The sequence below is a fragment of the Pipistrellus hanaki genome, assembly GCF_964339955.1.
Source record: "Pipistrellus hanaki genome assembly, chromosome: 3".
Lineage (NCBI taxonomy): Eukaryota > Metazoa > Chordata > Mammalia > Chiroptera > Vespertilionidae > Pipistrellus > Pipistrellus hanaki.
Window position 1 is genome coordinate 52165843 of NC_140505.1, and position 72089 is coordinate 52237931.

The 72089-nt window shown below is 38.4% G+C and overlaps 1 pseudogene across 1 annotated transcript; it reads left to right on the plus strand.

Moving 5' to 3' along the window:
• Nucleotides 1-1530: 1530 nt before the first annotated feature.
• On the plus strand, nt 1531-37066 carry LOC311619637 (large ribosomal subunit protein uL22-like; annotated as a pseudogene). Its single transcript has 2 exons — nt 1531-1578; nt 36595-37066. The product of its transcript is annotated as a large ribosomal subunit protein uL22-like (transcript).
• Nucleotides 37067-72089: the final 35023 nt, after the last annotated feature.

The following is a 72089-nucleotide window of genomic DNA, read 5'->3' on the forward strand; positions in this document are numbered from 1 at the left end:
AATTTCTTAAAAACTTATAGCAAAGAATAGAATACAAGTGCAGCTATAGTAAAGATAAATAGATTATTGCAATAAAGGAATAAAAGTAAATCAGTGGGTTAAGCATTTGCAGAATAATATTCTTTCTCCATATTCTTTTTTCTCTCCTATTCTTATCTTTATATATACATCCTCCCTAAACAACCTCCCTTAAACACATATTTTTAATCACTATATATATTCTTACAGTTCTAAAATTATTATTTTTAGGACATACTTCTAATCTATCTATCTATATATATATATAAAAGCCTAAGCAACCGTTTGACCATTCAAACAGTAGCTATGATGCACACTGATCACCAGGGAGCAGATGATCAATGCACAGGCGTGAAAACATGGAACAGACTGATAAATCTCAGAGGAAAGAAAAAGATTAATTAAATATCTTATATGCATACTAGAGGCCTGGTGCATCCATACACCAGTGGGGTTCCTCAGCCTGGTCTGTGGGGATCCAGCCAACACTGTCAGTCCAACATCCCCCGAGGGATCCCAGATTGTGAGAGGGTAGGAGCCAGAGGATGATTGTCTGACCCTTGAGATTTCTGCATTCTCCTATCCACATTCTTATTGCCTGATAGAGTGCCAGGCATATATCATACCCCTGATTATTGTTTGTTGAATGAGTTTAAGCTTCAGATATGAGTGGTTTCTTTTTTTCTAAAGGGAAGGTTTCTTACAAACTGCTATTAGAACTCTGAACAATTTTAAAGATATTTTGAATTTCACTAACCATTGTGATACCTATGGTAATAGAAATGATGAAACAATAACAACACATTTATTTTACAAAACTTAAATTATTTGTGCAACAAGCATGTTTAAAACAATTATTTCTCAAATGAAAATTGGTAAACATTCTACATTGCTATAGTTTTTATGAGTCATAAAATTAAGTGTAAATTGATTAAATGACAGTTAAATAGTTGTACAGCCACAGCAACTATTTTTTTTACTATTAAGTTTAACAGTTGCTTAGACTTTAGAGAACAAGCTTGATTTACTGTTCTGCATATTACATCAATTTGTAGTCTCCAAACATATTCTGAAAGTGTAAAAATCAGGACAAGTTTTTAAGATAGAATTGATTTCCCCCCTCTTCAGAATAGTAAAATCCAGCAACTGTCTTTAAAAATGTACACTCTGAAAGAATTTATGTAGAAAATGAAGTCAATTTTAACTGTTATTTTTAAAGTTTCGTGAAAGGATATATATATTTGAAACAATAATTCCCTAAATTTTCAGTACAATAACTTGATTTAGTCACATTAAAATTGTGGGTGTATGATGCCTGGAATTTTTAAATCCTATATAGCTATACAAATGCTGACTAATAAAGAGTCTGATGGTGAAATAAGCTCTGGTATTTAAGTTATGTAATGTGGGAATTTTCAAAATGCATTAACCACATGTAAGATGAGATAGTGAGATTCTTGATCATCATAGATATCCAAAACCATAGGAAAACCTCCCACTATAAATGCCGTTATGTGGGAAGACATTCAGAAGCTCTTTGCCTCCACATCCTGCCAGAAAGTAAGTTTGCCCAGCCATGGCTGCAGTTAGAGAACAATTAACTTTCCCTTCTTCCGGCTTGTGTGAGTGGTGGGCTCCTGGCGCCAGCAGCTCCTTTTGCCTTCCTTAAATCTCAGGAAAAGTGGCGGAAGCGAATTCCTGGCAGAATGGACCTCATCCTAACACTGCTCAAACTTCCTCTGCACCTGCAGTGCGCATTGATTTGTGTAAAATGAGGCAATGGGGAATTGCAGTTCACTAAAAGGAAATTGTACCTTCCAGTCAGTCATAACAAACATATTCTATTCTGTGTATTGAGAAATAATCAGTATACTAGTAGAGATGCTATATTGGTAGCATAGGGCAAATAAAAAACTGGAAATGAATGTTAATAGCTTAATGCCTATTCCTCACCTGAGATATGCTAATTATGTTGTGCTTATGTTGACACCTCCGTTCTCTATCCAATGACTTATATGCCACTCTTAAATTGAGTTAATTTTAGCCAGGTTAAAAATGTTAGCTATACACATGTACATACAGACATTACACTGGGAAGAGGAAAAAAGAGATAGAAATCTTTCATGTTTGTAAATGATGATGTTGACAGTGAAGAAAATGTTTTGTTTCATTTTTTAAGGCAAGGCTATTCATTTATTTTATTAGCATTTTATGCATTGATTAAAATAGCTCCCTTGGGCCTATCTGCGTGGCTCAGTTGGTTGGAGCATCATACCATACACCAAAAAGATTGTGGGTTCAATTCCCAATCAGGGCACATACTTGGGTTGTGGGTTCCATTCCCAGTTGGGGTATGTACTGGAGGCAATGGGTTTTTCTCTCTCCCTCTTACTGTCTCCCTTCCTCTCTCTCTAGAATTAATATAATATATTTTTGAGTGAGGATTTAAAATATAGCTACCTTGATCAAAGAAAATGTTTGAATTTCACAAATACATTTCAATTTCATAGCCTTGCATTTAACAGCAGGTGTCAAGGACTCTCTGTTTGAAGTTCTCTCTGAACAATCAAAATACAAATAACAAACATATAGTTGCTTTGGTGTGGACAAAATCCTCTTTTCTTTTAATATTTTATGTAAGTGTTTTAGAAAATATCTTTTTTTTTAAATGGGAAGGTTTTTAATGGGAAGGCAACCCATGAGTACCGGTCACACATAAATATCTGCCTTTGTACACAGTTTACAAAATAAAATCTATTCATAGTCCTCAGATAAACAAGGTTTCTTCCTAAACAATTTTGTCAACATTTCTTGAAACTCGCAATTTGTCATCATCAAAATTCTCTACATGTTCAGCCTTTCTTCCAAATTTTTTCTGTTATCTTCCTGCTCTGAGGGAAACCTGGCTCTTCCTTAAGATTTTCTCCCTTCACTGACCTCTCAAGTGGAGCTTTGCTCTCCCACAATCTTCTTGTCTATGAATCTAGAGATGATTATGTGACTTGATGCTCCTCATTACTACTTCCAGATGCTTGCCCTTCCTTTTTAAATAAGCCTCATTTTTGAAGTTCTTGTCATCTTATTAGAAGATTTGTCATTGTGCTTTTGTTAAACATATTTACAAATCCCTAAATTCTTCCTGTCATTCTTTAAAATTTTTTTTTTGTTTTTTGTTTTTTGTTTTAGCAGATCACTGTCAGTATCTTATATGATTATCATCTTTCTTAGTGACTCCAATCCTGTATAATAAAAGGCTAATATGCAAATAGACTGAATGGCAGAACAACAGAACAACCCGTTGTATGACATGGGCTGACCACCAGGGGGCATGTGCTGAACATGATTGGCCACGGCGGGATGGTGGAGTAGGTGAGCAGGGGCACCAGACCAAGGCAGGGCACCAGTCCCTGTCATTGGGGAGAGCCTCTGGTGGTTACTGAAAATTCTTTGCTTCCACGCACCTTGGTCCTGCCCATTGCTTGCACCTGCTGCCAGAGGCACCAAAGCTGTCACTGGCACCCAAAGCTGTCATTGGCACCCACTGCTAAGTGTTTTCTATTGTCACACTCTGTCATTTGTTCGCTTTTCTTTCTTTTTATTTCAAGTTTTAAATCCTTATTTTTTATTTTTTAAGCCAACTATTTTAATTTTTTTTCTTTATTGATTAAGGTATTACATATGTGTCCTTATTTCCCCATTGCCCCCCTCCCCACTCATGCTCTCACGCCCTGGTGCCTGTTTCCATTGGTTAGGCTTATATGCATGCATATAAGTCCTTTGGTTTCCTTTTCTTCCTCTTCTGGGAATATTTGAATATTTTTAATGATTTAATTTTACCTTCTTGGTTGGTTTTGTTATGTCATTGGTTTCTTTAGGGTTAGTAGTATATATACATACAGTTTTAAGTCTCAGTTTATCTGAAAGTAATATTATGCCACTACACATATAGTAGAATAAACATATATTAGTATAGGCGGTTTTTCCCCTACTGACCTTAGTGCTTTTTACATATGATGTAAAGCCCACACTACATTATTATTATCTTTGTTTGATCTTCCAATTATCTTTAAAGAGATTTAAATAATGAGAAAAATTGGTTAGAAGTTTAACAAGGCAGTTACCATTTTCTGGTGCTCTTCATGCTCTGCAGATTATTATGGCATCATTTTCTTTTTGCCTTAAGGATTCTTTTTAATATGTCTTATAGTGATACTGTTAGCAATGAGTTCTCTCAGCTTCTTATATCTAAAAATGAATATGTTTTCTTATGAATATGTTTTATTGATTTTTTTTTCTTAGAGAGAGATGGAGGAAGAGGGATAGCAATACAGAAACATTGATAACAGAGAAACATCAATCAGCTGCCTCCTTCAAGTGCCTCACTGGAGATCAAGCCCACAACCTGGGCATGTGCCCTAACCAGGAATCAAACTGGTGACTTCTTAATTTATGGGTCGATGTTCAACAATTGAGCCACATGGACCAGGTTAAAAAGCTTTTTCTTCATCTTCATTTTTAAAAGATATTTTTGACCGAAACCAGTTTGACTCATTGGCTAGAGTAGGGGTGTCGAACTCAATCAGAGAAGGGGCCAAAATCTAAAATCCAGCCTAAATCGCGGGCCAAATGGTTTACTGAACAGTCATAAACTGACAATGTCATAAACTGACAGCGGAGTGCAGTGATGACAGCGTGGTGCGGGCCACATTGCAAGGCCTGGCGGGCTGGATTTGGCCCGCGGGCCTTGTGTTTGACACATGTGGGCTAGAGCGTCAGTAGGCAGACTGAAAGGTTCCAGGTTCGATTCCAGTCAAGGGAATGTACATTGGTTGCGGGCACATCCCTGGTAGGGGGTGTGCAGGAGGCAGCTGGTCAATGTTTCTCCTTCATCTGTTTCTCTCTCATCAATGTTTCTAGCTCTCTATCCTTCTCCCTTCCTCTCTGAAAAAATCAATTTTATATATATATATATATATGTGTGTGTGTGTGTGTGTGTGTGTGTGTATGTATGTATATATATATATTTAAAATAAATTTTTGTTTGATATGGAATTCTAGATTGACAGGTTTTGTTTTGTTTTTAGTTCAGTACTTTAAACATATTGCTCCACTGTCTTCTCACTTGCATTGTTTCTGAATATAATCTGCTCACATGCTTATCTTTGCTCCCCAACATGTAATGTGATTTTTCTCTGTTTACTTTTAAGATTTTTCCTTATAACAGATTTTGAGCAACTTTATTATGATATGCATTGATGTGGTTTTCTTTATTTTTCTATGTCTGGGGTTCATTGAACTATTTGGATCTGTGAGTTTATAATTTCATCAAGTTTGAAAAAGTTTTGGCCTTTATTTCTTTAAATATTTGTTCTATGTCCAGCTCTATCAACTTCTTAAAGGACTCCAATTGTTTGTATATTCACTTGCAGTTGTCATGTCGCTCATTATTTTTTGTCTTTTTTAAAAAAGCAACTCTTCTTTCTGGGCTTTATTGTGGTTAATTTATACTGCTATGTCTGAAAGTTTACTCATACTGTCTTTTACAATGTCTTATCATAATGAATCCCATCAAATGTATTTTTCATTTAGTGCAATTTAAGTTTCATCTCTAAAAGTATGATTTATGTCCTTTTTATGTCTCTAATTTTTTGAACATATAAAATACAGTTATCATTGTTTTAAAATTATTATCTACTAATTCTAACAACTGTATAACTTCTGGGTTGTTTTCTACCATTTGATTTATCTCCTCATTGTGAATGGAATGTCCCTGCTTCTTTTCTTGCCTGATAAATTTTTATTTGATTCAAGGCACTTTGAATTTTGCTTTATTGACTGCTATTACTTCAAATTCTTCTCCATGGTTTAACAGCACCAACCTCCAGTAGCATGCATAGGCTGACCAGAACTCTGCTGAATACTCAAAGGGAACCACCTTTAGATCTTAGCATTCTGTGGCTCAGCAGCTCTCTCTTTTTAGGTAATCCATTGTACAATGTCTGTTTACCTTGATCTTCTAAGTTAGGCTATCAGTTCTAGCTTCTCAACTGAGAAAGCCTGCTGGGTTTTTTCTGAGTTTCCCCTTCCTGAACTACGGCTTGAAAAACTTTCCCACAACAATAACCTCAGGAAATTATAAGACAAACCAATGTGTTTCTTATCTCCTAGCTATCACTATCCCTTGATATCTAATATCGAGGATCTTAAAAACCATTATTTCCTACATTTTGTTGGGTTTAACAGCATGCTTTCAACTTATTTTTCACAAAGCTAACAGTCTACCCAAATATCTTCTGGTTGTTTCCAAAAGGAATTTATTGGATACCATCAATATCTCTTAAGGGTAGAACCTACATCTGCTTTCTCTTGATATAATGCTACAATTCCTACACAGAGTAGACATTCAATAAAGGTTGATAGAGTAAACTTTTTTCCATTGGATGATAAAATCTATGAGTGATGTGGTTGATTTTGATATAACAAAGCTTAATTGACCGTATAACAAAGTTCACTTCTAAGTCAAGAGGTTGGATTTTCACTAATAATTAAAAATCCAGCCTTCAAATACAGCTGGGCATTTCTATTTGGGGAAGAACTTGAGAGGTGCCAGAACAATGTTACATATTCATTCTCTGGGAAGGCTTGGTATACAACGACCATACAGGTGTTTCCTGTTGAGACTCTAAGTTCCCATACAAGAACTCAGAGGACAGCTGAGAAGAAAACTTAGCCCACTTAATTACATTTGCCCACTGTGCTGCATAAAAAGTCATTGACCAAAAATAACACATTTAAGTAATGTTCAAGTTGAGATACAAACCAGCAACAGTCAGGAAATTCAAAATTAAATCTGATCTCCACCCTTCACTTGCCTCATTGTGCCCAGGCAGAACCAAGGTCAGAAATTAACTGGAGGCACTGCAAAACACAGCCTGCAATATTTCAGCTCAGTGAGGTCATGAGGAAAACTTAGTTAAAGCCATATTAGAGCAGTTTACAGGAGCATATTACTGTGAATATGAAATTAGAGTTTTGCCTTGATGGATGTGTCACCTACACAAGGTAATTTGTTGGGAATAATTTGAAAATGTAAGTCAACTTAATTAAGCTTCTGTTTTATTGGAGTCTGGTCATTTGTCTCTGGTGCACCTGTCTCTGTAGATCTGACACTGAAAATGCCTAGAATATAATGAGACCCATTTCAACCACTCCGTTTTCAGTTAATATTTGGGTACCTGTGAATTAAAAGAGGACCTTAGAATTAATTTTAAACATTGCTGTTACTATTTTTTGTTCATATTTTTTATTCTGTAAACCCATAAGTATAAGGTAAAATCTTTAGGGTTATATCAGCATGGGAGTCAGTTGTGTCCTGCAGTACATCTCATACCACAGTGCAGTCCTTGGACAATCCTCCTCAGAGTGAGAGATGCCAAACTCAGCTGGGATTGCTAACAGTGAAGAGAAAAGTATTCTCTTCTTTGGACTGTCCTTTTGCTATATTTGTACTTTCCTTTTAGAAGTCTAATTCCAAAATCATTAATTTCTTTCAATTTCATTAGACACTATTGCATATTGCATAGTATTAATAAAGCTATTTTATTTAAATAAAGAGAACAATATTTTTTTTCAAGGAGTGAGGAAAAGAGTTTTTAAAAAAAGCTGTAGAAAATAGCAGATAGTACCAGAAATATAATTTTTTTCATTCAATGCTTAATCATCTGTGATACAATAATTAAAGAATATAATTTAATTTATACTAAAGATTCCAATCACACTTAACAATATTCAAACCAAAGATAAATATATTATTAACTCAGAATAGCTACTATTTCCTGAATTATAGTTTGTCATTTTTCATTTTATTATACAATTTAAACTAGAATAAATTATTTTGATTTAAACTACATTTATTTATATTTAGTTATTATACCTCCACAGTGATCCAAAATAGATTTATGACACTTTTAAACAGGCATATTAATTAATAATCATATTTATCATGTATTTTCAAGGTGAGAGTAAACATTTCTAATACATTTGCTTAATTTGCAATTCTTTGTGGGTGTTATAACTGTCTATATTTCTTGGTATGGAAAATAAAGTTAACAAGAAAAAAAGTATAAATATTCCTTTAAAACCCACACTGATACTATATTTAAATAAATATGTTCTATTACTCTACTAGAGATTTTAAAATATAAATCTAAACTTCTTTTGGCATCAAATATTTTTACATTTCATGTAAGGTTTTGACTTCCAGAGTCACTAAGTTTATTCATTTTTCAAGCAATCTGGGAGAATGGCTCATTATGAGATCCTGCCATGTTGCTAGGCACATGGGTTCAGTATTCAGACAGTCTAGTTCTAGCGACCTTTCAGTTCTCTGGCTTCCCTATTAAATCTTGTCAGTTGCCTTCTATGCTTCCAAACAACTGACAAGGACAAAGTGATGAATTCTATTGAAATGACCAGCTTTCTCACTCCCAGGGAAAGGCCTGAGAACAATTCTGTATTCACCATTTTCAGGCACAAAGGAAGAACTAGTGCCCACCCCAAACGTGACCTGCTGCACAAAATATCTTTTGTTATAAACTTAAGGACTCTTCTGAATCATCAAACCATCCATTGATAGATTTTCTTTTCCCACATACATAATTTATGTTATCTAATTAATTTTTCATAAGTTAAACAGCCATCAACATTAGTTCCTCGCCTTCATAAATGGCAAAAAAAATTTTCCCCGATTCCACTTAAAACCCATTCTTTCTTTCTCCAAAACTATACAGAGCAGAGACTTGAATATTTGTAGCCTTAAGTTGAGGAGCAATCTTAAGAGTCCCCGACCAGACAGAAATTTCCACACTATGAACAAGTCTTAGCAGAAGATCCCTTAAGGGGAAATCCTATACCACATGATATATAGCTGACCTCTCTCCTCTGTCCTTTTTACACAGAGAACTGAAACCCTCCTCTGTCTCCATTTAGAAAGTATTTGACAATGACTGATAGTTTTATTTTTTTCATAGCTGTCTGCATTAAAATGGAGATGCTGTTACAGGAAGTATTGAAGCACACAGCGTGAGTCTGAAAGGAGCAGGAAAAAATTTGCACAAAGCCTTCATCTGTCAGGATGCCTTCAGACCCACCATCTCAAATGATGAGTAACTTTAAGGCTCCCAGTACATAACAAGAATGGAGAACAGTCATATACTACAACAAACAAAATTATTTGAAATAGCAACTTGGACTGTTCCCCCTGCTCCTGGAGTGAAGGGGAAGATTAGATGTGGAACTGCAACAAGAGGCTTTGATGATTTTTTGATTTTCAGGTAGGTCAGAGATAGATTAAAATCCTCTGCTTGGGATCAGATGAGGGGTGAGCATAAAAATAAAAAGGGTCTCAAGAGTTTCATAGAAACTCACTAGGTCTTAAAAGATGTGGGGTTATAAAGTACAAAAGTACATTGACCCTCCACCCCACTCCTTTCTAAAGTCACTAAGACCAATTGACATCTCTTAAATGTCTGTTAATTCAGTCCACTTCTTCTATATCCTCACCTGCTAACCTATTGGACCTCCATTGTCTTGTCTCTGAATTCCTTATAGTAAGGCTTATACCATGGTTAATCAGACAGCTCACCTCCCAGGAGTTGCTCCCATGAACATGCAATGCCAATTTTGCTTGGTTTGGTGCAATCACTGAATAAACATTTCTCCAATTATTATGTGCTAGATTTCATATCAAATTATGTCTAGAGCCCTCTATTGGCACTTCAAAAACTAAAAAACTTAATATTCACTAACTTAAAATAGTGCTCTTGAGGACCTGGCCACATATCCAGTGTGCCACTGTCAGTTAAGTGTCAGTAAGACCCAGACAGGTTTGTCTTCTCAGCCTGCTCATCTTTGTACATTGAGAAAAGAACACAAATTTCTTACGTGGGTGTTAGGGTACTTGTTTGTGCTTATTATAGATTTTGGATACTATTTTTAAATAATTATTGAGCACATTTTATTGTTCCTCATATAATATTCCAGCTTAAATGTTTCTATGCCAATACAGACAAGTTTATAAGTGTTATATGTCAGTCAGTCCTGTTGCTCCCATGTGTGTGCTACTTCAGTACAGAAGAAGGAATGGGGGCTGTGGCTGCTTATTTGTTCACCAAAGAGAAGAGCTGGTTGAGCTCTCAGGACAGAATCCATTTCCACCTCTTCTCTTCCCATAGATGAGTGACTGAAACATCTGAAGCAGGGTTCATGCAGAGCTATCATTGCACACCTCGTAGCAGCCTATTACAGTGCCGGCATATTGTAGGCAGATTAGTTTTCTAATGCTGTAATAAATTACTACAAATTTAGCAACTTACTGCACTACTCATTCATTCTCTCTCAGTTATATAGGTCAGAAGGCTAGGTGGGCTCAACTGGATCTCTGCTTAAAGGCTCACACCACCAAAATTAAGTTATCAGCCAGGTTGCCCCATGATCTGAAGGCTCTGTGGAACACACTTTCAAGTTCATTCAGATTGTTGGTAAATTTCAGTCCCTTGTGATTATTGGACTGAGGTTTCCATTTTCTTGGTGGCCAGTACTCCTTGCCATGTGAACCCCTCCATCTTCAAACAAGCAACCCCTTCTCAAATCCTTCTCATACTTAGAACCTCTCTGACTTCCACTTCTGCCACCAGGAGTAAACTCTACTTTTAAAGGGCTCATGTGATTGATTAAATTAGGCCCAATCAGGAGTCTTCCTCATTTACGGTCAACAGATTTATAGCCCTAATTACATCTTCAAAATATCTGTTTCCATGTAATATAAGCACAGGAGTAACAACAAGCACAAAAGTCATGTTAGAATTCTGCCTACCCCACCAGGGACGGAGTTTATAACTCCTTTTGCTATAGTGTTTTCTAGTGCTATGGACAAACAACAAATTCTTCCTGATGGCTGAGTCTCAGATGCATGTGACAAGTGCATATTCTCTGCCTTTTGTAATTAGTACTACTTATCCCCAAGCAAACATAGCTATGCTGGTGAATGGAAAGAGGCCTCTTGAGATAGGTTGTTCTTTCTGTTCAATTCTCAACATGGTTCTACCTAGGGATCAATTGAACAGCATAGGTCCACTTTTATGTGACTACTGTTATTTTTCAATAAATATACAATCACTCTCCCTATTGCTGGATTTTATTTTTTTAATCCACAGATTCAAAAACAGAATTTTCCAATCCACATTGTGAATCTGGAGATGCAGGGGATTGACTTTATGTATAGTTCTATATCATTTTATGTAAGGGACATGAGCATCTGTAGGTTTTGGTTTCTATAAGGGGTCCTGGAACCAATCCCCATGGATACTGAGGGAAAAGTTTCAGGGGAATCAAATGTTACATGTGGATTTTCAACTACATGGTGGGTTGGCATCCTTAGTCCCCACATTGTTTAAGGGTTAACTATAACCAGGACCGGTTCGGCTCAGTGGATAGAGCATCGGCCTGCGAACTGAAAGGTCCCGGGTTCGATTCCGGGCAAGGGCATGTATCTTGGTTGTGGGCACATCCCCAGTGGGGGATGTGCAAGAGGCAGCTGATCGATGATTCTCTCTCATCGATGTTTCTAACTCTCTATCCCTCTCTCTTCCTCTCTGGGAACAATCAATAAAATATATTTAAAAAAAAAAAAAAAAAAGGTTAACTGTTTACACTGTGACTAAACTACACAGTTCTGATTCCATTTCTGGCATCTTAAAATATACAGTTGTATATTTATAAGGCATATAATCCTTCACTCTTCATTCTCCACACATCCCAAACCCCACAGCCTTCCTTAACTCAGTAATAATCAATCCCACAACCTAATTTATAAAATATACAGGAAGTAAAGGAAAAAAAATAACATGATGCCATTAAGATGTAATTAGGAAAAATCCAAATTGATGAACACTTTTAAGAAGGTGACCCAATTTCTTTAATATATAAATTACAAAAAGAAACATCAAACATTTAAAACTGAAGTCAGCCGGGACTGGTTTGGCACAATGGATAGAGCGTCAGCTTGGGGACTGAAGGGTCCCAGGTTCGATTCTGGTCAGGGGCATGTACCTTGGTTGCGGGCATATCCCCAGTAGGGGGTGTGCAAGAGGCAGCTGATCGAGGACTCTTTCTCATCGATGTTTCTGACTGTCTCTCTCCCTTCCTCTCTGTACAAAAATCAATAAAATATATTATAAAAAAAAAAAAAAAACTGAAGTCATATCCTATCTTTTTCACCTTGTCTCCTTTCATATCCTTTCCTAAGCTTCTCATTTAGATGGACTAAAATCTAAACCCCACACCTACCAGGTCTTTGGTAACCTGGATCCTGATAATCTCTTCAAATGCACTCCGGAACACTTCCTGTTTTTCATGGTCCTCCAGCAGCTGTGTGGTTTTTCTGTCCTTCAAACATGCATGTCCCTATCTCAGAGCCTTTGTCCCAGAAGTTCCCGCTGTCTGAGAGGCTCTTCTCTAGGTCTTTTGCCCAGCTGCCTTTTTTTTTTTTTTTTTTTTTTTTTTTTTTTTTTTGTCATTCTGGTTTTAGGAGGCCTTTCTTGGAAACTTCAAACAAATGCAGATATTCTGTCTGCCTCTCACATGATCCTACTTTATTGCTATCATTTATCACTGATAGTTAAGTAGCTAGTGTATTCATTCATCTACTGTCATTCCATCCACTAAAATGTAAGCTTTATAGAAAGAGGGACTTTTCCATCTTTTTTCAATATTTTATCATCTGTGCCTAGAACAGCAACTCAACAGCATTATTTGAATAAAAAATTGAATTAATTAACATAAAATCTAAGTTTCTGTTTTAGTTCCACACTGTATAAATCTTCCTTCAGCCGAAGCCGGTTTGGCTCAGTGGTAGAGCGTCGGTCTGCGGAGGACTGAAGGGTCCCAGGTTCGATTCCGGTCAAGGGTATGTACGTTGGTTGCGGGCACATCCCCGGTGCGGGGTGTGCAGGAGGCAGCTGGTCGATGTTTCGCTCTCATCGATGTTTCTAGCTCTCTATCTATCTCCCTTTCTCTCTGTAAAAAATCAATAAAATATATTTTTTTTAAAAATCTTCCTTCAATGAGTATGTGCTTAGGAAGAATGACTATAAAATAGTTAATCTCTTATGTTGCTGGTGTGTGACTTTGGGAATTAACCTCTCTATCCTTCTGCAAAATGAGAATCCCACTAGGCTGTGAGCATTAACTAAATGATTATTCCTTATCTTTCTCATGACAATCCAAGCAACTGGACTTTCTTAACTAGTTTGTACACACATTCCAGCCCATTCTTCACACTGTAACCAGGGATACCTGGGGGGTGGGGGGGAAAGATCATATTATATCAGTTCTTAAAAGCCTTCCACAGCTTCCAAATGCTTCTTAAAGTAGTAATCTGCTAGGCCCTGTGAGGCCTCTCTCCATATCCCAACCCTCTCTGGCTCTCAGATCCTTCAAGAGCTGTTCTCTGTCTGGAGTGCCCATTCTCCTCTCTTCCTCAAGCTCTCTCCTGTTCATCCTTCACATTTCAGTGCTTTCTCAAAGTAAGGGCACTTAGGTCTTCTAGTGTCCCTTTTTATTGTTACTAGTAGATCACATTTTTATAATTTTGTGCTTGTTTAGGTGGTTGTATAGATTAAATAATTAATGTCTGTCTCACCCTTGCTGTGTGAGCAAGAACATGCTGTTTCACTCACCACTGTTTCCTAGTAACTATCACAATATGAGGCACAGTTAGGCTCAAAACATATTTATAGAACAAAGGAAGGAATGAAGAAATGAATCCCTATACTCTGTCCTGGCCCTAGTAGGCCCTCCAGGGAAAGTTTTATTATGATGTTAGAAATGGTGGTAGTTCTCTCAGCATTAACCAGAAAGATCAATTGAAGGAGGCTATGCTACCAGACCTCTGAAATTATGTGTCTCAAATCTTCCTGTTGCAGGTAGAAAACCTGTGTGGGCTTCCCACACACCACGTGTGGGCTTCCCACACACCCACTGTGACCCCTTGGAGCCAAAACCTCTGGTTTGACAGCCTCATTCTCTTTTCCTCTGTCCCTGACCCTACCATGGCAACCTAACTCAGTTTGCCTGTTTCTACTGCTCTCACCTCCTGTTGCTTACTCAATATTATGCCACATCCTGATTTCTATGTTTTCACCTTAGCCTGGTAACCTAAAATAATGACTTTTCTCTGATGACTTACCTCTTGGCTTTCTAGGGTTTAAAGTCCTGCCCCCAAATGTGACTAAATAAGTGCACTATTGTGCCCCAATAAGAATGTGTGTGTGTGTGTGTGTGTGTGTGTGTGTGTGTATATATATATATATATATATATATATATATATATAGAGAGAGAGAGAGAGAGAGAGAGAGAGAGAGAGGTAATATGCAAATTAGGCTAGGATGCCATAATGGGTCACAACTGAATAGGAGGAGGTTGTGCACACAGGTGAGGCCTGGCATGGAGACAAAGACAGAGGCAGGCGGTCCTGCCCAGATGAATTTTAGTGCATTAACAACAAAATTTCTTGGGTTATTTTCCTTCTACTGTATTTGTACTTAAGCATTTTTATCCCCATCTGCTGTATTTTGGCATTTGCTAAATAAATTTTTTTTAGATTAACCAATTTTCTCAGGATTATCTTGAATTTTATTCCTGGCTCTAAAACATTCAAATGGTCACTTAGTTTAATAATATCTCAATTTGATTGTCTTATTTTTTTTTCCATTGCAATTACTATGAGTTAGATCAATATGTCTGCCTAAAGTTTGAAGGTCAATTATGTTAAATATTTGTAGAATATTTTAATAATAGTAAAATGTTCTCTCTTTAGAAATATATCTGAATTTATATTTGATCAGAGACAAATGTATACCAGAAAATCCTATGGAATCTATGAAATGTCATTTAAAAACTATTTTTTCACACATAGGATTAGGTTAACTGGCATATTATATACTGAATGGCCAGATTATTATGATCTCTGAATGCATAATAATCTGGCCACTCAGTGTATATCATCTATAATAAAAGGCTAATATGCAAATTGTCCCCTCAACCAGGAGTTCAACCAGCAGGCAGGCCGGCCAACTGCCCATATCCCCTCCTATGGACAAGCTGGCAGGACCCCATCCATGCACAAATTCATGCACCAGGCCTCTAATATATATATATATATACACTGAGTGGCCAGATTATTATGCATTCAGAGATCATAACCTGGCCACTCAGTGTATATGTGCTATGTTCTTATTTTGTGATTTTATGATTCTTTATTTACGGGATCTATAGGATTTTCAGTTTGAATTCAATTTATTTATTTGCATTCTAGTTATTCTCTTTAACACACAGCATTTTTCATCTTAATATAGTACACTGATTTAACATTCTTTTTAAATATCATTTTAAAATCTAAAGTTGATAAAAAAATAAATTGAATATTTTAATGCTGCTTTATATACATATTCCCCTTGAAATGTGTATGGAACACATAATAAAATGGCCCCTTTCACTTCAGAATGTTTGCCATGCCTTTGATAAGAAAAAAAGAAGCCAAACTGCCGGCTGGGATGTTGCATCTTGGAAACAGTCCATGTTTTCATCCAAAGAGTCATCTGGAGACACACAGACAGCTGCAGACCAGTCTCACAGCCAAGAAGAGCCTTCCAGAGAGTCCTGATGAGACCAGTGCCTGCAGACTGTGGGGTAATGGCTGACCTCTGACCCTGCCTGACAGCCAGCCCCCTTGGAGTCCTGCTGTGCAACAAGTCAAATTAGGCTATAATTACTCTGCAGACAATGGGCTGCAATTATGCATTCAAGCCCCAGAGTCTGGAAGGAGCGAGATGACTGTGGCTGAAAGGGGCTGAGAAGTCAAAAAGTCACAAGACAAACCGCTTTTTGATACTTCTCTGTAATGAAGCATGGTTGTAATGTGGGCTCCCTGAATAGGAGGATCAAACCATGGGTTCTCTTATTCAAAATACCATGAAGACTTTTATTTACTTGACGTTAGCAGATGGGTGCACTTAGGGCTACATGACTATCTAATAGTGAAAGGACGGTCAACTCTGGTCCCCAGAAGTTCCTGTGCAGATGCTGTTTACTGTTACTGCTTCATTTTAACCAATCAATCAATCAATCCATCAATCAAAATAAGGGACCACAGAGGAACTGAGATATGACACACCATCATAATTTTCAATATGTTTTAGCAGATCAACTAGTTAGTTTTCACTATTTAATTTATACAAAGCCTAGGATCTGTTCATTAGAGCAAGCCACAGTTATTCTGGACAAATATGTCTAAAGCCCTATTTTAAAATATGCAAAATATTTTGCACCAGCAAGTTAAGGGGGCTGAGCAGTATAGAAATACCAGTAAAAACTGGTCTGCCCTGGCTACCACTGCCTGCAGAATTATTAGCACCTTCTACCCTCTCTATCTGAAGTTATAGATTTACCACACAAATTTAGCGTTTTCTCAGAGATGAGAGAGTTTATATTAGTTTACCAAATTTGTAACATTTGCTTGTTTCATTCCTGCTTGAATTGCTCTAGGGTTAAACACTAGCTTCTTAAGAGGCAATAGAGGCCATCCAGAAATAGTCCAATTATAAACATCTCCTTTATGTTAAAATAATTTTTTTGTACCAGCCTCTGGCCACATTCCATTTGGAAAATGTTTAATATTTAAAGATAGTTACTGGGCTACTCTCTCCTGCCCCAAACATCCTTTTTCTTTTTTTCTTTAGAACATGATTGGCAACTTTATATGGACACATATCTACATGCATATGGCACCTAGAACATAATACAAAATCCCAGAAGTGTTCTGATAAATATAGAACAGCCTGGCACTGTCCCCATCATTATTCTATTGTTCTATTAATAAGCTTGTGATCACAAATGTTCTCTGAGCACTAAATCAATGTGTTTCCTCTCTTGGAACTTGCTATAAACTAAAACCTCAAAGTCTTGTTCACATATGCTCCAATGTGTGATTTTTATCCCCCACCACCAAGCAATTCAATTCTGACACTGTGTACCTGAAAATAGCATCTGACCCGCAGATGAAGGGCTCGGTTTCACTATGCTACTCCCCACCAGATGCCAGCTGCATGTGCCTGTTCTATGCTTCTGACCATTGGCTACATCCATGGAAACTTGCCAAGACTCCTCCCTGATGTTTGATGAATTTGCTAGAGCAGTTCATAAACCTCAGAGAAACATTTGTCTACATTTGCCAGTTTATTGTAAAGGGTACAGATGAAGAGATATAGAGGACAAGGTTTGAGGGCAAGGAGCTTCAGTCTTTTCTCTGGGTGCACCACTTTTCCTGCATCTTAAAAAAAATTTTTTTTTTCCTTAATCCTCACCTGAGGAGTGAGGATATTTTTCCCATTGATTTTTAGAGAAAGTGGAAGGGAAAGGAGAGAGAGAAAGAAAAAAACATCAATGTGAAAGAGACACATCAGTGCCTCTCACTTGTGCCTCGACAGGGGCCAGAGATTGAACCTGCAACTGAAGTACATGCCCTTGACCAGGAATCAAACCAGAGACCCTTTGGTCAATGGTCCGGCACTCTAACCACTGAGCCAAATCAATCAGGACACTCTTCCTGCATCTTCACAGGTTCACCAACATGAAAACTCTCTGAACCTCAGGTCCTTTTGGGGTTTTAAAGAGGTTCTATTATATAGGCATTATTGAGTAAATTATTGGACATGAGCAATTGATTCAACTTCCAGCCCCTCTCTGGCTGCCTCCCTGGAGGTAACAGGTTTGGTTTTATAGGCAACCAGCTCCCATCCTTAGGTTACCTAGGAGCTTTCCAAAAGTTGTCTCATTACCATAACAAAAGACAACTTTCTCATTCTCCTCACCTAGGAAATCCTAAGGATTTTAGAACTTCTAAACTCAACAAATACTAAACATTTATTTCTTACCATAAATCACAGTATAACACATGCTAGCTCACACACTTGCTTTTCCCCTCAGGTGTTCTTACTTTGCTTTCTTGAACCCAAGGACCAGTTCTTGCATTTATCTTTATTAAATTTAATCTTGTTCATTTTAACCAAAAAAAATACCAATTTTCAATATGCTACTGGTAGATCCTGATTCTGTCATTCAAAATATAAGTGATCACAATATGTTATTAATGAAATAAATTAACTAAAACTACCAATAATATACATAGATGATTTATAATTTCATATCAATAGGCTTAAAGTTATATGATAATACTATTACATCATTGGAGTATGCCCTCCATATTTCACTCAAGGAAGACAATTCAACTTAACTAAATAGAGCCAGGCTCAGCACTAGACTCTTCCACTAGGATTATATTAATCTAGTGGTAGAAAGTATGGTCTTGAAGTCAAACAACTTATATTTTTATTGGAACCTTCTTTTGCTTGTTAAGAAGCTGCAGTTTTCTCATCTGTAAAAGTGGAATATATCTATTACAGCTTACATTAAGTATTAAATGACAGCGGTTATGTTTAGTACAATGCCTAGCACATAGTAAGTGCTCAATAAATGATAGCTACTAATTATTATATGCACAACTTTTGAATGAAATTGTTCAACTTTTTTTTTAAACTTTATTTTTAACACTATTATAGGTGTCCCCATTTCTCTCCCCTTTTCCCATCTCCACCCAGCCTCTGACCCCCTGCCACTGGCTTTCACCATGCTGTTGTATGTATCTTTGTGTCATGCATATAAGTTCTTTACTAAGCCCACCTTCTTTCATCCAGTTTTTCCCTCCCTCCTCCCCTCTGCCAGCTGCCAGTCTGTTCTATATATCCATGCCAGTTTCTATTTTGTTCTTCAGTTGTTTTATTCTAGTCCATATTTTCAATCTCGTCCACTAACCTCTCATAATAAAACTTATCAAATGCCTTGAAAATGTCTCAATACATTTGTCATATGTCTGCTATATATATTCCTGATTATTCACTCAGATAAGCCCATGAAAGAGGAACATGAGTTTAGTCTGATATGATTGCTTCCAAATGTCTTAAAGTATCCATGTGATAGCTTCATAATTATTTCTTAAATATTCATAATCCTTTAAATAGTTATTCCAAATATTATTTGGAATGAATGTCAAGTTCATATGTTAGAAATAAATATCCTCAAAAGAAGTTGAAGTTTACATTTTTTTCTAAATATTTAGTCTCACAGTTCTTTAACCAAATATCTTGAAAGTTAATTTTAACGACAGGAAGCAATAAAAGAAGAGCTCTTGTGGGATTTTCTATCCTCTGTTATTCAACTTTCTTACATAATATTCTTTTACAACCAGATTTTATTTTCTTCTAGAAACCAGAATAAATGTCCAGAATGGACAAATATGTCAACTAGCAGCATTGACTTATGGATTGATTTCAGAGCAATGAATTCATACTTAATGGAATAAATTCTAAGACGTGAGGATATTTAATGTCCCACAATCAGTTAAATGTAAAAATATCTGCATTTCTATCACTAATAAACTTCAAAAATTGAGGAAACATTGCTATGTACTGAGGAGGGCACTCACAAGATCTGGGTTTAGCTACTAACTCAATTGGCTTTAACATTACATTATTTTGAAAACTTGTATTTCTTTTAATTGACCTTTTTTTTTTAATATATTTTATTGATTTTTCACAGAGGGGAAGAGAGAGGGATAGAGAGTTAGAAACATCGATGAGAGAGAATCATCGACCAGCTGCCTCTTGCACACCCCTATTGGGGATGTGCCCGCAACCAAGGTACATGCCCTTGACCGGAATCGAACCCGGGACCTTTCAGTCTGCAGGCTGACGCTCTATCCACTGAGCCAAACCGGTGCCAGCTTAATTGACCTATTTTTATACTTAAGACTTTTTTCTTCCATTTTTTTATTTCAAGAAAAACAATTTTAAATATAATAATGTTACATGCAATAAACACCAATTGTTCAAGAAAAAATTATTTTACATATAATAATATTACATGTAATAAATATTAATATCTCAAGAGTAAAATGATTTTAGGTATAATAATATTACCAAAACTGTACTAACATAGTATGGCATCACAAAAGTTGTAGGAAACATTAAAAATCTGCAAATAACAGGATGACTTATATTATATTCTAGTATATGTCCCCCACTGTGTGAGAGAATGACTCAGCCCAGGAAGCTTGGGTGTCTTCCTTCTGAAATCTATCCCCCAAATCCCCGGTCCTGGTTCTGCTCTCACAGCTCTAGTCCACTTCACCCTCCCTCTACCAGAGCACAAGGTGAGTGTCTCCACAAGGAATTTTTGTGCATTGGCCCTTTATGAGGGTGCCCATACTTTCAGCTCTCACTCCCTGGCAGAAAGCATCCTACTGCTTTTCATAGCTAGATGTTATGTGGGTAGCCTCCTCAGTTTTGATGTTCTCTGCTGGAGAGCCCAGCTTCAGGATTAGATCTCAGTGGCACCCCCACCCTCCACAGCTGAGATATCTTTCCAGGACTTCAGTTGTCATCTGTGGGGGCTGGGCCAGCCCTTTCGAACCTCCGCCCCTCTTACCAGGCTCTATGCATTCTCCACCTTTGGTCCTTGAGTATCAGAGTTCTCTCCTGTGCGTTTTCTGTTGGTTTTTCAGGAAGCCTTTCTGCATTTCAATTGTAATTCCAGCTGTTCCTGGGAGCATGTCTGTGCATCATCCTCCTATTCTGCCACCATTTTTAATCTCTGATCTCTTTCAATTGACTAACATTATTTCATTGTGAAGCCTAATATACTAAATAAAATAAGCTGTTTCGATAAGGTGGAATTGAGACAAATATAAATATTAATGACAAGATTAAACAATTATTACATAATTACTAAAGTCTTCTCCAGCTCCAAAATTTTGCTTTTGATGTAATGACTTCCATGAACAAAACAACTGAAGCACAGCTGATTAAGCACAAGTTAGCAGACATTTCATTGATGTTAATGCTTCCTTCCCTGACTACTTAGAAAAACATATGCATGCATAAAGGTAAGTGATCACAGTAACTGAGAGCAGAGGAAAGTTGTGGAAGATTTCTTAATTGCAAAGCTCCCTCTGTTAATCTCCATTACTCTTCTATAGTGATTCTTTACATTTTAAGAAGGAAAGTTCAATATTATCCTTTCCTCCCCTTACCTTCTCTACTTCCCTTTCCTTCCCTATGGCCATTATTTCCATCCTTAACTGTAGGAAAATCAGTATTTGTGAAAAATGGTACATCGTGAGTCAGTAATGATCTGGCTCAAAGTGAAAATGAATGGTCATGACCATGATCTATTTTTAAAAGGAGGCAGGGGGAGAGGAGCAGTTAATATTGCAGAACCTTCAATTCTAATTGTTATTGATTGATTTCTCCAGAGACAATAATGGCATCTCACTCTGGGAGAAAGAAAAGCTCATCCATTCAGTTAATTTGATTGACACCAAAATACAAATGAGATGTCTATGAAAACCTGTAAGGTGTGGAAAGGCCATGAATATTACAGTAGCCTGTAGAGTTCTTTGACTTTCAGGACCCTTATAAATATACTAGAGGCCCTGTACACAAAATTTGTGCATGGGGGGTGGTGTCCCTTAGCCCAGCCTGCACCCTCTCCAATCTGGGACCTCTCGAGGGATGTCTGACTGCCCATTTCAGTCCAATCCAGGTAGAATCAGGCCTAAACGGGCAGTCGGACATCCCTTTCATAATCCAGGACTGCTGGCTCCCAACTGCTTGCCTGCCTGCCTTCCTAATTGCACATAACTGCTTCTGCCTGCCAGCCTGATAACCTACTAACCACTCCCCTGCCAGCCTGATTGATGCCTAACTGCCCTCTCCTGCAGGCCTGGTCACTCCTAACTACCCTCCCCTGCAGACTTGATCACCTCCAACTGCCCTCCCTTGCAAGCCTGATCCCTCCCAACTGCTCTCCCCTGCTAGCCATCTTGTGGCAACCATCTTTGACCACATGGGGGCAGCTATCTCGTGTGTTGGAGTGACAGTCAATTTGCATATTACTCTTTTATTATATAGGATAGAGGCCTGTTGCATTGTGGGGGCCAGCTGGTTTGCCCTGAAGGGTGTTTTGGATCAGGGTGGGGGTTTCCTTGGAGTGCGGGGTAGTCTGGGCGAGGGGCCTGTGGTGGTTTGCAGGCTGGCCACACACCCCAGCAACCCAAGTGGAGACCCTCGTATCTGGGATTTATTTACCTTCTATAATTGAAACTTTGTAGCCTTGAGCAGAGGCCAGGGAAGGCCAGGGCTGCAGGAAGCTTGGCTTCCTCCATTGCCAGGGGAAACTCAAGCCTCCTGCTCTCTCCAGCTCCATGGCTGCCGCCATTTTTGTTGGGATTTATTTATCTTCTATAATTGAAACTTTGTAGCCTTGAGCAGAGGCTAAAACCAGCCGGAGCAGGCAGGGCATTTGGCTTCCTCCATTGCCAAGGAAACCCAGCCTCCTGCTCACTCTGTGGCTGCAGCCATCTTGGTTGGGCTAATTTGCTACTCTCTCCTGATTGGCTGGTGGGTGTGGCTTGTGGGTGTAACAAAGGTACAGTCAATTAGCATGTTTCTCTTTTATTAATGTAGATGGATTGGAAATTAAATGAGAACACAAGCTCTCCATTCTGTGTAATTTAAGAACATTAACACTTTATCATTAGGCTGGCACTAGTCAGTTTTATGGTTATTCTGGAAGTTCCCAGCATACCAGTCACCTGAAAAAATGGAAACATAAAAGGCAAGAAGAAAAAACAAAAAGAACAATCAATAACTAGGTTTTATTAGAGCATTAAAGATTGTTCAGCTGCTATTTGGCTGATGGCCTAGTTCAAGCCAGTACTTCTTAATTGTCAGAGACATAGCATTTTCTGTAGTTCATGTGCTAGCATGTTTGATGTTTCTTCTTAATGCTGAGATTAAGTATTGTGAATCTAAAATCTAAAGAAGTAAAAAAAGGTGACAGTGATTCATTGATACCAAAAAATAATTGGGCAAATTAGAAAATAGATGATGCAGATATATCAAATTCTCATTTAGTCCTCCATGTGCATTTAATTAAACAGATTTTATGGAATATTTACTCTATTATGTACTGTGCTATGAGCTATAAATAATTAGTAAGATAAGAGCCCTGTCTTTAAAAAATAACCAAAAGCTCAATATCTCCTATGGAATAATACTGAAAAAATTGGCATTAATACTTTGTTACAAATTAGAAATAGACTCTTAACTTAGATGAGACTTTTTTGGTGTCAACAAACAGAGATTCACATAATAAATTAATAATATGAATGAAAAATATTATAAAGATTCAGTTAAAAATCTAAGACCATAGCAGCAAGAACATAGGGCTGATCAAGAACTCAAGCTAGATAAAACTGGGAAACACTCAGGCACAAGGTTTCTCTAGAATTAAAAATCTAGCTATATTTTGCCAACTGTCCCTAGTCATCCTACATCTTGATGAAAACCAGTTCTTTCTGCTCATCTTTCAGTGCATGCTGTCCCAAAGTGGATGCCCAAATGGCTACCTAGCCTCAGCTTCAGTCCCAGCCCGAAGTTCACATGTTACTCAATGTCTGGTACCCTCAATTGACCTGAATTTCTGTGTTCCAATTCCAAAACCAGGGGATAAAGTATAATTGTCCCAGCTAAGCATATACTGATATATTCCAATCATCTGTAGTGAGGGATAGAGTCACATATTACAAATGTATTGGGTCGGCAGCTAAGTAATTGCGGGTTTCACACATATATGGCTTCAGTTGAATTTTTAGGTTTGCAGACGTAGTACAAATGTAAAACACATTTTGTTATTTGATAGTTGGCTATTCAGCTGTTAATCAGTAAAAAAAGTTTTTTGATCTGTTTTGTAGTTTTCGTTTGGCGTTCGTTGAAAAATGGAAAATCAAAAGGAACATTTTCGTCATATTTTGCTTTTTTATTTCCGCAAAGGGAAAAACGCATCGCAAGCTCATAAAAAGTTATGTGCTGTTTATGGTGACAAAGCCTTAAAAGAACGGCAGTGTCAAAATTGGTTTGCCAAATTTCGTTCTGGTGATTTTTCACTCAAAGATGAAAAACGCTCTGGTCGTCCAGTTGAAGTTGATGACGCCCTAATCAAAGCAATAATCAATTCGGACTGTCACAGTGCAACACGTGAGATTGCAGAGAACCTTCATGTATCACATACATGCATTGAAAATCACTTAAAACAACTTGGCTATGTTCAAAAACTCGATACATGGGTTCCTCACGAACTGAAAGAATCACAGTTAACGCAACACATTAGCAGCTGCGATTTGCTAAAGAAACGTAATGAAAATGATCCATTTTTAAAATGACTGATAACTGGCGATGAAAAATGGGTTGTTTACAACAATATCAAGCGGAAAAGATCGTGGAGCAGGCCAGGTGAACCAACTCAAACAACATCAAAAGCTGATATTCATCAAAAGAAGGTTTTGTTATCAGTTTGGTGGGATTACAAAGGAATTGTCTACTTTGAACTCTTACCACCCAACCGAACGATCAATTCTGATGTCTACATTGAACAACTAACGAAATTAAACAATGCAGTTGAAGAAAAGCGGCCCGAATTGACAAATCGAAAAGGTGTTGTATTCCATCATGACAATGCAAGGCCACACACATCTTTGGTCACTCGGCAAAAATTAATGGAGCTTGGTTGGGATGTTTTGCCACATCCACCATATAGTCCTGACCTTGCACCATCTGATTACTTTTTGTTTCGATCTTTACAAAACTCCTTGAATGGTAAAAATTTCAATAATGATGATGATGTCAAATCGTACCTGATTCAGTTTTTTGCTAATAAAAACCAGAAGTTTTTTGAACGTGGGATTATGATGCTGCCTGAAAGATGGCAAAAGGTCATTGATCAAAATGGGCAATACATTACAGAATAAAGTTATTTAGTTCCATGAAAAAATTGTCTTTGATTTTCTTTAAAAAATCCGGAATTACTTAGTTGCCGACCCAATAGCTACAGGGACTCACCCTTGTGTAGGTGGTAATTCTCCTGGAAGGAATGAGAACTGAACAGGCAACAATGTCCAGTCCCCACAATTTAAAATATCTTCTCTGATAAATAACTTTTATTATATATGTAGCAATATGCAGACTTGGTGTAGGCTACAAAGAAGGAAAATAAATCTAACTTGTTTAAACCAAAGATTTTTAATCTCCTCATTGTATAGTTTTTCAGGCTACTATTTAAATTTGAAATTGTTCAAAGATGAAACCTCAGGCTTTTAAGCTATTTATGGAAGCATCTTTATTCTAATAGATTAGATATTTAAAAATAAAATTAATGACTAACCAAGATGAAAGAATTTACAATTATTTCCAACTCAAAATATGTTTATATGTTCTATAACAAAGATAATTTTTTCTTGTATGCCTTGATGATATATGCTGACATATTTTGTATCTCTGTAACCACCACTTTATATATATCTGAATAAAATTTTTATCACAGATAATTATAATATTTCAAAGATTTATTTTTGGGGCAATGTATTTATATAATGTGTTTCTGTTAGTGGTGTTTAATCTTCCTGAGAATAGTGCCTATAACCTTTAAAATAAGTAATTATGCTAAACAAATAGATTTATTTACTTTTTCAAAAATATGCATTATACTTAGTTATTTAGAGGAGAAATATCCAGCAACCTCAACCATATATGATAATTATGATCCCAAAAGTCAGGGAGAAAAAACACATCTGCCACTACCAGTAACACATAGAATTAATAAACTACATAAAATTAATGTGCTTTGGTTCACTGGAGATGAGAACAGGCATGTATTGCCTCTGACTTATTGCACCTTAGTGAAATGTTTCAAGTTATCGCCCTTTCCAGATATCAACTATATTTAAACTTGCCCTAAATATTAGCCAAGCACTGGGGTAGTTAAAATGTAGGCAACAGCAATTAAGACAGTGATTTGAGAATGCAATTTTAAAAGTTGATTTAGAACTTTTAAATTAATTTTTTAAGTTTTAATAATATTTTACCTTTTAAAATATTATAATTACTAAGAAATAAAAATAGCTATAGTTTTGATATTTTATTCCCTACTATAAAATTTCAGAGATAAAAATAAACTATTTGAGAAATTGGTTTGTCACATAGGTATTTGAGTGAAAGATTTACCTGTAAATTAGTTGAGTAAATAAAAGGCTAATACCAGCTTTCAACAGCAATAGCCTCTCCAAGGAGACAAGCAGTGTTTTAGTTTATTTGTGTAGGTTTTATTTTTTTAATTCATTTGTTCTAAATTTGGAAGCTGGAAATAAAAAATAGGAAGAGGAATGCAAAGTTGGAGTAATCATTTTATATTTTAGTTTTCTACATAATGAATAATATTTACTTTGTATTTTAAATACTATTTATAATTCTGATTATGTAGAATTAAAAATATGAAGAGTATAAATAACTAGAATAGAATTTTATTTTGTTCCACTCTTTTATATGTAAACCACAAATTCAGTTGAGCGCACATGAGGATCATGTTAAGAAAAGAATCCAAGGAGAAGTACAAAATTCCCATAGACTATTTAGACTCTCCTCTGTCAGGAGAGGACTGTAAAGTGACAAATATTGTGCAAAGGAGATGAAAAATCCAAAAGTGACTTTTAAATAATCAAATGTATTAAATTAAAGTTAGTAGGGTTTTAGTCTCCATTACACATTTACTTTTCCCAATATATGCGCCCATTATAAATACATTAGAGGCCTGGTGAATGAGTTTTGTGCACTGGGGTGGGGGGATCCATCAGCCTGGCCTGTGCCCTCTTGCAGTCCTGGACTCCTCAGGGGATGTCCTCCTGCCAGCTTAGGTCGGATCAGGCCTAAGCTGACAGTCAGACATCTCTCTCCCAGTCCCGGGTTCTCACAGTTTAGGACGCCTCACTTTTTACCACCCGCCTGCAGCAGAGGTAGGAGAGGCTCCCGCCACAGCCACTGTGCTCTCCACTTTTGGCTGAGCAGCGCTCCCCTGTGGGAGCAAACTGACCACAAGGGTGCAACTCCTGCATTGAGTGTCTGCCCCCGGTGGTCAATGCACTTCATAGTGACTACTCATTCTGCTGTTTGGTCGATTTACATATTATGCTTTTATTATATAGGATGGAAATACTTTTAAAAATGGGGAGGAAAGAATCCAAGATGATAATGCAGTGGTGGAAGATACACTCACAGCCTCCCAAGACCAAACTGGACTTAAAACTAAAATATAGAATAATTGACCTAAACTTGGAAAATTATAAGACACAGAAGAAAAAAATTGAGGGAGATACAAATAAGTGGAATCATATATTGTGCTCATCAATAGGAAGAATTGACATAATTAAAATGTTCATTCTACCCAAAGCAATCTATAGACTCAATGCAATTCCTATTAAGATATTAATGGTGTATTTCAAGAACTAGAACAAATATTCCAAAATTTTATATGGAACCACAAAAGACCATGAATAGCCATAAAAATATTGAGAACAAAAAACAAAGCTGGAGAAATTATACTGATATCAAATTATGCTAAAAAACAAAAACAGCATAGTAATGGTATAAAACAGATATATAGATCAATGGAATGGAATTGAGAGCTCAGACATAAACCCAAGACTTTATGATCAATTAATATTTTACCAAGGAGGCAAGATGATATAATGAGGTAAAGACAGTCTATTCAATAAATAGTGTTAGAAAAATTGGTCAGAGACATGCAAGAAAAATGAAGCTAGATCACCTCCTTACATAATACACAAGATAAACTAAAAGTAAATTAAAGATGTAAATGTTAGACTCAAACCATAAAAGGCCTAAGAAGATACTACAGATTGTAAAATCTCAAAAAATTCCCCTAGCAATATTTCTTTCTGATATATCTCTTTGGGCAAGGGAAACAAAAGAAATATATAAACAAATGGGACTGCATCAAACTAAAATGATTTTGCATAGCAAAGGACGGGAGAACATATTTGCCAATGATACATTGGATAAGGGATTAATATTCAAAATCTATAAAGAACTTATAAAATTTAACACCAGATAATTAAAAATGTTCTAAGTCTTGGCCACCATGAGGACTGGGTAAAGAAGATGTGGTACATATACACAATGGAATACTACTCAGCCATAAGAAAGGATAAAATACCATCATTTACAACAACATGGATGGACCTTGAGAACATTTTGCGAAGTGAGATAATTCAGACAGAAAAAGCTAAGAACCATGTGATTTCACTGATAGGTGGGATATGAAACTGAAACTTATGGACACAAACAGCACTGTGGTGGTTGCCAGACGAAGGGGGATGGAAGTAGGAGATCCTAATATGTGGTGACAGGAGAAGATTTGATTTTGGGTGATAGGCATATGGTACTATATACGGATTTTGTAACTTAGAAATCCGCACATGAAACCTTTATATACATGTTGCTAATGTCACCCCAATAAAACTTAATTTTTAAAAAAGTGCTAAGGACCTGAATAGACACTGCTCTAAGAGAACATGCAGATGGCAATAGATATATAAAGAAATTCTCAATGTCACTAATCACCAGATAAATGCAAATTAAAACCAAAATGAAATATTACTTCTCATCTGTCAGGTGGCTATCATGAATAAACCAGCAAACAAGTGTTGGGGAGGATGTGGATAAAAGGGAGTCCTCAAGCACCTTTGGAGGGAATACAGACTGGTGAAGCCACTGTGGGAAGCAGTATGGAGTTTCCTCAAAAAAAAAAAAAAAAAAATGTAACAGCAATTCCACTTCTGGAAATATATTCAGAGAAATGCAAAAGACTAATTTGAAAGAATATATGTACCCCTATGTTCATTGTAAAGTTATTTATAATAGCGAAGATTTAGAAGCAGCATAAGTGCCCATCAGTAGATGAGTAGATAAAAAAGCTGTGGTATATACATTTATACAATAGAATACTACTTGGCCATGAATAAAAGAGGGAAACCTTACCTTCTGTGACAAGATAGATGCTCCTAGAGAGTATTATGCTAAGTGAAATAAGTCAGAGAAAGAAAATATGATTTCATTTTTATGTGGAATCTAATGAACAAAATAATCTCACAAGCAAAATAGGAGCAGACTTCCTTGACAGCTTTCAGAGGAGAAGGAAGTTGCAGGACTGGGTGAAAAAGGTTAAGGGATTAAGCAGGAAAAAAAAAAAAAAAGAAGGAAAAAAAAAAAAAAAAACACCTCCTAAACACAGACAGAAGCATGATATTACCAGAAGGAAAAGGGGTGGGGGAGGTAGAAGAGAGTATAGTGTGGATAAATGGTGATGGAAGGAGACTTGACTTGGGGTGGTGAATGCGCAATACAATATACAGATGATGTATTATAGAATTGTAAACTTGAAACTATACAATTTTATTAACTGATTTCAGCTCAATTAATTCAATAAAAAATTTAAAATGGGAAAAGTAAATATCCTTTAATCTTACTACTTATTAATAATTATTAATTTTGGTGATATTTTTTAAAATTTATTTTTATTATTGAAGGTATTAAAGATGTCCCTCTACCCTTCATCCCTCTCTCCTGTGTCTGCTTTCTCTATCTAGTCCCTAGAGGAAAGCAAACCTAATTTTTAGAGAATCCTACAAAGATCATTCTGTGTCCTACTATCATTGTGCTCCTTTTTATCCACTTAACATAATAGCACACATTTTTCATGCTATTCCAAAACATTATTTTTAATGGCTATAAGTGTGTGTGTTTTCAGTTTAAAAACTGCAACTTTCTTAACTTTGCCTCTATATTTTTATTTACAATATATTTTCAATTATTTGTTTTAAATAAAACTGTGATAAACATCTATAGACACAATGTCTTCTTCTTATTATTTCCTAGTAATACGTTCTGAAAAGTGGAATTACTCAATCACAGCGATGTTTTAAAAGTTTGTGTATTTAAAGTAACTCGGCACAATAAAGTGACTGGACATCTTAATTGAAATCTAGAGATGCGAGTATGAATCTCAGTACTTTTTCCAAATTACTCTGTAACATTGGTCAAATAAGTTTGCTGTGTTTGTCTTTGGTTTCCTCACCTATAGTATAAGATGACTAAACTAAATTATTTTAGATGCCAATTTTGCTCATCTATGACTGCAAAACAAATTACCTCAAAATCTGGTGGCCTAAAACAACAATCATTCAGCTATATCTCATGATTCTGTGGTTTGACCAGAGCTTAGCTATATGGTTCTTCTGCTAATCTTTCTTGTAGTTCCTTTTGAAGCTTCAACTGATGCTGGCTGCACACTCAATGTCCATGAGGCCTCATTCATGTGCCTGGTACCTTGGCATGAAAACTGGGCTTACCTAGGAGCTTGGATAAGTGGGTGTCTCTCTCTCTCTCTTTCTCTCTCTCTCTCTCTCTCTCTCTCTCTCTCTCTCTCTCTCTCTCTCTCTTCTCTCTCTCAAGTTTCAGGGTTTCTCCTCTTCATATAAACAATTCTACACAGTATCTCCATGTGGCCTGTTCTTCAGAACAAGAAGACTTCTTACATGGCAGATCAGGCTCTCAGAAATGCAAACACATCATCACTTTTATTCCATTCTTTTGGGAAAGCAAGTCACATGATCAGTGTGAGGTGGGCAGCACAAGAACACTAATATTGGGAGCTGTGGTTCATTAGGAATCATCTTTGGTGAATAGCTATCTTACAGTGCCTGACTGCAAACAGTGTCTTTGGAGCTCTAGGATTTTAATTATTTGAAAATTTATAAACCATGTATGACAAGTTCTATGATGGTCTGTACATCATATTAGGGGCAGTGTGGTACTTCTCTATTGTCAAAGATGTTCATTTTGCTAGAACACTATTCTCAACTCTTTTGGTCGGGGGAGGGGAGAGACACTCTGTAATTTGCTCCAAATAATTACACTATTTTCTTTGTGCTAACAATACCCACATCTACATGTCAGCCAACTGCCGCAAAGAAAATATAAATAGGTTGAACCTCCCTATACCCTACCCCATGGAGAATACCTAGTAGGAGAGTCACCATGGTCTGAGGGTAATTGAGTTTCCTCATGTGGCTTGTAGAGGATGGTAAATCTGACTGGGTTTTACTGACACTATGCATGATTGGGGAAATCAAAAAGAGATTAACTGAAAATGAGTCCCCAGAGCAATGTGACATGAATCATCTTTGCCTAGCTTCTTCTAATAAAAGATTATACTCCTTTCAATATATTAATTTTATTACTTATAGCTAAAGCCTAAAGAACTGAGACTGCCGGGCTGTGATAAAGCCAAGTAACTGTTGTTACAAACAGATAACAAAGCCAGATTAATAACATTTTATTAATCCTCCATGCCAAATTACATATGCTGGATAAGAATATGTTTTTATCCCACACTACAAAAAAAATGGCAGGTTTTTTATTAAGTCTATTTCTTAAAACTTAAACATTTGCTTTTTCTCCCCGCTGCCTTACAGTGAGAGCTAAAGCTTCTGGAGGCTTTTATTTATTTATATGGCATTTACCTTGACGTTTTCCAAGTAATAATACATAGTAACAGAGACAGATGAGAATTCTGTATCATCCTTTCCCTCAGGGCAAACCAGGAGAAAAATAGACCTCTAATGAAAGAATCCACAGAGCAGGACATAAATAACAGGACGTGAAATGGGAAAAACAGTCCCCAAGTACAACCCTTAAAAAAATACAGAACAGAACAATATTCTACTCCAAATGGGAAAAACTGTCTCCAAGTATAATCCTTAAAAAATACAGAATAGAACAATATTCTACTAAAAAAATGCAGAACAATATTCTAGTCTTTAATTTTTATATCGTACAGTAAATTTTACCTCCATTACTATACATTCTTCCCCACTAACCAGATTACTTCTAAATCTGATATCGCTCTTTGATCTCAAGAAATAGATATTTCCATTGCTATTTATTGCTTTATTAATAAAACTAGAGGCCTGGTGCATGGAATTCATGCACAGGTAGGGTCCCTAGGCCTGGCTAGTGATCAGGGCTGATCAGGTTCCCGGCCTCCCTGCCTCGCCGCCTCCTCCTTCTCTTGCTCCCTCAGCGTCCTGCCACTGCTGTTGGTTGCCCACTATGTTCTGTGCTGTCCCCGGGTAGTCAATGCATGTCATAGCGAGCAATTGAACTCCTGGTCAGTTGAACTCCTGAGGGGACATTTTGCATATTAGGCTTTTATAGATAGATAGATGATAGATAGATAGATAGATAGATAGATAGATAGATAGATAGATAGTATTTGTTCCTAAGTAGTAACTGACATATAAAGAGATCTTCAAACAAAATACAAATATAATTAATCAAGCCATGCTTATTTCCTAGTCAGCAATTATGCATTCATTTAACAAATAACTTGTGTTGGCTGACTCTGTGCCAGACATAATGCTGGGTCCTGGAAATACATGAGTGAAGAAAATATGATTTCTATTTTGAGGAAACTTTAGTATAGAGGAGGCAATAAACCACTAAGCAGGCTAGAACACAAAGGAGTGGTATCCAGTCAGTCTAAAGCTTCAGGGAGGGATACTTGGAGGGATACTTGGAGATGATGTTTAGCCTGAGATAAGAAAGATACAGAAGGGCCAAAACCGGTTTGGCTCAGTGGATAGAGCGTTGGCCTGCGGACTGAAAGGTCCCGGGTTCTATTCCAATCAAGAGCATGTACATTGGTTGTGGGCACATCCCAGTAGGAGGTGTGTAGGAAGCAGCTGGTGGATGTATCTCTTTCATCGACGTTTCTAACTCTCTATCCTTCTCTCTTCCTCTCTGTAAAAAATCAATAATATATATATATATATATATATATATATATACACACACAGAGGGATTAATCAAGGAAGTGGGGATGGTATCAGGAGTCTACAGAGAAACAGAACCAAGAGTATACATAGATATATATTCACATATACTAGCATATAAAGAGATTTATTATAAGGAATTGGCTCATGTGACTGCAGAGGCTGACAAGTCCCAAGGTCTGTAATCAAATAGCTAGAGTCCAAGCAGGATCATGGTATAGTTCCAGTTCAAGTCTGAAGGCATGAGAACCAGGATAGCCAATGGTATAAATTCCAGTTAGAAAGCTAGCAAGCCCTTGACCCAAAAAGACCTGATATTTCACTTTGAGTCTGAAGGGAAAAAAAGATTGATAACCCAGCTTAACCTGGAAGAAGGTCAGCATTTTTGTTTCACTTGGACCTTCAACTGACTGAATGAGGCTCATCCATATTATTTAAAAAAAAAAAAAAAAAAAAAGTCAATCTACTTTACTCAGTCTACAAATTCAAAGATTAATCTAATGCAAAAATACCTTTCCAGATGCTCTCAGAATAATAATTGACCAATCTGGGTATCCCATGGCCCAGTGAAGTTGACACATAAAAGTAACTATAATCTATATAATAAAAGCCTAAGTGACTGTTACAATAGAACAACCAGTCGCTATGATGTGCTCTGACCACCAAGGGGAAGACACTCAATGCAGGAGCTGCCCCTTAGTAGTCAGTGTGCACCCACAGGGGGAGTACTGCTCATGGCTGGCGAGAGCAGCAGTGGTGGCAGGAGCCTCTGCAGCAGTGCTAAGAAGCAACTGGACCAAAAATGGCATTATAAGGCCCCTAGACTTTTGAGATTCAGAAGATAATACCTACTGGTCTAAACTTCAGAATACTCAGTTATATACTAATTCTGAGCACAGGAATCACACATCTTGAAAGGTCCCTAAACATCCTACCTGTGTGTGTGATTTTGTATCCTATATGTGAATTTGTGTTTCACCAGCCTGTCCTCTCCTGCTTTCCATAAAGACGCCCTGTGCAGTTATTTCTGGAGGTCCTTAGAAAACTATTCACAAAGATCAGTGTTTCTATCAGGGGTGACTTTGCTCCCCCAAGACATTTGGATATGTAGATAATAAGACATTTTCAGTTTTTACATATGGAAGAGGTGCTCCTAGCATCTATTGGGTAGAAACAAGGGATGCTGATCAATACCCTTTAATATATAGGATGTCGCATCACAAATAATTATCCAGTCCAATAGACAAGTGCTGTCAGCCATCTCTATAATCATTAGACAAGTCTAAACATGGAACCTCTTCTTATCTGACATTTTAACTCTGGGATTCTTTGGAATTACTCCTCCAGACTCCAGGGCTAGAGGCATTTCTTCCCTAATAGTTTATGCTTTGTGGTCTTCTTGACTCCGACTTCCTCCAGTAGAGTCCACACTCTTTGCCCCCTAGAGGAGTTGTTTGCCCTGAGTACCAGCTGTTCTCATCCATAATGTCTCCATGTATACTTTGTAAAGATGTACAGTAATTAGCCCTTCAATGTCTGCTATAAGTTCTATAGATCTTGTTACTTTTATTCCTAGAGAAAAACAATGTTTTAGTTATTTCAGAAATAAAGTTATTAACACTACTAGAGATCAAGTAGCTTTCCATATGATTTCACTCATGTGGAATTTAAGGAACAAACTGAACTCCCAAGAAAAATAGAGACAGACTCATAGATAGCTTTCCCAAGATGTACTGCTAATGAAAATAAACCTGGGCCCAGCTGGCATGGCTTAGTGGTTGAGCACTGGCCCATGCGTCAAGAGGTCACCTGTTCCATTCCAGATCAGGACACTTGCCCAGGTTGTGGGCCTGATCCCCAGGAAGGGGCATGTAGGAGACAGCTGATCACTGTTTCTGTTTCTCTCTCACATTGATGTTTCTCCCTTCTTCTTCTTCTTCTTCTCCTTCTTCTCCTTCTCCTTCTCCTTCTCCTTCTCCTTCTCCTTCTCCTTCTCCTTCTCCTTCTCCTTCTCCTTCTCCTTCTCCTTCTCCTTCTCCTTCTCCTTCTCCTTCTCCTTCTCCTTCTCCTTCTCCTTCTCCTTCTCCTTCTCCTTCTCCTTCTCCTTCTCCTTCTCCTTCTCCTTCTTCTTCTTCTTCTTCTTCTTCTTCTTCTTCTTCTTCTTCTTCCTTCTTCCTTCTTAAATCAATAAAAATATTTTTAATAAAATAAATAATGGTTTTAAGTTAGAACTAATTCTGACTCCTAAACTGTGCTCTCAATCAGTGAACTACACTGCACAAAACTTAGCAGGGGACCACCCTCCAGAGGTCACCATGGCTTGGCCCTGTGTCCGTGAGACTCTTCTCACATTCCCTATTCTGTCATTCTAAAAGAAATCCAGCTTAACAAAACATGAGCAAATGAGATAAATTTGTGGAAACAGTTATCACTGTAATTTTTTAAAATTTCATTTAAACCACCTTTGTCCTTTCTTCAAGGCCCTTTTCCAATACAAGTTACTTTACATCCATCTGCCCAATACATACATAATCTCTATAATTTCTTCTGCTGTACTGAGTAATTCAGCTTTCACACTCAGCTTGCAGACCCTAATAAAAAGAAAGGAAACAGGAGTTATATGTGCTTTCCATCTAAAAAGGCAAGAGGTAGTCTTTTTTATTTATTTATTTATCTTTATTGTTGAAAGTTATACAGGTGCAGTCTTAAGAAAAAATAGAAACTCTTGGAAGTTTCTGTCTCAGAACTTTATCAAAGTTCATTCGCAATAATCCTTTCATGGGACCGAGGGAATAGTGGTATGTATAAATTTGTCAAAAATTCCTCAGATTTATACTTGAAATAGGTTTTATTCTGAATAAATTATTCCTCAATAAAACTGATTTTTAAATGTCTACTCAGGATTGTTTCTATAACAACAAATACATTCTATGTTCCAAATAACTAAATAAGTTATGCTACATCTCTTAGTCACTGAAATTTTATCAGCCCAAACTGAAATTTCTTTTAAGGTCTTTAAGTAGGAAAGTGGACAAAAAATAAATAAATAAATAAACAAATAAATAAAGAAAGAAAGAAAGAAAGAAAGAACAAAACAACTCCTTTTTTAAAAAAAAAAATATGTTTTATTGATTCTTTACAGAGAGGAATAGAGAGGGATAGAGAGTTAGAAACATCGATGAGAGAGAATCATCGATCAGCCACCTCCTGCACACCCCCTACTGGGGGTGTGCAGGAGGTGTAAAGCCCCCAACCATGTAAAGCCCCCAACCATGTACATGCCCTTAACCGGAATCAAACCCGGGACCCTTTAGTCTGCAGGCAGACGCTCTATCCACTGAGCCAAACCGGTGTCAGATGAACAAAGCAACTCTTAAACAACATAATTTTTTAAAATAAAATATCTAGAAGAAAAAAACAAAAGGAGCCTTCATAATTGTTCCTCAATATCATATTAGCAGTAATTATTTGTATTTGCTTTCCTATGTCTTTCTAATTTTATATAATGTACTTATATTGCTATTTTAAGCAGTAATAAATTAACAAAAATGAAAAGGCTTTTTAAGAACCTCTACTTACAGAATGAAAATAAAATGCCTTAGCTCTTCTCATAGGCACCTTGAGATGACCTCTGAAAATCGTTCACAATTCATTTGAACAGGAAGACCCCACAAAATCATGCAAATCGAGAGGTTCAAATCTTCATGTTCACTTTAAGAAGACTTGTGAAACTTTCCAGGCCATCAAGGGTATGCATATCTGAAAAGCCACCAGGTATCTGAGGGTGTCACTTTACAGAAGCAATGTGTGCCATTCCACCATTACAATGGTGGAATTGGTAGATGTGTCCAGGCCAAACAGTGGGCTGGACACAGAGTCAGGGCTTAAATGTAGATTCTCTGCTCATTGAGTACATACAGGTGAACAAAGCTCCCAAGATGTGGTGCAGAATTTACAGAGCCCATGGATAGATTAACCTGTACATTAACTTTTCCTGCCACACTGAGATGATCCTTACTGAAAAAGAGCAAATTATTTTTAAACTGGAAGACAAAGTTGCACAAAAGAAAAAGATATCCCAGAAGAAACTGAAGAAACAAAAACTTAAAAGGCTCAAAGTAAATTCTGCATAAAGTAATAAAGTAAATGCTAATAAACAGTTAAAAAAAAAAAGAAAGAAAGAAAGAAAAGAAAAGAAAAGAAAAGAAAAGAAAAGAAAAGAAAAGAAAAGAAAAGAATAAATAACTAAATGCCTTAGAATGGCCCTGACCATTAGTCTCCAGCTTTCTTCCTCAGAAATTGTGTATCTTGCCGAAACCGGTTGGCTCAATGGATAGAGAGTCGGCTTGGGAACTGAAAGGTTCCGGGTTCGATTCCGGTCAAGGGCATGTACTTGGTTGCGGGCATATCCCCGGTGGGAGGTGTGCAGGGGGCAGCTGATCGATGACTCTCTCTCGTCGATGTTTCTAACTCTCTATCTCTCTCCCTTCCTCTCTGTACAAAATCAATAAAATATATTTTTTTTTAAATTAAAAAAAAAAAGAAATTGTGCATCTTCTCTGTCAATTAGACACTCTCAGGCTTCTTAGCCTTTGCATGTGTTATTTGCTCTGTGTGGAAATGCTTGTTCTCACACATCATCCATCTTAGGCCATCTAGTCTCCCTTTAAGAACCAACTTAAATATTCCCTCTGTTCTTCTTTCAAAGAGTTTTCTGCTTCCTACTACTCACATATGCTTTCCCATTGCACCATAGGGGATCACATATTTCTTTTTCTATATTAGTTATGAAGGATTAGGCTGTGTGTAGTAAGAACAAATAACTCCCAAATCTCAGTGGCTTAACACAACAACATTTTGCCCAATGCCCCATATGAATTCGTAGGAGGGTCCAGTCTCAGGAACTCAGACTGTTGGAAGTTGCACCATTTCATAGCTGCATACAATGACGGATAGCAACAGCAAAGAACCACACGTCAGAATTTTACTACTTCATCTCAGAAAAAACACGTATCACTAACTACCCACATTTTATGGCCAGCCCATATTACTGCACCTGCCTACCTGTAAGAAGGTTGGCAAACTTTAAAAAAAATATGTGCTGAGCTTTATTGTCTCTAGCACACCCTCAACACTCAATGAATTCTCAAAAGACTGGAACTGTTCTATACTCAATTTTGTATCACCTGAACAGAAAGCAAAGCCTGTATTTTAGTAGATTAATAGATACTTGATAATCCACTGAATATATGAATAAAGAAGTGTTGTGTATGACTAAAAAGAAAAATGTATAAGGCATGATCCTGCCTAAGAGAAGCCTAAATCCAGTAAGGAATATTAATCATAGATTTAATATTAATCTATAGATTTAATTATATGCTTCAGAGAAAATCAGAATTTTGACAGAGGGGAAATTTTTAAAGAAAGAGAAATTATATGGGTAATAAAAAAGGTAGCAATGATCACAGTAAACCTGTGGTGATTTCAGGTACCTGATTATGGTATACTGAGTAATGATTTGGCCCCCACCAAATTTCCACATCCTAATCCCCATAACCTGTAAATGATACCTTATATGGCAAAGGGGCCTTTGCAGATGTGATTAAGGGCCTCAAGATGAAGCAATTGTCTTGGGTTATCCAGATGGGCCCAAATATGCAATCACAAGGTATTTAGGAGAGAAGGCCAGGACATCAGCAGTATCAGTGGTAAATGTGACCACAGAAGCAAAAGTCTGCAGTGATGTGAGAAAGGGCCAAGGCATGCAAGCAGCTGCTAGATGCTGAGGAAAGCAAGGATCAAGCTACTCCTCAGAGCCTTCAGAAGGAGCACTTTGATGTTAGTCTAGTGAGACTGATTTTGACCCCAAGAACTGTTATGAAAATAAATCTGCATTGTTTTAAGCCACTAAGATTGTGGTAATATTTTATGGCAGCCACAGAAAATTAATTCACTGATCAATCTGCCAAGCAAATACAAGGTTGGTCAAAAAATAAAATAATTATATGGGTAGGATTAAGAAAAACTTGTATAGACAAAGAATAGAATCAGTTAGAACAGAAAGAGAAATTAGCATGAAAGCACATAATGGTCACTGAGCACAGTCTTTGGTATCTTCCAAAATGTTTCTCCATTTAATCCTTACACTAAGCTGCAAGAAGGTTAGCATCTCCACTTCATAAATGATAAAATTGTGGTTTTGAGAGATTAGGTAATTTAGCTAATGATTACATGACTAACAAAGGGAAAATTCAAAATTTGAAGTCAAGTCTGTCTGACTTAGATATAAAAAGATAAAATATTCATATCAGCATAATGTAAGTCAACCCTATCTAATAAAAGAGTAATATGCAAATTAACTATCACTCCAACACATAAAATAGCTGCCCCCATGTGGTCAAAGATCTTGCCCCCATGTGGGCACAAGATGGCCTCCACAAGATGGCCAGCAGGGGAGGGACCAGGCCTGAAAGAGAGAGGAGTTGGGGACAATCAAGCCTGCAGAGAAGGGCAGCTGGGGGAGACCAGGCCTGCAGGGGAGGACAGTTAGGGGTGACCAGGCCTGCAGGGGAGGGCAGTTAGGGGCAATCAGGCTGCCAGGGAGCAGTTAGGCATCTATCAGGCGGTCAGGAGAGTGGTTAAGAGGTGATTAGGCTGGCAGGCAGAAGTGGTTAGGGCAATTAGGAAGGCAGGCAGGTGAGCAGTTGGGAGCCAGCAGTCCTGGATTGTGAGAGGGTAGGATCAGGCCTAAACGGGTAGTCAGACATCCCTTCAGGGGTCCCATATTGGAGATGGTGCAGGATAGGCTGAGGGATACCCCCCCATGCATGAATTTTGTGCACTGGGCCTCTAGTATGATATATAAAATTATTTCCCATGCACCAGTTCAAATCATCCATTACAATAATCCTGTGAGGGAGGCAGAGCAGTATTAATGTTTATATTTTACAGATGAATAAACCAATATTAAAGTTAATGATCTTATGGAGATCACAAGGCTGTGAAATGGCTCATCCCACAGCCACTGAGATGAAGTAATGAAGTTAGGAGGTGAAAGTGAAGATCAGCGTGCAAGTTTTGCATGGAGCGCTGTGCAACTTTAAGATTCTTATTTCTGGGAGAGCCAACTAGTGTATCTTCTGAGTACACAGTAATGGTCATTCTTTAGAGGAAGAATTGGTGGAACTTGATGACAAATCTTTGTATAAAATTATTAAGAAGAATAAAGAGGTCTCTCAGCAGGCACAGGGAGATTATTCTATTTTAAATACATTTCCAGTAATGATCCTTACCTGATACATATTAGTAAGAGATGCCTCACGAATATCTGATGAACAAATTGAAATGTTCATTAAGAAGTTACGTAGCCATGCAGCTGTTTAAAAAATGGGGGTGGGGTGGGATCTCTTACCCTTTGAGACAGCATAAAAGGACCTGGAGAGTATTATGCTAAGCAAGATAAGCCAGTAGTTAGACAAAGACAAGAATCACATGATCTCACTTATATGTGAAATCTTCATAATGAACGGAATAAACTGATGAAGAGGTTACATAACCAAAACTTGGGAGAGAGGCAGTCTTAACCCGTATTTTTTAAGAATTGTAAGAAAATAAATAGAAGTTAATGTTATAAGAATAAATGAGCCTTCTGAGGAAGAAAGCAGCTATAGAAAAGAGAGTTTGCCTCACAAAATAGAGTGATTCCCCTGGTTTTGGAAATTCTTGTGTATTCTAGAGACCACCCCCCCACCCCATTAATATGCAGAGCAGCTGGTGAGCTAGCAGGTGTTTTCTCAATGTCAGCCAACATCTCAGAGACTTTGTTTCCTGCTGAAATTGGCCACCTAGCAATGTTAGGGATGAGAACAAAGCTTCCCGGAAGCCAGGGTATGAGTTGCAAAAGGAACCTGAATAGGAGATGGGAAAATACAGATCAAAGTAATTTCTCAGTTTTGTCTAGCACAGGTCCTCCTCTTAAGCACAGTGAACACCACATAATCTTATCAGAATGTCTACGATAACTATTAGTCTAGCTCTGCTCAAAGTGTCAACTATGTCTTTAAAAGGAAATGACTTCTGTAGCTATTTAGGATGTATAGGAAATTTGAGTTCCTTCCAATGTTAGGTATGGATACTAGTTCCGACCGTGTTTAATGAAAATAAGAGGAGTTGCCATTTGCTGGACATTTACCATGGGCCCCTTGATGTACTTTGGATGAGTCACCACAACTCGGCATAACCTGCTGCATGTGGGTGGTGACCATGCTCATTTACAGAATCTGAGGCTCTGTCAACGAGCTGGTGGTGGTGGAGTTAATATACAGCTTTTAGGTTTCAAAGCTTCTAGAACGTTTTCCTTGAAGGAGTGGGCACCTTTATGTTTGAAATAAGTTGTGGTCCAGCTATAGAGAGAAAATGGGAGAAATTAGAAACTAGAATAGATTTCTAAACCCTCCATCAACTGCTATCCAGCCTAGAACTTCAGAGGTGCCTATTTATGTGTTGAATTCGACGATGAGCTTTTGACTGACTTCAAGCCCTTCTAGATTTTGCTGTGATAAGGGACTCCTAATTAGCCTAAAATGACTTGGTTAATGAAAGCTTTAGCATAACATTATTCTGACAAAATCCACCAATGTTTCACTCCGGAATTTCTTTTTAAGTGATGAGGTGAAAGGAAGAATACAGAGATCTCTCAGCAGGTATTCTACTAAATTGCATTTATGTACCAGGTAAGGATCAATACCTGAAATGGATTTAAAATAAAACACTGTCTCTCTGTGCCTGCTGAGAGAGACATTTATGTGCCTGGTACATAAATGCAATTTTGTAGAATACCTTATCCTACAGTTTCCTAGGAAGGAAGGAAGATAAGGCATCCTCCGTGGACTTTAAGGATATGGTTATTATTCTTATTTATTACCTGTAGAGTGCAGAAAATAAGTATGATTTTAGCAAGAACAAAGTGTTTACTCTTTGTGCTAAACAGTCACAGCCTCAGCTAGGAAAACAAAACATACGGGGCCCAAGATACAATGCTCAGGGGAGGGGCTAAATGCCAGTGGTGCAGGCATAATTATTTATTTATTTCTCTGGCTCTGCTGTGAGAACCTTGGGTTTCCATCCCTCTGAGTTTCAGAAATCACAATCTTCAGGAAGAGATTCCAGCCACACCTCTCATCTTAATCCCTAATTTAGTTCAGGAAACCAATAGGCCACAAATGGACACACCAGGATGTTTTCTTAACCCTCAGTGGAGACGCAAAGGCAAGAGTGTTTATTCAATCCCTGTATACCTTCGTATGTCCTTGTTGGGATTAGCACATCTGACAGGGTGTCAGTGTATCCCCACAACAGGCCCAGTTTTATTGGCAACCAAATATGTTCTTCATTTTAATATAAAAATAAAAACACTATCCATGATCAAAATAGAGAACTTTGTTACTCAGAGATCCTGGAAAAGAGCCCAGAAGAGTACTATAACAAAAGCAAAGGCACATTTTAAGGAGTTAACAATTAAAAAAAATGTTTTGCTCTCATGTAATACGGTGCAAGCAGAAGGAAAGTTTAATTCCTATGACTCTCAGAATTTCAAAAAGAACACTTAAAATCTTCCTAGCCAATGAGCCCATGTCAACTATAAAACAGACTTTGTGTTCAAGACTCAAGAAAAAAACAGAATCTATATTTCAGTGTTAGTCATTTGAAAAAAATTATTTTTAAAAATAATGAACTACTGGCATTTAAGTGTTTGCCTAATGCCCTCAAAAAGTACTATAAATATTTGAAAGGGAAAGATGGTTGGCAGGGCTACATTTTCTCCTTAATGCAAATCATATGTGTTTTTAAATAACTTGAATTTTAACTTATTTATTTATTTTAGTTGTTTTCAGGTTTGTTTGTTTTTAGGTTTTTTTTTTTAATTCTTTATTGTTTAAAGTATTACATATGTCTCCTTTTCCCCCCATTGCCCCAGCCATTCCCACCCCCTAGCACCGTGGTTAGCAAACTGGCTCACAAGCCACATGCAGCTCTTTGGCCCCTTGAGTGTGGCTCTTCAACAAAATACCATGGCCTGGGAGAGTCCATTTTGAAGAAGTCTCATTAGAAGAAGTTTAAGTTTAAAAAATTTGGGTCTCAAAAGAAATTTCAATCATTGCACTGTAGATATTGGGATGTCTCCATCTATTATTACTTATAATCCAAATTTTCTTCCCAGCAAATCTCTTTAATAATAACATAGAAATTATATCTGGTAAGAAGCATATTGAACTATGATAGAAGTATTTTAGGCAAAAGAAAATTATCCAAAATTACTCCTTTTCATTTGAATTACTACCTGTAAATTTGATATCTGTCTGTACATGCAAAAGACATCTAATTTTGCTAAGCTGATGATCTACCTGGTATTAAATCAAAATTGCATATTTTAGAAAGGGGAGAGATGTTACAAATCATGTTCAAGAACAATTATAATTATGATATGATATAAATAAGCTTTCTATATATATGTGCAATTTATATATTAACCAAGGTTTTGCTTAAGTTTTTTTTAAAGCATATCTTTCTGTTCTTGCTTTCATCTGCTATTAAAAAGAGAGAAAGAAATTTTACCTTTTTTAGAAGATCTCAGTGTAGAAAGAAGTCAGTTAATCAATTTCTTATAAAAATAAATAGATGCAGCATAGCAAACACAAAATTCCCATTTTTAGTCACTAGGAGCTATACCCGAAATGTAGACAGAAATGAATAAGTACTTTAAATATACTGATGTTACAGGCACAAAACAAAATATTTCGGGAAGATTTGGTTCATCTCTTAGTGGGTGTGATAATTTTTAGTAGAGGCCCAAATGCTGTTGTGAATTAAATGAAGAAAGAGAAACATATGTTAATATAATAACAATAGCTTTCCTTTTTCTCCTTGTGAGAGAAAAATCTTGGTTACTTTGGGTGATGGACCAATCCTGGAATGTTGAGGGAGAATACAGCACAGGGTGTTAAGGAAATGTGGATGGAACCGATGTTCCAACCAATGTGCTAAAAATATCTCCCTGCTAGGAATTCCTTTTTTATCAAACAACATGGGGCCCAGTTTCTCATCCTGGGAATGCCTTGTGTTCTGTGGGAAGCACTCTACCCTTACTGTATGTAAAACCTTTATTGTGCTTTATTTGGAAATCTAAACAAAAAGTGCTACTCAATTAAGAGATACCTGAAATCATCTATCTTTGAAATGAAGACTACAGCTGTGATAAATACAGCTTAACATGTTTTGAAGAAAACCAAGTAGTCACACTGGAAAAGCTTATTTATACTCTCCTGGAGGAAAGAGGAAATCATTTGAGAACAAATATTTTGCAGAGGAAGCCAGTCACAAATCTTACCTCATCAATTCTAAACCATAAGAAGTGATCCTCAAGCTGTAGGTTATAAAATTCAACAAAAAACATTTTGCATATGAAAAGAGGATTTCTTAGACCTAGTCTCAAGGCAGTTGTGTTGTGATTTATCTTTATTTAATGAAACTTTCAGAGACTAGAAATACAATTGTCTTCTTTGAAGGTTGAAACTGAAGAATAATAAGAATAATTGAATTTTATCAAATGCTATTCTATTACAAGTTCTTATTTGAGTACTTCTTATTATTAACTCATTAAACCATCATAAACATTTGATAAAGTAGGCAGCCTTGGCATTACTATTTTATAGATGAGGAAACTGAGGCAACCTGCTTGAGATTACAAGAAGAGCTCAATGGCAAAGACAAGCTTTAAAATCATGCCGTCTGCCTCTGCATCCATGTTTGTACCTATTGTGCTGGTTTACCCAGGACTTTTTAAAAGATAATTCCTCATTTTCCTACCTTGTTAATGAGATCATATGTTTATTGTAAACCAATGGTTGTCAATTTTCCTTTTCAAAATGTTTCAGTTGAGTGTATGTCCTGTGTTCCTCTTCTTTTATTTATAACTGTGTGTTTTTTTAATCAAACATGATAAAGAATAATAATTACAATTTTTTTTTACCCAAAGGAAAGAAGTTATGGAATGAGCTATTGGGATTAGAAATTAATATTTGCATTATTTTCAATTTTTTTGTAATGCAGTTATCTCACTCTTACAGTAACATTTTAAAGGTTGTAAACTCAGGATGTTTGTTGAAGGATGAGAAGGAAAACTCAACTCCTTGCATTTTCAGTTACCACAGGTTTGCTACTTTCTCTTTATAGCACTCACTCCTGTGCTGATTAGAGTTTTAAGATGTTGTTGATTAAGTCCAAGTGACTCACACAGGGGACCTTTGCATTTTTCTTATTCCCTGAATAGAGTAAGGGCTTCTGGGTGGGGACAAATAAGAAAAATACCGTCTGTGGAACCTTGCCCAGGTTGGCTGGTGAAGAGGAGAAAAGGAACTTTAACAGCTAAAATTAGTAATTGCATTTTATCCAAAAATGGAAGAACTTTCTGTCAACAATAAAAATAGGCAAGTATCTAGTTAGACCACCATGGAAGAATTGCACTATTAAATAAATATTAATACTTGACTTTAATAGCATTTGGGATACTTTCTAATCACTGAATTACACATATAATAATTCAGTCATCCAAGTTAGAGCATAATCTAATAAAAATTATACTTTTTTTGTTGTTGTTTGAAAGGTAGACTGTATTTCTGCATCAGTTATTTTTTTTATGACAAAAACAAAGCACCGATAAGGGCCTGAGAAACTTGGTTTCAGTGACACAACATACAGGGAAACACCAAAAAAGCATGTTTCCTTCTTTAAAAATTATACATTTTATTGTTGTTTCTTTCTGCTTCAAATGTAAGAAAATGTAATTTCCAATAGATAAACTATTATTTTTTGGTGTTTTTATTACTTAAATTAATCAGATAATAGTTTTAGTAAATAAATAGATAATGGCATAGCAGAGGTTTTTTTTTTTTTTTTTTCTCCAAAGCTAAATCTTCAGCAACTGCAAAACACATTTTCCTGCATTCACTTCATTTGATAAATTTGTAAACATGTCATTCCGTTTTGTACCCCTATCTGTCGCAACTATTGATGCCAGATTTATATACTACCACAAGAAGCAGACTTTTGGGAAGGATAAATGGAAAGACCCTTAAATGTACCTGTTTTGTCAGAGTGATGTGACCCTCTTACTGTGATGCTCTGCTTATGTTCTGCATTTCATCAGAGGGCTGGGAGTTTGGAACATGTGGCCACAAGGACAGAAAAAAGTTATTGTCCACTGAGGTATTGAACAGATCCAATCCTTTCCTGGTAGCAGAGCATTCTTCTTCATGCCTGGGATCCATTCCGGCCCCGAAAAGGGATGCAATACACTAGTGATGATCAAGCAAGTGTGGTTTGGGGAGGGAAGGTTCTGCTAATTCCTGTCTCTGGCATATCATGGGTATTTGGTGGCTTTGGGATATTCCAAAAATGCCACAATCACTGTTTTTAAGAGAAGGGAACTCAATCAACTAAGCAGGATTGGGATGAAAGGGTAAGAAACAGAAGCATAGAGTTATGGTAGCTTCTGTGGGGCATCAAGAGACAAACCATAAACATGGAGAAAGATAAGCCCTATGGTAATAACCAATGGGAACCTTACTTTGGGGTGTTTCACATGCTTTTTGATGATTTCTAACTTTTGCATTTATCCAAGGCTGTCCTTCTTGAGCCTTGAAACTAACACTGGGGAGCAGGATTTAAGGACAATACTTCAGGAAATATGTACCAGTCTTTCTTGTGACATCCAGTGAAGTAGGAAAGATGTAAAGATAACATCTGTCCAGGGAAATACAGTAAAAAAAAAAATTGAATTGAATTAAGGAGAGCAAATTAAGTTTCTTATTTGACATCTGTGACAGTAACATACACATACAGATGAATTTAAAAATCAATAAGAAATATAATTTTAGGTAATTTTTCAATCCCAGCAAACAGTAGAATATCACTAACCCAATACTAAAATAAAGCTAAAGGCTTACTGCCACTAGTTTTTATTTTATAATAATTAATATTAGAAAATATTAATTATTAGAAAATATAATAATACTAGAGGCCCAGTGTACAGATGCATGCACCTGTGGGATCCCTTGGCCTGGCCTGCAGGGATCAGGCTGAAACCAACCAGTGGACAGATTTTTCCAGGGCATGTCCAGCCCCTCTTGCCCATTCCCAATCAACCGGACCCAGCAGCAAGCTAACCTACTGATCAAAGCATCTGCCCCATGGTGGTCAGTGTGCTTCATAGCTACTGGTCAAACAGTCAAACGAATGGTCAGACACTAAGCATATTAGGCTTTTATTATATAAGATTTTCTAATCATTTTATTTTCTAATCAGGATTATAGCTTCCTGATGCTGTCAATATTAGCTAAACCTTCGATAAATGCTTTGCCTAGGTGACAGTATTAGGCATAAACAAAATAATTTTTTAAAGAACAAAAAAGAGATAAAAATACATATTCATGATAATCTTATACACACAAATTATGAATATGTATATGACATGAATACATTCCTTAGAATTCCCAAGCAATTACAAAGTTGGTGTTAGTGTTGCTGTCTGAAAGGAGCTAACAGACTGATTCTTAGTTATTAGAACACTCAATTCTCAGTTCCAGAAAATATTGTCTTTTAGTTTTTAAAAAGTTTTGTTTAATAAAACAAAATTACTTTTATTTAGCTTTTTAAAAAATATATTTCTTTATTGATTTCAGAGAGAAAGGGAGGAGAGACAGAAATATCAATGATTAGAATCATTGATTGGCTACCTCCTGCAGGACCCCCACTGGTATTTGAACCTGCAACCCAGGCATGTGCCCTTGGCAGGAATCAAACCTGGGACCCTTGAGTCAGCAGGCTGACACTCTATCCACTCAGCCAAACCAGCTAGGGCACCTTTTTTTTTTTTTTTTTTTTTAAATAGGTAAAGGTGTTTTACAATATGCAAGCTTATTCACGCAGGGTTAAAATTCTGCACACTGATGAAATACCACAATTCAAGTTTCTTAGGTTGGTCAATGTTTGGGAGGAACTCTGCTGCTTTTCTTTTCACACCAGCTGCAGGGGCAGGAAGGGGAGAGGAAGGGAGGAGAGCCAGGCTGTTCCAAGCACATGCTACACTTTCATTCTCTGCCCAGGCCTGGGAGTTCCCTTTAGGACATTCAGATCAGTGTGAAATGATCCTTTGGCCACAGTCTGCTGGCCGCCCCTGCATTTGCCACTACCTCCTACATGCCTTGGGAGCTCCTCAAAATTCTGTGAAAACCCTTTTGGAAGTGGGCAGCGTGGGTCCCACCCAGCAACAGTGTCAGGAGATTGGTTGTTAACTTGACTGTATCCAAATCTCTGAGGATCACCAGAAAAACCAAGGTCTGGCTGTGCCCTGCAGTGCTCCAGGAATCCCAAGCCCCAGTAATGCCTCCCCACGCCTCACTGCGCGTTGGCTTGCCAGCTGTCACTGTGTGGACTGTGTGGTCTCCAAGTATCTTGTGGTCTAATTTGCCCACAGTTGCTTGGAGACTGAAGGTGAATGAAACTAGAGAAGTTAAAGACCGTACTGCAGAACCAGTACAGGGTCGCACAGTGAGATCGCTGCCTGCACCCCTCCGATAATCTTCATGAGAAGAGATCTTGGGCCCTATCCTCAAAGCATGGTTTCCATTCCTACCAGATGTGGCCACGTTTGTTTCACACTTAGTATTTTATATTTAAACTAAAGGCCTGGTGCACAAAATTCATGCAGGAGGGTGTCCTTCAGCCCACCCTGCACCCTCTCCAATCTGGGACCGCTCAAGTGATGTCTGACTACCCTTTCACAATTCAGGACTGCTGGTTCCCAATTGCTCACCTGACTGCCTGACTGTCTGATTGCCCCTAACTTCTTCTGCCTGCCAGCCTGATCACCCCCTAACCACTGCCCTTCCAGCCTGATTGATTCCTAACTGCTGCCCTGCCAGTCTGATTGCCCCCAACTGCCCTCCTCTGCTGGTCTGGGTCCCCTCCAACTTCCATTCCTTACTGGACTGATCACCCACAAATTACCCTCCCTTGATGGCCATCTTGTGGTGACCATCTTTGACCACATGGGGGTGGCCATATTGTGTGTTAGAGTGACTGCCAATTTGCATATCACTCTTTTATTAGGATCGCTCAGTTCCATATAAAGGATCCTCGGTTAATAGGAAGATCCAGATATTGCAGTGAGAACTGAGGAAAACCCCCTGAGCCACCACTCCTGAGGTTGCACTGCATACATGTTTGTTTGTTTTTTTAATGACACTATATTTTCAAGGTAAGTTTGTTTCAATTATCATTAGAAATTTGTCTTAGATGAATTTCATCCTAAAGGATACCTGATAAAAATGAAGTAGAAAAGAAAACTTCTTTAAATAGGTAAGAACACTTCTCCTGAAAACACAGAATGCACGCTGTGTTTAAAATCAGTGTCATTTTTACATGTAAATTTTCCTAATTGAATATGCTTCAGTGAGGAAAACAGCTTTCTTATTAATCATGAAGGCCTTTCACCACTCTATCCCTAAACTAGGAATTAAACTCACCAACATTTTTTTTCCACAATACTTCTTAGTCCTAAATGCTCCTTCTGCTTCTCTACACTTCCTCCCATTTAACACCTCAGAGCCTTGCCAACCTGGATAAACACAATTAGGAAAATTTATTTTCAAAATGTTGTATTTGAAGAAAACAGCACTCATTGACTGCGCCAAAGTTGGAACATTACCTCTTAAACTGCCAAAGCAGATGCAGCATTTTTGTTAAGGTTATCTGTAGAGCTTTGCTCACGAGGTAAAACATGTCACATCCTCTTACGTAACACTTCAAAGTTCACGACCTTTTCTCAAAAGTCCCCTTTTCCATGTGACAGCTCTCATTATTGTCTCTAGGGTATATATTATCACAGCCTCCGCAAGAGATTGTACTCTGGCTCACTCCCCAAATCCCATAGGAAAAGTATGACATCTTTTTTGTTCTGATGACATACAAAAATGTACCTCTCTCTAGTGTCCCCAGGCCCTCTTTTCTCCCTCCGCTCACAGTTAAATTTAACCTCTTTGTCATTTCAGCCTCTATGACATTTTTAAAAATATATATTTTATTGATTTTTTACAGAGAGGAGGAGAGAGGGATAGAGAGCTAGAAACATCGATGAGAGAGAAACATTGATCAGCTGCCTCTTGCGCAACCCCCACTTGGTTGGGGATGTACCCGCAACCAAGGTACATGCCCTTGACCAAAATTGAACCTGGGACCTTTCAGTTCACAGGCTGACTCTCTGTCCATTGAGCCAAACCTGTTTCAGCTCTATGAAATTTTTTAATTGATTTATTTTTAAAGAGAGAGAGGAAGTGGGAGAGAGAGAAAAAAACAAACAAACACATACACACACATCAAGTTGTTATTCCACTTATTCATGCATTCATTGGTTGATTCTTTAATGTGCCCTGACTGGGGATTGAACCCACCCAGGATTATGACATTTTATTTAAAATTCTATTATAGTATTTTAACATTAAGTAATAATAATTTTATTTTATAAATATGTATTAAGGCTTTATTCTGACATATAATGAATATAAACTAAATTATATTCATGCACTCACAAAGATTTATGATTTAGCAGGGGAATCAATTAATGGGCAAGGCAACATAGTGAGAAGTGTGCTGTAATAGAATAAGGACAGTGACTGAGAGCAACCATGGGGAAGACCTCAGGAAGGAATCAATAAGAGAAACTTCATTGAAGAGATTATTTATAAGTTGAAATTTATCAATGATGAGGGCATGGTCAGGTGAGGAGCTAAGATGTGGAAGCTGGGAGTGACTGGTGGTTGAAAAGAGAAGACATTTTAGACAAGGGGAACATCATGCTCAATGTCAAGGAGCAGAACATAGAGCCTGGTAAAGAAAAGCAGCTCAATGCAGCAGGAGGCAAAGTTTGAAGAAGAATTTCTGGGAGAAATTAAGCTGAAAAGGAAGGCAGGGGCCAGATCAGAAAGATGTTAGCCCATTTAAGGGTATTTAGATTTTATCCTGGGCAATGTGGAGTCACTGAAGGGTTTTAGGCTGAGTATGATAGGATTTGAGTTTTATTTTAGAAAAATCACTGCTATAGATGAAATGCTGCCCCCGCCCCCCTGCTCCCCGGCATACACACAACACACACATAAACCAAACACATTCATTTAAACCTATTCCTCAATGTGATGGTATTGGGAGGTGGGCCTTTGGGAGATGATTGGATCACAAGGGCAGAACCTTCATGCATGGAATTAGTACCTTTTTTAAAAATATATGTTTTATTGATTATTTACAGAGAGGAAGGGAGAGAGATAGTTAGAAACATCGATGAAAGAGAAACATCAATAAGCTGCCTCCTGCATGACCTCCACTGGGGATGTGCTCTCAACCAAAGTATGTGCCTTGACTGAAATCGAACCTGGGACCCTTTCATCCCCAGGCTGATGCTCTATCCACTGAGCCAAACTGGTTTGGCAGGGATTAGCACCTTTATATAAGAGCCCCAGAGAGCACTGGCTGGTGTGACTCGGTTGGTTGGACATTCTCCCAAAAGTAGCCAGTTCAATTTCCCATCACAGCACAGGCCAAGGCTGTGGGTTCCGTTCCCTGTAAGGCATGTACAGGAGGCAGCTGCTCACTGTTTCAGCTCTCACACTGATGCCTCTCTTCCTCTCTCTCCCTCTCTCTCTCTCCTTCTTCCCCCCTTCCTCTCTCTCTAAAAATCAATTAAAATAATCGGGGTTTTTTTGGGGGGAAAGAGACCCCTTAGAGCTCTTTTGCCTTTTCACCATGTGAGGACACACTGAAAAGAGGCCATCTTTGAACCAGGAGTGGGCTTTCACCAAATTTACTGGCCTCTATCTTGGACTTTAAAACCTCAAAACTGTGACAAATACATTTCTATTGTTTATAAGACACCCAGTCTATTGTAATATATATATATGCCTAAGAGACTGTTAGGACAGAATGAACGGAACAACCAGTCGCTATGAAGCACACTGACCACCAGGTCAATGCTCCCACAGGAGGAGCACCACTCAGCCAGAAGCCACGCTCACAGCTGGCAAGCACAGCTCTGGTGGCAGGAGCCTTTTCTAACTCTGTGGCAGCACTACAGAGTGGAGAATGGTGGCAGCAGATCAAGATGAGCATGAGCGGTGTGGCGCCTGGCCCCAGTTCAGGGCCCCCCCCCCCCCCCCCCCCGGCTGCCTGCCATTAGGCACACTGCTATATCACCTGAGGGGTCCCGGATTGTGAGTGACTATGTCATAGCTTATAAACTTCTACATCCCACACACAGTTGAACAAGGAAGGTGGCTTCAGCAGTATTTGAAAAAGAGATCTGTGGCTGCTTAATCCTAATTCATCAGAAGAATATCTAAACTGTCCGCATCCTGTTTATTCTACAATGGGGGTGAACATGCATTCCTATATATTGGGAGCATATATATTAGATTTAAAAATTAAAACCTGGCAAGACTACTCTAACACTGAAAAACCAGGATGATGCAGCAATGACATGCATGGACTCTGGCTTGCACATTTTGTGGTCAGCCCTGATTCTGACACTTATAACCGTGTGACAAAGCCAATTACTTAACTTCTTTCTGTTTCAGGTTTTCCACCCATAGATGGGGAAAATGGTACCACTGCCTCAGAAGGATCATGTTATATACTACTTTTATAATCAGGGCAACAAAATGTAGCTGACAGCAAGATGCCTTTCACCTGTATGAAAAGTATGGTCACTGGTGCATGCAGTGTCCCGGATTGCGAGAAGGATGTCTGACTGCTCCCAAAGGGTGCCAGATTGTGAGAGGGACCAAGCCAGGCTGAGGGACCTACCCCTTGTGCATGAATTTCATGCATTGAGCCTCTAGCTTGTTATAACAGAGCAAACAAACTAAGACAATTACTTTGTCTGCAATAGTGCAATCAAATCAAAGGTCTAAAGTCAGAGAAGTCTTAGGAGGTTGCTGGAGTTGTTGAGGTGATCTTACTGGTAACTTGAGCTCAGATTGTTGAGAGTATGAGTAGAAAAAAAAAGGATGCTCCATAGAAATATTTAGAATGTAGCACCTTGAGAAAATGGTGATTGCCTCTATTTGAGCAATTGAGTTGGTCATTTGGATGCCATTAACTAAAATGGGATTACAAATGGAGAAAACGGTTAAGAGAGAGAATGAATTAAGATTAGATGTCAAGTTTTAAGTATGAACATTGACAATGCCCAGGAAGAAGAAGGAGGAGGAGGAGGAGGAGAAAGTTCAAAAGAAATGTCTGGGGTAAATTTATAATTTAGGAATTAATAGCAGAAAAAAAAAATTGAAGGCACTGGAGACAGTCAGATTTTTTAAGGAAAATGTAATGTAGGAAAACAAAGATGGCCCAGGAGAGACAGCCCCTCGAGTCAATCATTACTCCCTATATATTTATTGATTGTTGTCACGTTTATTGGGTACAATTAGTTAATTGTGTGTAATTACCCAATAAAAATATGAGTTGCTATGGAAAGAAACTATAATGCACTAGAGGCCCAGTGCATTAAATTCATGCACTAGTAGGGTCCCTAGCAGTTACCGGCTGCCAGCTTCTGGCTGCCAACTGGGGCCTCCCTCCCTTCCCCTGGCTGGCCCCACTACCTGATCAAACTCCCGGATGACCTATTAGTCAAGGGGACAAGTTGCATACTACACTTTTATTATATAGGATTCTATAAAGACATCCTTTCAATAAACATACTTTTAAGTTTTAAATAAATTATCAATAATGAGGCAATCCTATCTAATAAAAAAAGAAACATGCAAATTGACTGTACCTCTGCTACACCCACAAGCCATGCCCACCATTCAGGAGTCAGTATGCAAATTAACCCAATCAAGATGGAGTGAGCAGGAGGCTTGGGTTTCCACCCCAAGATGGAGGAAGCCAAGATTCCCACCCACCCTGGCTGGCTTTGGCCTCTACTCAAGGCTACAAAGTTTCAATTATAGAAGATAAATAAATCCCAGATTCCTGCTTCTAGCCAACCCTGGCCTCTGCTCAAGGAGGCTATAAAAAAAAAAAAAAAAGAAAGCAAATTAGAAGGAGCTGGGAGCTCGGGTCACCAGGGCCATGGCCAGCCTGCAAACAGCCCTCAGCCCCTCACCCAGGCTGGTCAGGCACCCCACCGGGGACTCCCACCCTGATTAGGGACTTCCTTCAGGGCAAACCAGCTGGCTCCCACCTGTGCACCAGGCCTCTATCTATTAATAAAAGGGTAATATGCTAATTAGACTGGGAGATCTTCCAGGAGATCTTCTGGACATTCTTCTAGACAAAGCCATGGTGCGGGGCCAAGGTAGAGGTGATTAGGGCCAAGAAGGAAGGGCAGTTGTGGGTGATCAGGCCAGGATGGGATGGCAGTTGTGGATAATCAGGCCATTGGGGGGGCCATTGTGAGTGATCAGGCCAGGATGGGGTGGCAGATGTGGGTGATCAGACTGGTGGGGAGCAGGGCCATTGGGGGTAAGCAGAACAGCAGGGGGGCCAGTTGGGACAAGAAGGCTATCAGTGAGGGTTAGTTGGAGGTGATCAGGGCAGTGGGGGCAGGGGAAGTTTGGAGTGAGCAGGCCAGTGGGGAGAGAAAGTGGGGGCAAACAGGCCAGCAGAGGGGCATTTGGGGGTGAGCAGGCTGGCAGGTAGAGTGGTTAGGGGCAATCAGGCAGGTAGGCAGGCAGGTGAGTGGTTAGGAGCCAGCAGTCCTGGATTGAGAGGGATGTCTGACTGCCGTTTTAGGCCCAATCCCTGTAAACCAGGAGTAGGACATCCTTCTAGGGGTTCCAGATTGGAAAGGGTGCAGGCTGGGCTGAGGAACACCCTCCCCTCTGTGCAGCATTTCATGCATCAGGCCACTAATCTATACTAATAAAAGGGTAATATGCTAATTAGACCAGATAGACTGGATGTCCTTCTGAACATAGTTGCAGTGGCAGGGGCAATCAGGCAGGCAGGGGAGCAGTTAGGGGTAGCAGGCAGGCAGTGGCAGATAGGGGTGATCAGACAGGCAGAGGCAGTTAGGAGTGATCATACAGGCAGGCAGAGTGGTTAGGGGCAATCAGGCTGGCAGGGGAGCAGTTAGGTGTAATCAGGCAGGCAGGCAGAAGTGGTTAGGGGCGATCAGGCAGGCAGGCAAGTGGTTAGGAGCCAGCGGTCCTGGATTGTGAGAGGAATGTCCAACTGTCGGTGTAGGCCCAATTCCTAGGATCAGGCCTAAATCGGCAGTTGGACATCCCCTGAGAGGTCCCAGGTTGGAGAGGGTGCAGGCCAGGCTGAGGGACCCCCACCCCCATGTACGAATTTCATGCACCAGGCCTCTAGTCTATATATATAAAAGCCTAATGACCATTACGACTGGAATGACTGGTAGACCAGTTGCTGTGATGCACACTGACCACTAGAGGAAGACACTCAACACAGGAGCTGCCCCCTGTTGGTCAGTGCACTCTCACAGCCAACCTCCCACAACCCTTGCCCTCCTCCCCCATCCCTGGCCAGCTGCCCCCCTATAGGCCTCGATTTCTGGCCAGGTCAAGGGACCTTACCTGTGTATGAATTTGTGCCCTGGGCCTCTAGTACTATAATAAAAAAATATGTATATACAAATAAAATTTAGCATTAATAATAAAGTGTCAAATAAATAGAATTGACCAAAGTCGTGATGTTTAGGTAAGAGATAAACTTTTGTGGAATGTAGCATATTGAAAAAGCTGATGAAGCCTGTGAGTCCTTAGCAAGTTCCTGAAATCTGGGTAATCATGTTAAAGTAACTTCACACAGCTGAGAATGTGGAGGAGTGTATTGAGAGAGCTTGAGGTCATCATGGTTGCAATTGAGGATCCAGAGAGGAATAAAAAGAGATGTGGCTGAAAAGATTGGACCAGACTGTGTACTCTTGCTATCTACCTTCATCACCCAAGGAATCTTTGGTCAATGAAGATCAGCATTCTTTTCTACTGAGTACAAAGGCACTGCCTCAAAATTCTTTTTAACCTTGTTTTTATTTATTTTTTATTTTTTTAAAATATATTTTATTGATTTTTCACAGATAGGAAGAGAGGGATAGAGAGTTAGAAACATCAATGAGAGAGAATCACCGATCAGCTGCCTCTTGCACACCCCCTACTGGGGATGTGCCCACAACCAAGGCACATGCCCTTGATCAGAATCGAACCTAGGACCTTTCAGTCTGCGGGCAGACGCTCTACCACTGAGCCAAACCGGTTTCGGCTAACCTTGTTTTTAGTCAGTGGTTCCCAAAGTAGGATCTGCAGATCACTGAGAGCCCTTCTTTCTCCTTCAAGGAGTTTATAAGGTCAAACTACTTTCACAATAGTAAAAAGATTTCACTTTATTTTTCACTATGTTGACCTTTGCACTGAAAGGAAAAGTGCTGGCACATTGGCACAATTCAAGGCAGTGCAACAAAACTGTTGTGGTAATTGAATTCTTGAACTCAATGCACTCACAGAGGGGAAAATCTAAAGCTGGTTTCAATTAAGAATATCCTTGATGAGGCAGTAAAATAATTCATTTTACTAAATCTTGATCTTTGAGTTCATGTCTTTAAGAAGTTATGGGTCCCAGCTGGCATCACACAGTAACTGAGCATCAACTATTAAAGTAGGAGGTCTGGGTTTAATTCCAGACCAGGGCACATGCCAGGGTCGAGGGCTCTATCCCCAGTGTGGGGCATGCAGGAGGCAGATAATCATTCTCTCTCGTCATTGGTGTTTCTCTCTTTCCCTCTCCCTTCCTCTCTGAAATCATTAAAAATATTTTTTTAAAAAGAAGTCCATGGGCTAGCATAGGAATTACAAATAAAGCATTTCTACTGCCTACAAAAGTATGATGGTCTCAGAGAGAATCCCTAGTGTTAATAAGTTGTGAGTTAAACTAGCTGTTATTTTCATGGAACACCATTTTTACTTGAAAAATACTTACAGGCAAATATGTGGATATTGGCAGACATAATTAGATATTAGACAGTAAAGATCAATAAGTTAAAGCTAGACATAGGGACATAAATCATATAAACATAATGTTGAGCAAAAGAAACCAAATAGGAGAGAATCTATATTGACTGATCCTATCATATAAAGTTCTGTGGTGTTAGGAATCAGGAGCGTGTTTAACCTTGAGAACAGTAATAGGAAGTGAGTGCCAGGGGCTTTTCTAAGATGTGTGTATTACTCTGATTCCCAATTTCAGTGAGTGCTAGTTACATGGATATGTTTGTTTTGTGAAAAAAATCACTATTATTTATGCATTTTTTTGTATGTATGTTATACTTCCATGACAATTAGCAAGCGTAGCTCTGGGATTCAAACCCTGGCTGCCTAGCTCCAAATCTCTTGATATTCCATTACACTGCTAAATAGTTTATATTCCAATCATGTCAGGTACTCTTAGAAGTCTGTGTACAGTCTTCCATAATCTATAGTGACAACTCATATCATTAAAGATCTTCTAGAATTTTATTCAAACTACCTCCCTGTAATAAGATTCTCTTCACTAAACCCACCCTGTAGTTTTTCTATCAGAACATTTTTGTTCTCACCAGTTCAGAGAGCAAATATCTGCCATAGTCATTGTTTCCTCCCATGAAGCTCAGAAGCAGGAAGGGCTTTTGCCTCTCACAAAAAGCCCTGCATGCTTACACTGACTTGAAGTTTCCCATGCTGAGTCACCCTGAGAATGTCACAGAGTGCATGGTTTTAAAGGGACTGTTTTTAAGAAGAAGAAATAGAAAGAGAGGATCATAGGTATAAAAACATTGCAATATATAAGTACCTATCAATAATAACCTTAAGTGTAAATGGATTAAATGCTACGATCAAAAGACATAGCAGAAATGAATACATAAAAAAACATTATCCATATATATTCTGTCTACAAGAGACCCAACTCAGAACAAAAGGTATACACTGGTGAAAGTGAAAGAATGGGGGGTGGGGATATGGAAACAAAACAAAACAAAAAAAGCAAGCTGGGGTAGCAAATACTTATATCGGATAGAATAGACTTCAAGACAAGAGATAAATGAGGTCACTACATAATACCAATGGGATCAAATCAACAAGAGGTAAACATATAAGCACTGTGCAAGTCTTAGTGCTTACTCTTTTTTTCTTTAATGTATTTTTATTTATGTCAGAGAGGAAGGGAAAGGGAGAGAGAGTTAGAAACATCAATGATGAGAGAATCATTGATTGGCTGCCTCTTGCACTTTCCCTACTGGGGATTGAGCCCACAACTGGAGCATGTGCCCTGACAGAGAATTGAGCTGTGGTCTCCTGTTCATAGGTGGACACTCAACACTGAGCCACAGCTGTTGGGCAGGATTCTCTTACTCTTCACTATCAGGGGCTGTAATCTATGGATCTCTAGCCCATTCTAAAACACATTCTAACTCACTTACTATTCCAAAATTTCATTTTTCAAACCACTCTTCTTGCTCTACATTTCATTCCTTATCTTACTTCTTAGGACTCTTTCTGGTACAAATGTCATGGCCCATATGACCATGCTCCTTTTCTATTAATTTACATCACCAGATAGCCCTTCCCTCAGTGAACCATTAAATTCTTATCAAGAACCTACCATGTACCATGCACTGTTTTAGAAATACTGATTTGAACAATATAGTTGGAAAGAGTAATACTAATAAATATGTAACATAATATAAGGAGTGATAAAACTAAAAACAAATGTATTGGTATTAGGGAACTGAGCTAAGGGTAAAGCAACTGCTTCTGAGAGTATTGTGGCATACCCGCCTTAAGGAAAAGGAGACCTTAGTGAAGCTGAAGATAAATAGAGTAAAAAAATCTGGAGAAGTGCTTTTTTAGCCTGGGGGTGTAGATAGCAGTTCAGCAAGAGAGATGCCCAAGGAAGGATTAAGTTTGGCAAAGATCCTCAAGGTCAGTGAGGCTGGAGTCAGGTGGGGACAGGGTAGGAGAGGAGTTTGTAGAGCTCACCAGGACAGAACATTTAGATCCAATTGGGCAATGGCAAAGAGTTATGAATTTATATATATATATATTGAAATATATTTGGATTTTATTCAGTTACTGGAAGACATTGGAAAGTCTTAAACAGGGAAATAACTTGAACTGACTTAGATATTTATTTGGTCTGCTTGGCTGGGGTGTGGGAAATCGACTATAGGGGCAGTAATAGTGCAGGAAGATGCCTCAAGGCACTCTTGTCTCTCCTGATCGCCTGGCCTTGGATGTTTCTCAGATGTGGCTCCAACACTCCATCTTAGCAGCCTAATCTTTGGCTACCTGAAGTGACAGCCTCCTGACTTAACTCTTCTGTCTGACTCAAACCCAAGACTCTGCCATCCTCCTTCTGCCTCAACAGGGCTTTCCACAGCTGGTCCCTGATCCTGGAGAGTGACCCATACACACACAGCCAATTTACTGTCCTGGGAATGCACCCTCATCCCCATGTCCAAGGCACTAGAATATTCTAGAACCTTTGTTATTTCTTACTTTTGACATTTCCTGTTTTTCAGTAGATCTAGAATGCCTAAGTCTCTACAGTTTACATCATTCAATCTCAATGAGCATGCATGTAAAAACAATGTTGTTCTGGTATCGATTTTAGAAGAGTTTTAAATAAAGCACATGTTCTTTCCTAAACTTTCACATGCAACTGTTAATGTATTGCACAAACCCACTAGGTAATGGAGACATCAGTTTCTGAAAAGTCCCGGAACTTTACCTTAATCCATACCTTGAAAAGGCAACTGAGAATGTTATAAAAAAAATAAAAAAAATAAATAAATAAATAAAAACAAAACATTCCAATTGTACACAGGTAAAGAAAAAAATCACATTTTCTCAAACATCTTTAAACATCGTGTCCCTTATTTATTTACAACGTCAGATATGTGCAGGCTTCTGGTGTTGGTGGAATGCAGCTGACCTCTGAAGAATTTCTGGCTGCTCAGTTACACTTTGAAGTTGTTTAAATTTTCCAGAGCAAATATCCCAAATTTCTGATAACAGGAGGTATATTATCTACAGAAAATGCACTAGGTTAAAAGAGTCAAACTCTGGGGAACAAGATGGTAGTTTCCAGTCATCAAAACTACTTCTATTATCCCTGCTGAATAAGATGAAAATGGCAGAGGTGGGGACTGGAGGCTTTGAAAGCAGGATAAGAGTTCCTCATGACCTTCCTTGTGAGCAGGGGCCTCAGATCAGGCTCCTGTGGGCATCGGAGAGATTCACGTTACCCCAGTGTGGTAAATAATGAAACACAATGCATAATTGTCAGCCAGTTCTTAGGGCCTTCTCAGACCCTAGCCACCGTGCAGAATGCATTACCTCAGGCTCCACGGGGTCACAAGGGAGGTAACCGAGTGTTGGGACAAGTAAATAGACATATTGTACTGAACTCCTGTCGTTATAACAACCCTCTAGAAAAACTGGAATCCCATTTTGCTCAGCGGCTTTCCCAACTCTCAGGAAAGAATAAATGGTCTTAGCAAAACAGCTATCTTGAGCGCACAAATTTAGCTTCTAAGCTTGCAATGGAGTCCTAATAGATCTGGCTATAGAATTAACTTTTGAAGCAAACATGTTATCTTTTATTCTCATTTATCTTAAAATATTTCTGTATGAAATGTAATATTTTAAAAAGAGAGGTAATGACACACAAGGTCCAATTATGTTGCAGATATACAATCAGCAGGGATTCTGGCATCCCAGGGTGGAAATGGAACTCAGAGCTTCTAATGAAGCAAATGTCAAACTCTCCTACTTTGGGACCAGCAAGATGCTGCTTCATAATACCAAGGGCTGTAGTAACTCTAAGTATGTCCCACATTGGGGAAAGATGAGTGAAGGCTGCTTCCTGTTACTCCAACTGTTTATTCAACTTCAAGGGGAACCTGGGACCTAAAAATGAGTAGTATCATTTCCCAAAATGCCTCACTTTTTTTTCAGGAGCAGTTTACAGTTTTGCCCACGTGTCCATATAAAACAGCACCAACTTAGGAGGCAGAAGACATGAGTGTGGCCTTGACTCACCATTGACCAGCTGACTATGTGACCAAAGGATGCAGCTCATTATCCCATTTAATATTATCCTCCACTCCCCCTCATCCCTCCAGCATGCTTTCTCTTTATTTTGTTTATAGTTCTTAATAAATTGTATTATTACTTTTATTTTCTTACTCATTTACTATCTCTGGCACTAATACATGTTACATTAGGGCAGACAACATGTCTGTCTTATTCAACTTTCTACAACCTAGCACTTGTCCAATACAAAATAAAAATTTAGAAAATATTTGTTAAATGAATGAGCGAATGAGTGTTTGAACTCAGTGTTCTCAACTATTAATGAGGGTGGAGGTAGGAATGGGGAACACTACCTACTTTAAAAGATTTTCTTAATATAAAATGCTCATTCGTTTAGAGCATTTTATAAAGTAAATGTTTAATTAAGATGAGCTGTTGTCACTAATTACTCTGGAATTCAAGACCTTCTAATTCCAGAGAGAATAACATGACTTTAAATCATACAATATTTGTTCTAAAATAGTGTAATACTACTTGTAAAGCAATTTTTTTAAATCTGAGTTCAGGCAATTTTTCATGAATTGAAGAAATAAAGTTGAACTTTATGACATGCCATCTTTTTGTCTCATATTTATAAGAAAATGCATTTACATTCCTTTCTTCTTCGAAACAAGATGTTAAACTTTATTCCAATACTACTTTGGAAAGGAAAGACATTTAAAGTACAAACTGGAATTTTTAAGCCACAGTTGTTAGTGGATACACTATTTAGAGAATTTCCTAAGAGTCTTGAGTAATAAGACATGTCATCCAAAATAATCTTTTCTGTCCCTTTGGGAATTCAAACTGTTCAGGGCTACATAATACTACTTCAATACATATGTAGCTTACTGTTAATCAACTGCACAAATGTCACAAGTTCAGCTAGACATTCTCAGAATCAAACATAAATATAGAGATAGAAAAATAACTTTTTTGCCTAAACAAGCCCAGACAGATCTATGCTTATCTATGTTGAAAGACCAATTACGTAAAAGAAGTTCCAGTTTTTATTTTTAGGAGACTATGAGAAAAGCATCCAAGAGGACATTGATGGGACATTTCTCCCACGTTTTTATTTAAAATTTGCATTTCACTGCTTAAGAGTTTAGTTATCTTGTGTATTCTGGGTAATATCATTTTGAGAAATGCTTGCAAGAATTAGTCACATTTTGTCATTAGTCCGGATCAATTCCTTTTCATTCAACAGATACATTTATTGAGAACTTCATATGTAGTAAGCACTGCTCTAGATACAGGGGGTAATACAAGAAGCTTGCACTGTAGTGGGGCGGGGAAATATGCACTTGATGTCACCACAATATAGTTTGTGCAGCAATAAAAGAGGGACAGATGCTTTTGGGGGCCACGGGGAAGGAGTACCACTTCAAACACACAACAGAACAGGTCAAAAAATGATTCCTGGGACAAGTGTGCCATCCTGGAATCCTGGAAGGCAGATTCTTACTGAGCCCTAAATATTCATAATCAGAAATCCCATTACTTCTCTAACACATGCAAAACAATAACCTGACTATTCCCTTAAAGGTCCTACTTTTCACAAAAGGGTCTAAAAAGAGCAGAACTTGCCTAGAGAGGAAAATTTTAATTTGCCTTTGCTCTTCTGATTGTTTCTTAGGTCGCTGGAAACTTCAGGACATGTTTTTTAAACCCTGGAATTCTGGACAATAACAGAATCACATTTACTAAGCCTCCATTCAGTTCTCTAGTCATTCCTATCCCTGTTTTTCTCCCCCATGTGTGACTGGTTTCTCCAATGGTTCTAAGATTTGATTATTCTGCTGACAATGTTCTTAGGCATTTCTTAACCTCTTCAAGAAATAACTAATGTAAATGAAACATAAAAAGAGTCTTTTAACCAAATATTTACACAACCATAATACCTTTCACAAAAACTAAAATAAAAATATCTCTGTCTCTTGGTGTTTAGGATAACTACAGCTAATAGTAAAAGGAGACTGAGAGAAGTAGCCACTGATATGGGGTTGTGAAATACTGGGAGGACTGTAAAAAAAAAAAAAAAAAGATAGACAGCCCGGCCAGTGAGACTCAGTGGTTGATCATCCACCTATGAACCAGAGGCTAAGGTTCCATTCCTGGTCAGGGCATATGCCTTGGTTGCTTGCTTGGTCCCCAGTAAGGGGCATGCAGGAGGCAGCTGATCAATGATTCTCTCTCGTCATTGATGTTTCTATCTTTCTCTCCCTCTCCCTCTCTGAAATCAATTAAAAAATGTTTAAAAATTTACATACAGATCTGTGCGTGTCGGTGGACAAGTGCAGTTTTCAGAAAAGAGATCCATGGCTCTCATCAGATTCTCAGAGAGGTTGAAGGCAGAGGGTGAAAGGTTAAGAATCATTTGATCAGAAATAATGATACATAAATAAGGGCACTGATGGCTTGTATTGTGACAATATCAGTCCATTTCTTATAAAATTTTCCTTCGATTTCAGTTCTTATTTATTTGCTTTCTCTGATTTTAGTAATGTCTCCTACCATTCATGGGAGTCAGTCAAGAAGCCAGAAAAATTAGGAAATCACCAGTCATGGGGGTACTAACAAATCTGTATGACTTTTAAGTAATGACTTTTGAAAATAACAGGAGAGAGTTGAGGATAAGAGAAACTGTATTATTCATGTGCTCTCTGTCCCTCAATAATTCAGGAGACCTGTGGAGGATCTTATATTCCCTCCTCCTCACCTCCACACTCCCCTCTTTTCTCTGGGGAATGCTTTGCCATCACAGATACCTCTTCAGCTGCAGCACAACCACCTTGTTAATCCATATCTTACACCACACCCCACTCAAAGTGCTCAAATCAGATGGGGCATGAAGTAAAAAGATAGTGGTGTTTTGGAAAATACACAAGAATATAAACTTTTACATTTACATGAAGTTCGTCCTTCACAGCACTCACCTGAGGATGACTCACTGCTCAAAACCTTCATAGAATATCTTCAGATTTGGTTCAGTCTCCTTAGTAGAAAGCAGATATTCTCAATGTTGCCTGCAGTTTGAAATAACCTGGGGAGATTGAAAAATTATTGATACCAATATTCTAACATGAATATTCTGATTATTGATGCCAATATTCTAACATGAATATTTAATTAGGCTAAAGCAATGGTTCTTACTCTGGGCCATGCATAAAAATTACCTGAGTATTTTTTAAATATATTTTTATTGATTTCAGAGAGGAAGGGAGAGGGAGAGAGAGAGATAGAAACATCAATGATGAGAATCATTGATTGGCTGCTTCCTGCAATGCCCCACAATGGGAATTGAACCATGACCTCCTGGTTCAGAAGTAAAACTGGCTGGGCACGTCTGACTCCAGGCAACTAAATATGAATCTACCCTTCAGAATTTTTTAAAAATTTGTCACAAACCCTAGAAATATAGTTAAAACAAAAAGGTGGCCTTTCTATAAATCCATTTATAATCCACCCTCCTAGGTAATTTCTTTTGAGGAACTAATAATCCAGGGGGTATAAGTAGATAATACTGTCCAATATGCATCCTGTTCATAGATGTGCAAAAATATACTCTTTCTTCTATAAAATATATAATAGAGTATGAATGAACAACCACATAGACAGTTCATCTAGAATTTTTTTTACTAACAAATAAAAATAATAGCTAATATTTACTGAATAATTATTATGTGCTTAAGATTCTCTGAGAACTTTATATTTACAACTTTATTCTCAAAGCTTCTTTCTGAGACAGTATTATTATCCCCAAATTATAGCCTGGGGAAATAAGGCTTAGAGAATTTAAGTAATACTTCTGCTTATCAGTTTCATAGAACTTTGCTAAGTAAAAAGACAAATTACTACATGCATTGACTTTCAGGGTAAAACAAAATAGTCAAAATTATTACCCTTATGCCTATAAATTCCGAGATCTTGTGGCTTGCATTCCAGTGAATATGTTAAAATACCACTCTGTTAACTTTATTTCTTGTATCACATAAACCCATTGCCTTCCAAACATCAAAGTACATGGCAAGAACTTTTCTTCTCAAAGTACGTTGTTTTCTTAATTCTTTCTGTGGGGCTTGTGGAAAATGCTTAAGCTGGAGTTCAAAGGAAACAGATAGTGACTCAAAATTTCTACAGAGCAGTAGATTCACGTTTAAAGAAAATACACACAATCACTCTGCAGTGACAACATTCATTGTTCAATGATTTGTCAATATTATATTATTACAGCTGAACTATATTAATTGAAAAAATTTTTTACTCAAATCACTAAGAAACTGCTGTAGGCAGAATAATGCATCCCACCTCCCCAAAATGTCCGTGTCCTAATCCCTGGTACCACTGAATATGCAACCAACATGGTTAAAGAGACTTTGTAGGTATAATAACAGTTAAGGATCTTGAGACAGCAAGTTATCCTAAATTATGTGAGTGGGCCAAAGCTAATCACATGAGTCCTTAAAGAAGAAGAAGAGGGAGTTAGACAGGTGTGGCTTGAAATAGAGTCTTATTGTTTTACTGATTTTAAAGATGGAGTGTTGGGGGGGTGTAAGCCAAGGGATGTGAAGGGCCTTCAGAAGCTGGTAAAGGCAAGGATTTTTATTGATCATTTTCTTTTAGAGCCTCCAGAAGAGAACAAAGCCTTGCCAATACCAATTAGACCTGTGTTGGACTTGTGACTCACTGTACAATAATAAAATTGTGCCTCAATTCTATGTGGAGAATATGTAGCAGTTTTTAAATAATGAATATATCTCTTTGTCAGTTCTTATGTTTTGTTAAAAAAATATATATTTTTATTGATTTTTAGAAAGAGAGGGAAAGGGAGAAGGAAAAGGAGAGGGAGGGAGAGAGAGAAGAGAAAGAGAGAGGAAACAGAATAATGGCCCCCCAATCAATCGGCTGCTTATTGCACATCTCCTACCAGGGATCAAGCCTGCAACCCAGGTATGTGCCCTGACCAGAAATCTAACCATCAAAGTCTTAATGCACAGGACAATGCCCAATCAATTTAGCCACATCAGCCAGGGAAGTTCTTATGATTTTTAAAAATTGTATGCTATTTGTGATATTTGTTTAATAGGGTCAATAGTAATGTCAGTAAGTATATTGTCATCTGCTTGAATTCAGCCACTACTTGAATTTCATTTCAACAGTTAATTGAATAAATGTATACTAAGGGTCTGCAGTGCAAGGCATTTTGATGAGGTATAAATGAACGTTTCTTACCTTTAATTAAATATTCTAGCTACGACTGTTGCATGTTTATTAGTTTATTCATCTCAAGATTTTATTTAAAACTAGGGGCCCAATGCATGAATTCGTGCACCTTGAAAGGAATTGTGGGCCATAAGGCTGCAGTGGGCACAGGTGCAGGTCTCGGCCCATCCTCTGTGCCCCATCCAGTCCTTCCCACCAGGCCCCTGATCCACTGTCAGCAGCCCGTTCCTGCCATCAGTACCCCCACATGCTGATGGCACCAGCCCCTGCTCACACCCACTGATGGTGAGAAATAATTGGAGCCAGTGCCAGTAGCAGGTGCAAGCGGGGTCAGTACCATCAGCAGGTGTGAGCAGCGATTGCTTCCATGATCCTCAGGAGCAAGGAGAGGTGGAAAAGCCTCAGGGGAAATCAGGGCCAGCAGGCAGCCACTGCTGGCACCCACTGACTGGGCCAAGCAATCAGGACCAGCGCTGGGCACCAGCTGCGGGTGTGAGCAGGTCCGGCGCCAGCAGTAGGCGCAAGTGATGGCTCCAATGCTGGCAGCAGGTGCAAGTGGGGCTGTTGCCAGTAGCAGGTGCGAGAGGTGGCTACCGGCTCTGATTACTCCTCAGGACCAGGGGCAGGTGGAGAAGCCCTGAGGGATGATTGGGACTGGCACCAGGCACTGGCAGCAGGTCTGAGCAGGACCGGTGCCCGCAGCAGGTGTGAGCGCTGGGTGGGACCATGGCATGTGGAAGAAAAGAATTTTTAGTAACCACCAGAGGCTTGTCCCTATGACAGTGACCAGTGCCCTGCCTTGGTCTGGTGCCCCCACTCACCTGCTTGATCATCCCACCATGGCCGATGCCTGCCATGTTTCATGCTTTGCCACCTGCTGTCAATACCCGCCATGTTCCACGTGCACCCCCTGTGGTCTTCATACAACATACGGGGTTGTTCAGTTGTTCGGTTGTTCCACCATTCCATCTATTTGCATATTAGGATTTTACATATGTATATGAGTACATGCACCATAGCAAAATAAACTTAAACATTGATAAGTTCCAGAATATAATACAAAAAGATTTTGAAGTAAAAATTTAATAAAATTTATCATGTCTACTGTTAAATATAGGTATGGCAAAAAATGTCTAAAAAATGAGGTGAAGCCCATCCCAGAATATAGATAGGAGAAGGGTTGGTTGTGTGTTGATGTTGGGTGATGGTTCATTGGAACTTATTATAATCGATCTACTTTGATATCAGTATAAAATTCTCCACCATATGAAGTTTGTTTAAAAATTACTGCACATAAAAAGGGTGTCTATATAGCTTTTACTTGCAGCCAACTTAAAGGAAAGTTGGAAACAACTATTCTTTTTCCTATGAATTGATTCTTACATCTGTTCTCTTTCATTTTATATCACAGCCACCTTAGTTCAGACATTCATTATTTGGTCCCTAGATTCCTGGAATCAATTCCTACCTAATACTCTTTACCTCAACAGCTCTTTTTTATTCCTGTCATGCTATTATGCCAGTTCAATATCCATATGTTTTTCAGGGCATCCTCTATATAAATTTATCTGTCTTATTTTTTGGGAGAATCATCACCTGAGGATATTTTTTTTTGTTTATTATTATTACTAGAGGACCAGTGCATGAAATTCATGCAGGAAAAGGGGTCCCCTCAGCCCAGCCTACGCCCTCTCCAATCCAGGACCCCTCGGGGGACATCCTTCTCACAATCTGGGACCACTGTCTCCAAACTGCTCACCTGCCTGCCTGCCTGCTCACCCCTAACAGCCCCACCCTGCTGACCTGGTTGCCCCTCACTGCTCCCTCCCACCCCTGTGCCAGCCTAGTCATCCCCAACAGCTGCCCCCGCCATCAGCCTGTTCACCCCTAACTGCCCCTCCTGCTAGCCTGGTTGCCTCCAACTGCTCCCTCTGCGGGCCTGGACATCCCATGCAGCCTGCTGCTGAGTTGTGTGGTCGTCCCTCACTAACTCCACTGCTGGCCTAGTAGCCCCACACAGGCCATTGCTCAGTCATTTGGTCATGCCTCACTACTCCCCCCCACACACCCTGTGCCAACCTAGTCGCACCTAACTGCCCCCCTTGCCAGCCTGGCACCCCCACAGCCTGCTCCTCAGTCGTTTGGTTGTCCCTCACTAACCCCCATGTCGGTTGCCCCACGCAGCCTGTTCATTCGTTCGTTGGGTTGCAATGATTGCTTAAGTTTTTATTATAGATTATTATTTTTTTTTTTTATTTTTTTTTTTTAGACAGAGTGGAAAGGAGAGAAGAAGGGAGATAGAGAGAAACTTTGATGTGAGAGAGACACATTGATTGGTTGCCTCCTGCACACACCCTAACCAGGCTGAGGATTAAAGCTATGACCCAAGTAAATGCCCTTGACTGAGAATCAAACCCAAAACTCTTTGATGCACAAGCCGATGCTCTAGCCGCTGAGAAACAGCACCAGGATATGTCTTATTTTCAAAGTTTTCCATTCTTTGGCCCAAACTATTTAACTTCTGTCTAACCCAACAAATGCTAGAAAGTCCAGTCTCCTCATTCTTCTAAAGACATAATAATTGCTGTGCATGGGCATCCTTTTCCTCTCCATTATTACAATTCAACTATTCTTTTAACATTGATTCATTTCCTTGAATATTAGTTTTATTTCTGGATATTGAAATAAATTGATTATAAAAGACATACAAATATACAGGTGGGGTAAAAAGTAGACTTACAATGGTTGTGAATATGCAAAACAGAGTTTCTTGCATTATTATTTATGAATTATTGTATTATTTTTCCATATTAACAACTGTACTCCTACTTTTGCCCCACCCTATATTTATGTGTTAATCTTAAAAAATATGCAGAAAATAAACATATTTTTCATTTTAATAGGCCTGTGGTGTTAACTTAATTGGAACCACTTAAGAATGTCAATTCCTCAGGAAATGATCACTTGAATATTCAAAATAAAAGAACCTACTAGAGTTTATTGCTTCCTCAAATCTAGTTTTTGTCATTAAACCTAAACAAAGCTTGATAAATTCTATCATTTTGAAGGGTTGCTTAGAGACAGGGGTTTTTCTTTGGTTGTTTCAAAGTATCTCTAAGGATAAACAACCAAATGATAAGGATGAAGAAAAAATACAAGATGAATGTTTTTTTCTTTCTTGCAGTTGAAATCCTGTGCCTTTTCCCTGCTGAGGGAAACTGCCTAGAAGTGGTGAGCCAGGGGTCATTGTCCCTTGTGCAATGCTTTCCATAAAGTCTTGTGTCAGTTAATCTCAAAGGAATGTAGTTTGCCTGGGTGCAAGACTTCCTGCTACACACCAGTGAAAGTCAGGGATGTAACAGAGTGTACAGTTTCAATCTACAGAGCCATACAAGGATCCCCTTGATAGAATAAACAACATCTACTTGAAAACTTAGCCACATTCTATATAATAAAAGCCCAGCAACCATAATGGCAGAACAACCAGAATAGTTCTACTAGCCCACTAGTCACTATGTGATGCACTGACTACCTCTTGGTCCCTTTCCCTGACTGCTGAATGGGGTCCCGGGGGTGGGTGGCAGGAGATGTGGGCAGCACCAGGCCAAGGCCTCTGCCCTGCCTGTTGCCCCACACACAAAGGGCAACCCTCGGTGGAGGTGGGGCTGGCAAGCAGGTGGAAATGGTCGACCTCTGGGTCTCTCCCTCAACCATCAGGCTCTGATCACCTAATGGTGAATGGAGAACTGGGGTGGGTGGCAGCAGGGGACGGGACTGGCAAGAGGGTGGAATGACTGACCTTTTGGTCCCTCCCCTGGCCCACAGGCTCTGATCACCTGATGGCAAACAGGGAACCAGGGTGGGTGGTGGCAGGAGGTAGAGCCAGCTGCTGGCAGCCAGGAAAGATGGACCTGATCATAGGCAAGGTTTAGGAGCCTTACCTGCACATGAATTTCATGCACCAGGCCTCTAGTTATCTAATAAAAGTTCTCTATCCTCTTTAAATAACATTTTTGCTTCACACAGAATATTTATACACTAAAACTACTAACTATCACAGTATTTTGATTTCTATGGGGTTAAATAATTTTTTGCCTATGGATTTTTACCATCCTTTTTGCTTTTCTTGAGGACTTTGCAATTCACATATAGAAAGACCTAGCAAAATTTGTAAATAACCTTGTAATCTGTGTGCAAGTAGGCTAATTTGAAAATCTCTGTGTAGTTCTACAGTGACTTCTATTTCTACTTTAATAAGCCCACATTACAATTCCTGGAAAAGGAGAAAGTGAAGAAAGGAAGATGGAGTAAGAAGAGAAAATGTCAGCCAGACCAACAGGTACTCCATTGCAGACTGCCATGGAGTTACATTGTAATGAATGCTATAGAAGAGCTTCGTGTTGGGCAGTGGCCAGTCTACACTTCCCAAAGTGTTCACTAACTAATGGGGCTGTCCAGCTTACATTATAGTAACAGATCTTAAAGTTGCTGCAGTTGGAGGCTGTCACCTAAATGCCTTCCTTGTTTCAGGGTTTCTCTAAAAGAGAAATCTAAGTGACACACCTGAATGGCTGCATACCCTATAATATCATAGACTGCACAATATTGTCACTTAGTTTACCCATCTTTCCTCCCCATTAAGTGCCTTAAAACAAAAGGAATTCAAAAAAAAAAAAACAAGTGATAAGCTAAAAAGTATCTATTCATTTAATTTGGTGTGTTCATTTTTGACATGCATAGAAACTATTTTATTTGCATCTCCACATAGGTGTTCCATGCTTGTAAATACCGTAAATGAGTGAAAAAATGGATCCCATGGGGAAGAAGAGTGTACTAATCTCCATGTCTTACTTCTAAAAGTATATTTTTTAGCTTTGTGAGAACATTATAAATGATTTTAAAAATGCATATTTTCTTTTCTAACTTCCATGTGCATTAACTTTATTTCACCAACTATTTGGATGCAGAGTTTTTTGGCAGTAAAATGTAGAGATGTGACAGTCACAAATAGTGTGTTTGAACAAAAGAAACCAGAACATCAATATTTTTATAATAAAGATTGCAAGCTTATGCAGACAAGGGCACAAAAGATATTCTTCACTTTAATTTTCTATACGTTTGACAGTCTTGATAAGCTCCCACTTCACTGAGAATATAAAAGCCATGAAGCAGGTGTGAACTCCTTCAGATTCCTTAATTATTTATTATTTATTAGAGGCCTGGTGCAGGAATTCATGCACGAGTGGGGTTCTTCTGGGTGACCTGCAGGGATCGTGCCAAAACTCGCAGTCCAACACCACCTGCAGATTCTACCTGCCACTCCCATTCATCCCAGCTCCACTGTGCCTGCCATGGGCTTACGCCCAATCAGACCCAATAGGAGGAGGCTCACCCTGCAGCAGCAGCACTCACCAGCCATGAGCTCTGCACCTGGTGCCCTCTCAAAAGAAGTGGCCTATGGGATTGGGCTGAAACCAGCACTCTGACATCCCCCAAGGGGTCCTAGATTGCGAGAGGGTGTAGGCCCAGCTGAGGGACGCCTCAGATGTACAATCAAGCTGGGGAGGGACCATGGAGGGCTCCAGGGCATGTCCAGCCTATCTCACTCAGGGCCATTGGCCAGACCCCAACAGCAAGCTAATCTACTGGTTGTAACATCTGCCCCCTTGTGGTCAGCGCAGTTGACCAGCCTTAGCATATTATTAGCATATTATGCTTTGATTGATTGTTTGGTTGTTCTGCCATTCAGTCT